General features: G+C 45.2%; 1 protein-coding gene across 1 annotated transcript; it reads right to left on the bottom strand.

The window, feature by feature from the left end:
* Positions 1-6935: 6935 nt before the first annotated feature.
* On the bottom strand, positions 6936-13666 carry NR2E3 (nuclear receptor subfamily 2 group E member 3). Its single transcript, XM_054692850.1, has 9 exons — positions 13546-13666; positions 13034-13165; positions 12408-12534; positions 12149-12252; positions 11808-12056; positions 11488-11675; positions 10431-10677; positions 10171-10276; positions 6936-7094 (listed from the first exon to the last, which is right to left on the bottom strand). The coding sequence occupies exons 1-9, from the start codon at positions 13664-13666 to the stop codon at positions 6962-6964; spliced, it is 1407 nt and encodes a 468-aa protein (XP_054548825.1). The 3' UTR covers positions 6936-6961.
* Positions 13667-63855: the final 50189 nt, after the last annotated feature.

Below are 63855 nucleotides of genomic sequence, written 5' to 3'. Positions count from 1 at the left end.
ATTTGTGGATTTCTAGTCATCTAACAAGATGCCAGAAGGAGGTTGGTGGGGAGAAGAGATCCACATAATTATAAGAATGTAGAGCAAGGGTGGAGCCCTCCCTTTGAAGGAAAGTAAATTGTTGTTCCATAGGAAAACTGGCACTGTTGACCTGATAAAGAGATGAAGCCATAATTCTTAAAAACTGTTAAACCAAGTGCTGTATCTCCCTTCTGTCTGATCTGATCTTCTCTGTGGTTAAAGTTATATAACCACAAAGTGATGCTGCATTACAATCACTGATGGTAAAGATGTGTCAAATTGGCATTCCTCTTGCTTCTCTAATGCTTGTTTCCTTTGATCTCACGTGCCCCAGAGAAAATCTCTAGATGGCAGCTTTGAGGCAGCCCCACATTTGCGGCCAGTACTCCAAAATGCAGACTATTCTATTCATATCAAACATTCCCAGCCCCAACAAAGCCTGAATTTTCTGTTTTTCCCTTTAAAGCCCTTTAATTGCATAAGTAATATGGCAAATGTAATTGAAAGCAGAGAAGTATTTGTTTTAGGGTCACATTGTATATCGCAAGGTGAGACAAATTAATAGTAAATATAGGAAGGATTCAGGGAGGTGACATGCTTAGTTTGTAATGCACTTTGTATTCCCTGCCATTATAGTTATTTTTGCCATTGTTTGCTTCAGAAAACAGAGATACTGCCTTCTTAGTATATACTTAGTCTTGCAGAGACAAGGACCTGAGGTCCAAGTGGAACATGAGAACCTCTCCTCATGCTTTGGCAGTTAGTGAAGATTTCTGTTCTCTTTTCAGTCACGATAGGGTTTTAGTCAAAGGCAGAAGGTCCCAGAAGGATGCTAAAAAAAGGAAGTCCAGCAAGGTTCTGCAGGCCTACTTCAGTGCCTGTAGACCATGTTTTTGTTTTGACTATAACTTAATGAATGTTTCACAAGCACTTTGGTGAATTAGAAGAACGTATTCTCAGGATGTGTTCAAAGCTCAGAGAATTTTAATTTAAAAAAAGAAGCACAGTCCAGAAGGCGTCCTCTTCCTCCTCCTCTTTTTGTTCCCCCTTTGGTGGGGAGCTGGACATGGGGCATCCATCTTCAGTATTGACAAATGTGTCAATACTGAAAGTTTTGTGAAGACTTCCCAGCACTGTCCCCCAACACCGTGACAGACTTGGTAGTATAATCTCTTGGTATGTGTGGGAGTTCTTTGTCTTTCTATGCCCCTAAAATACTTTTAACCACTTTTCTCTGGAACCACTCCTATATTTGATTTGGTGTTAAAGGGTAACAGCAAAATGATTGTGGAGATGGATCTGTTAGGTCTTTTGGTTTTGTGGCTGAAACTTTAAAAAAAAAAAAAAAGGCCCCATCAGGGGGTCTATCGCCTTGTTATCCACCCATACTTAATATCTATTTACCACCCCTCTTAGGTCATATAAAATTTGCACCTTTTGAACCAAGTAATTGTATTTACTGGGGGAAAGGTGTGGACTACAGAATAGTATTATATTATTTTAATGGATTTAAAGTAATTTATAAGTATACTGAGTGTAAATTTGTAAAAGACTATGTATTGTAAAAGGACATATCCTGTGAAATAGAATATCATTTTACTGTTAAACAGAATAATTCTATAAGAAGAATGACTTATTTCACCCACGGAACTGATTACATTCCTAATGCAATCAACAGGCACTTTGTCATTTCTTTATGGGTTTTTTGTTTGTTTGTTTGTTTGTTTGTTTTTGTTTTGTTTTTGGAGGGGGGAGCAAGACATCATCTGTATAAAGTGCAGTTTGTGTCACTCAATATGGCTACACAAAAGCAGCTTGATGAACAAATCACTCCATGGCTCATTAAAGAACAAAGCTTCCAGAATCAGCAATATGTGTGGTTTGTTTTTGGATCACCCTGGCTCCTGCCCCAACTCATCCCAACCCAAACCCAAGGAAGAGCAATGATTTGTTAATTAAACTGTTACTTTTTAAAGGAACGAACCAAACCCAAAATTGATTAAGGTGGTAATCACTCGCACTCAACTGAATTCAAGTGAAGATAAGATTTGAGCTATTAGTCTTCTGTAATGGATGCTAGCTACTACCTGTCAAGACTTCATGTAATCATTTTAGGGGAAGGGAGACAGGGAAGGCAATAAATCAACATTTAGGATCCTCTCCTAAAAAAAAGCCGTGAAGAAGCAACGTCTGCCAATAGATGGTTCAATTTTTCTTGTTGCAGAGGAAACAAGAATTCAAACCTTGTCATTTTTGTTCTGCCACTTTGTACTGCATGACTTTGGGAAAATCATTTGTCATCTCTGGATGTTAACTTTCCTCACTGGAAATAATTTTTCTTCCCACTATTATTTCTCTGGATAACTCCTTCTGACTTGTGGTTCTGAGTGTAAAAGGCAGTTCTAATTGGAAATTTGCTCTTCCCCCTGAATTGGGTTAGATATTGTTAGGCTTCATTATTCGTGGCATCAAACAACTATTTGGTAAAAGCCTCTCAGACTGACTCTTAGATCCCCAAGCACCTGACAAAAGGTAACCACACTTAGATCTTGGATGAGAGGGTTGAATGACAAAGAGTTCCCAAATACCAAACTAGATCTAAATTGAATGGATGTATGTATTATATATTTAAAAAAAATGGAATGGAAAAACATTTCTAACACCAAATTTACTCAATTTTTAAGTTTTTTTTTTAAAAGATTTTATTTATACAAGCACTGGGTACAGTCAGAAGCGCGGGAGGGTGAGAGAATTCACCAGAGCAGGGAGCAGAGCAGGCAGAAGGAGCAAAGTACACTGCTGAGGGGAGCAGCGGGCGGCAGGAGAGGTCTGCGCGCCATGTGGGACCCTCCTCCGGTGGCCTGGGAGCAGCCAGGGATCGAACCGGTGCTGCAGAGGCTGCGGGCAGCTTGGCAACCCAGCGCTCAACTGCTGCGCCACCGGGGAGGCCTCAATTTTTTAAATTCTGAGATAATTCTCATTTCTTTTTGCATTAGTGCATGCTTACATTTTTTATATTGTTTTACATGATGTCAATATGATAAGGATCGTGATTGTTTCCTAAAATTTCGTTAATTGACCACCTAAAACCTAGAAATGTAAAATCTTGCTCTTGTGATTGCTGAATCTACAACTTTCTGATCATATAAACGCTTGAGAGCCGAAAGGATAAGGAAATGCAAGTTATAATAAGGAGACCAGAGCTTTGATTTTCTTTAGGTTGGTTGGGAGTAGTGTCTGGAGCCAAGGACGTAATCACTGAAGTAAATATGACACATAATATCTGTTGAATTTTGTTGGCATCTCAGACCTCTTAGTCAAGGAATGTGTCACTTCCCAGTTCTTAATGACTTCATCTATTCATTCAACAAATATTTGCTGAACAACTGCAGACACCGTCCTAAGTGATTGGGGAAAATTGGAACAAAGCAAAGGCCCTGCCTTGAGGTTACATCCTAATAGGGAAAACCAGTGATGTCTACCCCTTGGCATCTTTGACTCTTTCTCTGCCCTTCCTACCTTTAAAAACTGAAGTGTCTCACAAAAAAATGATAACTGCTGTTCTAGTTGAAAGACCCAAATTGGCCCACAGGAGCTGCTTTTGTGTGCCTCTTCACCAAAGACATTTCTGGCATTAAGGGCAAAGTAGCACATGGTATACCGTCCTCCCATACATAGTCCCTAAATGCAATGAAAGAGAGTTACTACCATGTCAAATTTCAGTGGAGCTAATTTACAGCAAAAAAAATCGAAAAAATCTTGAGATCAACTGTGAGCTGTATTACATTGGAGAGTTGTATTGCAGGTGAGGAGTTAATATAGACATTAGGGAGTTTAATATAAACATTGAAGGAACTGAGTAAACAAAAGTCATAGAAGCTCCCAAAAAGTGGACAAGAAAGCCAGTGTAGTTCTCAGTCAAAAGTTCTAAAGTTCTCAAGAGCTTCCCTGCAAGCTACTGCAGTTCTGAGGCTGAGCAAGCCAGGACTCCGCTGTGAAATCCACCTTTCTGCATATTTGGCCGCAACTGCCTCCGGAGAAGAATGACTTCTCTGTTACCTTCCAGATTTCGTGTAAGTGCTTTCCTTCCATTAGCAAGTCATTGGGGTTCCTGGGAAATGTAGTTCCTGGTGTCTCTACACTGAAGATTAGACCTTGGGGGCTGAGTCCTGAGGGTACCGATGCCAGGTTGGCAGCAGACAACCCAGTTTACACACCCCTTATTTGGCAGCAGACAACCCAGTTTACACACCCCTTATTTTCTAAGACTTCCTCCGGAAGATCCCAATCTCTCCCAGTGTAGAACTGGGAAACTCACTGCCCAGACACTAGCCTGTGAACTTCAGGCTGCCCTTGTCTGTATTCTCAAAAGCAAGATAGGACTTATTTGGTCATATTTCAGCCATGTATCTTGCTAAAGTGCCTTTGCTCAGGCTTTCTATATATAGGCCTGTAAACCTTACGGATAAAAGTTTTGATAGGGAATTTGATGGTATAATGACTATAGACTATCAGACAGGGAAGTCTGATGCTTTTAGAAGATCAAAATTTTCAAACAGTTTGAGTGCTCAAGTGGGAAGGGTTTGAGCTATATTTCCTCTCAGGTACTCTTTCCTCTGAGGGCAGCAACCTAGCTATAATCATCTCCAGCGCAGAATGTTGTGAACAATCTTTTCTCCATTAAAGCAGGATATTCTGTCAGCGGAATTCATACACAGGACCAAGAGCAGGGAACCCCTAAGATTTCGCACATGACCTTTTCCATGACTTCAAGCATGTCTTTGAAGACAGAAATTGTTCAGCTGGTTCCAGAGCCAGGAGGAGGCAGTGCCAAAGGTAAGTATAGCTAAGTAGAGTCACACCAAGTTTGGAGTCCTCGCTAAATCTCAGTTTTTTCTTTTGTAAATGGGAGTGATTAGTAATTTCCTCAGAGTTAAACTGAGGATTAAATAACAATGTACATGTGATGTTCAGTTCATTGCGGCCTGGTGAAGTGTTTATTAACTTTTATTATTAGTGTTGGTATTTCCTAGGTCTTCTGCATCTGTCTTGAAAAGAACGCTGTCTATCTCCAGAAGGAATTAAGTGATGGAGTTTCCTCATGGATGGTGCTTACCTTTGCTTAAGGAGAGGCAAGAGAGGATAGGAAGAGAAGGCACAGTGAAACTGTGGCTGGTGAATGCCATCTTGCCATCTGGGGACAAGTTGTGAAGCTGAATCTTGTGGGAGATTTTTCTCTGGACTTGAGTTCGTCACACCTGCACTCGGACTGAGTAGAAACCAGATGAAACTCAAAGACCCTGTGCTCATTCTTTCTGTGTCCACAAAGGGAGACCCTTGGCCACATTCCTTTCCCTTTGGTTTTTTTGTTTCCACTTTTTTTTTGAGGTCTAACATACTTGGGTAAAGTATATAAATCTTAGGTGCACTGCTTAGTTCTTATGAATAAACACATTTGTGAAACCACCACAAGGAGGAGCAGAGGCAATTTCCCAAACCTGAGCAGGAGACAGGGCACCATTAGTCTTATTCTCAGCTCCTGCCCTGAGCACAGTGTCCTCCCAGGAAAGGTGGGGAAGGAAGAGGAGAAATCAAAATAGTGTTTCTAGGGCCTCCCCGGTGGCGCAGCGGTTGAGCGCTGGGTTGCAAAGCTGCCCGCGGCCTCTGCAGCGCCGGTTCGATCCCCGGCTGCTCCCTGACCACGGAGGAGGGTCCCACATGGCGCGCAGACCTCTCCTGCCGCCCGCTGCTCCCCTCAGCAGTGTACTTCGGTCCTTCTGCCTGCTCTGCTCCCCGCTCTGGCTCTGGTGAGTTCTCTCGCCCTCCCACGCTTCTGACTGTACCCAGTGCATGTATAAACAAAAACAAACAAACAAACAATAAATAAATAAAAACATGCCTCTATTTAAAAAAAAAAAAAATAGTGTTTCTAGCACACCAGAAGGTTTCCTCCCAATCATCTCACCGCCCCACCAAATGAAAGATAACCCCTATTCCCACTTGCGTCATCATCAGTTAGTTTTGCCTATTTTTGAACTTTACATGTGCCTGGCCTCATTTGTTCAAATTTTGTATCTGTCAAATATATCCATGTTGTCACATGCATTGGTAGTTTATTCTTTTTTTTTTTTAAGATTTATTTATTTCTACAAGAACTGGGATACAGGCCAGAGGCATAGGAGGGAGGGTGAAAGAATTCACCAGAGACAGAGTGGGGAGCAGAACAGGCAGACAGACCAAAGACACTACTGAGGGGAGAAGCGGGAGAGTCAGGAGAGGTCTACCACGCCATGTGGGAATCCCCCTGGCCAGCTGGGAATCGAACCTGCGCTGCAGAGGCGGCAGACAGCTTCACAGCACAGCGCTCAACCCACTGTGCCACTGGGGAAGGCCCAGTTTATTTTTTTTTATTGTTGCCTTCCATTATATGAGTCAATTACAATTTTTTTTATCCATTCCAATGTCAGTGTACAGTTTGGAGTAATTACGAATAAAGCTGCTATGAATATTCTTTTTTTTTTAAAGATTTATTTATTTATACAAGTACTGGGTACAGTCAGAAGCACGGGAGGGTGAGAGAATTCACCAGAGCCAGAGCGGGGAGCAGAGCAGGCAGAAGGACCGAGGTACACTGCTGAGGGGAGCAGCGGGCGGCAGGAGAGGTCTGCGCGTCATGTGGGACCCTCCTCCGGTGGCCGGGGAGCAGCCGGGGATCGAACCAGTACTGCAGAGGCTGCGGGCAGCTTCACAACCCAGCGCTCAACCGCTGTGCCACCGGGGAGGCCCTGCTATGAATATTCTTACAGTAGTATCTCTTGGTGGCCATTTCTGCTAGGTGCAAATACCCACAGGTAGGATTGTTGGGTCAAAGGGTAGGTGAATGTTTCTCTTCAGTAGATTACTTTCCAAAGTGGTGGTATCCATTTTACTGCCGCCTGTATTAGTTTTTGAACATATCACAAAGAAGCTTCTCCATTGGCGTATTCCCTATGGTCATCCGAAAAAAGAGATGCTCGATACGCTCAGAAGTGATGAACCTCAAAGACGGGAGGAGCAGAAGCAATTTCCCAAACCTGAACAGGAGACAGGACACCATTAGTCTTATTCTCAGCTCCTGCCCTGGGCACAGTGCCCTCCCAGGAAAGGCAGGGACCGGAGAGGAGAGATGAGAGGTGCCCAGAGCTGAGTAAGAAGGAATTTCCAGAAATGGCCAGATTGACTACAAGGGTTGCTGCCACCTGATGTGCCCCCCCCCGCTCCACTGTAGGAGTGCAGAGAAAATAGCGAATAAATAGTGACAAGTGGTTTATATAAATAACATCTAAGTATGTTATTAATCATATATGGTTATTCATACTATATATATTTGAATGAGAATATAAATTCCCTCTGTGGGTCATCTAGGATAATAGAGTAGCCATTAGTGGTAATGTTCTGAATTGTAACTTTTGTAACTGAGATACTCATCCAGGAAAAAAAAAAAGTAACTAGTTTTAAATGAAAACAATTTGCTAAGGCAGAGATCGCCAGTGCAGAGAAAGTGGACAGTGAAGCCCCAAGAGACCAATGGGGGTCAGACATTCATTAGGTTAGGAGACTTGACAGTGGGGGGGAAATCACCCAATGTCCAAGAGGCCCCTGGAAAGTGGGGCGGCTCCACACTCTGCCTCCACCACAGAGGTCTGTGGGAGGCCTTTCCACAACATCCTGTTATCTGTTGACCTTGTTTTGTCAGACTAAAGGCTTTCTTTCTCTTGTGAGGGCCAAGAGAGGTGGCACTGAGCAGACCTCCCCCTCCACTTAGACCTTCTTCTGCTTTACTGATCTTAGGAGTGTCAGGAAGAAGTAGCCATAAGGTCAATTAGAAAACTTGCTTTTCAAACTGCAGGAATTGAACCTGTAGTGGGTCTGAAATGAAATTTAATGGGTTACAACCAGACTTTTAAAAATAGAATTAGGGCCTCCCTGTGGTGGTGCAGGGGTCAAAGTCTCAGCACTATCAAGCTATTGCCAGCCACTATGGCCTGGGTTTGATCCCTGGCCACAGAGCTGACCCACATGGCACAGCAGACCTCTCCTGTCTCACCTGCTGCTCCCCTCAGCAGTGTATTTCAGTAGACCTGCCTGTTCTGTTCCCCACTCTGTCTCTGGTGAATTCTCTCACCTCCCACCCACACACACTTATGGCTTACATCCCAGTTCTTGTATGCATAAATAAATAAAATAAATCTTAAAAAAATAGAATTAGGGCCTCCCTGGTAGCACAGGCAGTTGAGCGCTGCGCTGTGAAGCTGTCTGCAGCCCCTGCAGCATGGGTTTGATCCCAGCCGGCTGGCAAGGACCCCACATGGCGAAGTAGACCCCTGTCTCGCCCGCTGCTCCCCTCAGCAGTGTACTTTGTCAGTCTGCCTGTTCTGTTCCCCGCTCTCTCTCCGGTGAATCCTCTCACCCTCCCGTGCATCTGGCCTGTACCATGGTTCTTGTATAAAAATAAATAAATCTTAAAAAAAAATAGAATTATACAAAGTAAGGGCAGTATTATTTGATGGAACTTTACTGCAGTATATTTTTGTGTACTGGGTTATGATGAAAATTAGATTTCCTCCTGGGTATTGCAATTTTAAAAAACAGAACTACACTGTCTTAGAACCCAAACCCTTCTCTCAGTATTCCATTCTGCCTACAGTTGATATTGAATTGTTATAGAAGTGACATAGGAAATCTCAATCAATATTTTAAAATTTGACATCTCTGGAAGCTGATCTCAACAGAAATTTGGCCTAAGAGGCCTGCTGGGGTTTGAGCATCTGAGATGGCTGTTCTTAGGATGAATGTCAAGTCTCAGAACAGTAGTTGTTCTTCCTGTCTCCTGAGTGGCAGAAATTGTTTTTCACAACACAGTGTGTTACTGGTATGCTTTGACTCTTCTTAAGGGGAAATCACCTCTTCTTGTGACCTTTTCTCAGATAAAAGGTGATTCAAAGATGTTCACTAGCTCACTTCGTCAAAGAAAACTTCGAATATCCCAAGAGAATGCAGATAATGGGGTCTAAAATGGCCTATAGATGCTTGGATGGAGGTCAGTGGCCCAGTCTTGCCAAGTCTCTGTACCCACACACTATCTGCAGTGGCCAAGCTGGGAATCCCAAGCACTGGTTCCACCTCCGTTTCCCCCAGCCACACCCCTAGCCTGCAGCTATTGTTCCCCAAAACCGGCCAGGGGCGTGTGTATGGCTTATACAGTACACCCCTGCAAGATGTCCCTTTGCATCTCCAGCAGACCTTCTGTACCCTCAAAATTATCTTTTCCTCCTGTTCCCCTTTTTATTTCTTGACTATCCCTTCTCTCACATACCTCCTATTCCCTTGCTCCTTTCATCTACCAAGTGTCAATTCCAACCCATTCCAACTCTTGCAAGCTCTCACATCTGCTCTTGCCTTTCCACATCGTGTGACCACTTCCAAAGAACAGAACTCCAGATACTCCCCTAATATCCAACCTGGCACTGGGGTCTGTATCACCACCACACCAGTGGGCAGTAAGTGCAGCTCAGTGTATAACACACTCCTGCTCTAAAGCCTGCATGGCTTCTTCGTGCCTACCAAATCAGGCATGGCTTTCACTGGGAACTAAACGCCAGCCAAATGCCTCAACAGGCTGGTCCCACAGTGCCATCCTAACTTAGCCTCCCACTGGCCGCAATCCACCTCCCATACTGGGCTCGTGTCCTGAGGACACAGTCATGTTTGCCTCTCTGTCTGCCATTGTGAATGATGATCTCTTCTTTTAGACCTGCCCATCCTCCACAAAGTCCCTGTCAATTCAGCTTTCCACCTCTGCTTCCAATGAGCTTCTATCTCCTTTATATACCTGCAACCCTCCATACCTGACCAGGACTCTGATCTTCAGTGGTCACTGTGTTAGGCATCCCTGGAAGGCAGCAACATTGTCTTACAGACATTTTGGTCCCACTCCCAGAGTTTGGCACTGTGCCTGGCACACAGTAGATGTGGCTGAACATGTGCTGGTTGAACTGAATCCCTGGGTCCTGTCTTATTGATGCAGGCTTGAGCTGGTATCAGGGAGTTGGGGGACGGGCATGAAGAAGCGAAGGGAGGGGAGGGCAGGTAGGCTGGTGTTCGGGTCACCTCATAGGCTGGCTGGGGTGGTGGGCCTTGCTGTGCTGGCTCAGCATTACTTGGGACTGGTCCTGTAAGGATTCCACCTGTTCAGGATCCTTCAGGCCCCGCGTTTCTGGAGAGAAGCAGAAAGTAAGCCCCTTCTCCCTGTACACATCTTTATCTATGTGGGGTGGAGGTGGGCAGTGCGAACAAAGAGAAGTCACTGGAATCCCCATTTTTCATCCCTGATCTCTTCTCTCTTAAGACTTGGGCAAACACTCAACTACCTGGTTTGAAAAGGACCAGGGCCTTCATGCAGGCAAACTCTGTGGGGCCCACTGCCAACGCCCGGAACCGTGAGATGATTTCCTGCAGGATGCGCGTCTCCATGCTGGCCAGCACTAGCCGGCCTTGGGAGCCACTGGCAGCAGAGGCCTCAGTTGGGGCCAGCAGAGGGCAGCTGTCCAGAGGTAGAGACCACTGTATGGCTCCAAGGAGGAAGAGTTCACTCCACGCCTCTTCCAGCAGGATCACCTGTGCTCAGAGAGGAGATGAGTGTGATGGCTGATACACAGCACCTCTTGTTCACCCTGAAACCTAGGCCACTTTCTTGGGGACACTAGGGAAGGCAGGACTGTTTCTCGGTGCTCAGAACCATCTTCTGACCTCTGTTCTATATCAGCCCAAGGTTCTGGGATTTGGCACTATCTAGCCCAGCTACTGGGGTTCCAAGACACTTTATGGGTTCCATCCAGAGCTGCAGCTGGAACATTTAGGAAAGCCTAGAGACATGGGGGTGGGGAACCAGGAGGACACTCCACAAGGGCACCTCCAGTTCAAATGTACTCAAGAGATTTGGCCTAACTCTACTGAGCTGCTGCAGTAATCACTGGGAAGGTCTTAGCCCTTCAGTGTGCTGCTCTTCCCAGGTTTATTGAGAAGGATTGGCCAGTTTGCCCAGGAGAGCCCCAGAGGGGCATCCTATAGGTGAGGAGGTTGGATTGAAACTCAAGGCCAGAAGTCAGAGGCATTTCCCTGCAAAGGAGGCCGGGGTCCCACTCATGCTGTCATGTGTGAAGGCTGCCCTGTCATGTAGGTCCTGAGAGGAAGACACAGGGGGCCACACACAGTCTTCAAATCCCATCTTACAACCATCACTGCCCACAGGTATGTGCATCCCCATTCCTGAAACTCACACCCTGATCGTCACTGACTCGAGACTTGTGGGTACCCAGCTGTCGTCATTCCAGTTTTGTGTGCCCCCAATCATCACCTCATCACCTACAGAGGGAGGTGTGTACCCTCCAACCTGGCTGACTTCCATGGGCCACCTGACGGGTGTACCTGATCCCGGAAGGGCAGGTTGGAGAACACGGGCAGGTTCTTGGCCCACTTGACAGCCATGAAGAGCAGGCGAGCTGAGGTCTCATGGGTGCTGTCCGGGCCGTAGGGGGAGGAGAGGGGTAAGGGTAAGGGGTAGAGGGATGAGTGGAACTCTGGGTCATTGCTGGTGACATCAATATTCTCGTCAGCTGTTGGAGGAAGTTGGGACATCAGCTTCTGCTCTGTGGCAGGTGGCAAGGGGTGCTCAGGGCCCAGGGTGTGGGGATAAAGGCTGGGTGCTGCAGCCCCGCTCCATGGTACTCAGGCGTCCTCCCACTCACCATCCTCTGGTTCCAGCTTAGCACAGGTTTCTGCTGTTATAAGGCTGGCCATGAAGTGGTGGTGGCCTGGAGGCGAAAGGGCCCCAGATCCCAGGGCTTGGGTTGCAGAAACAGGCATGGGACCTCGTGGGCTGGGCCCCACGGGGGCCAGGGGAGCCACCAAGGACTCCAGCCGGGACTCCATGTCTGACTCCAGGTTGTCCAGGCGCACCTGGGCCGTGCTTCTTGGCTGGCGCTCATTCTGCACAGCTGGGGAGAGAGGCAGGCAGGGTCATGACACCCCACCATCGGTCATACACCCCAAGGTTCTGTCACGCCTCTTCGGGTTGACTCTGTCTCACCGTCCTGGTTCATGCCTGCTTGTAAGCACTTCTTCAGCCGGCAGGCCTGGCACTGGTTCCGGTGGGCCTTGTCCACTGGGCACATCCCTGCCCCTACCTGGCACCTGCCAGTGGATGGGAGCCCTGGATGTCAGTGTTCTGCCCAAACTCCGTGTTTGCCCTGTCCCCTTCTATCCCAGACATCCTCCACTTCTCCCAGGAACTTGAGGACAGAAAGTTAGCTGGACCCCCTGAGACCGGAGGCTGTGCCCCGCCTCACCTGTAGATGAGCCTCCGCCTCACGCTCCTCTTGAAGAAGCCGCTGCAGCCATTGCAGGCGTAGATGCCATAGTGCTTCCCGCTGCTGCTGTCTCCACACACGCGGCACTGCACTGAGGGTCCCGCACCTGAGGGGCAGGGCTGGGCGAGGGCTGGGCGAGGGCAGGGCCGTATCCCACCTCCTCAAGGACCTCTCCACCCTTCAGTCTCTTTCCCTGTCCTCAGGTTCTTGCTCACCTGACACTCTCGTGTCTCTCCCCTCTGGCCAGTTTCAACAGGAGAATCCTCCTTGCCTTTACTTCCCCTCCTCCTTCCTTTCCCTCTCTCTGCTGGTGACATCAGACCCCATCATTCCATAAGAACTTTCTCGACATCACCTTTAGGGACCTCTGCTGCCCAACTCTAAGGTGCTTCTCTCTTCTTTCCTTTCACCTCAGCTCAGCTGTCCAGCCTGGCTCTGCTGCCTCCATGTTTCCAGGGTTCTGGGTTTGCCCACGGGTTCACTCACACTTGCCCTTAGCCCTTGAGTCTGGGCCTGTGTTCTCTGGCTCCCTTCATGGTTCCTGCAGCCCACCAGCCCGCGCTCTACTTCCCAAGGGCCCAGCCCTGACCTCCAGAAAGCCATACCTGACGGATCCTCTTCCAGGCTCCACCTGTCTGGAGACTTCTTTCTGGAGGCAGCCACAGTAGCTGGCACAGTTGCAGCCATGTTGGAGCTCGTGGGCACTGTTGGCCTAGTCCTGGGCAGCCTCTGCCTTCCTACCGCAGGGAGGCCTCTGGGTGCTGAGCCAGGGCCTGCCTCGCTCCCCACCTCTGTTTTTCTGCTCGTGCCCCTATCTCTCTTCTATCTCTACTTACCTGGCCTTGGAGGTCTCCCTCTGTCTTTGTCTCTCACCCTGTCTCTCCTCTCTTCCTCCTGCCTCCTGTCCCCTGTGTCTGAACTCAGGAGCTGTGCCAACTGCCCCTCACAAAAGAAGCTTTGGCTCATGGAGATTTCTCCTAGGGCAGCACTGGATACAGCTTATGATCCTCTTAATCTTTACTGTCTCCACAGGGGATCAGCTGCCCACACCTGTAGCCTCACCAAGGTGCCCCTGGAGCCGGTCAGTCCTGCTGCCCCCACCCCAGCCCCCAGCTACCCAGTGTCCCAGATCCCTTCTGCCCTGAGCATTCCAGCTGTTTGCCATCCATTGTCAAGTTTTGAAGGGCAGCTAGAGCTCCTTTCTGTGGAACCTTTGTCTTTTGATTTGCGTAGGACATGCTGGGGCTCAGTGTGTCTGTATGGCTCCAGGCATGTGGGGCTCTCATGGGGCCTGGGTGCCGTGTTGGTTCTCACCTGACCCCTTGATGAGGGACTTCTTTGGGTCCAGGATTTAGGGTACTGGAGGGCCCCCTGAAAGGTTTGTAATCCCACATTTCTGGCTAGACATGGGGGAGGGGTTTCAATGCAGAGTCTGACATTTGCCTGGAGGCAGGAGGCCTGTGGCCCAATAAGGAGGGGCTCCTTTAGGCCCAGGAGGCACAGAAGAGGAGCTGGCAGGGCTGGGCCTGCAGGGGAGAAGGGGCAAGCACTACCTCTGCTCCTGGTGGCCAGTTCTCAGGTGCCCTGACCCAGTCTTCCAGGAGAAGGCCCTGAGGAGGAGGGCAGAGGAGTCTGCGGTGCAGGAGAGTGGAGAGAGCAGAGAACAGACCCAAGCTAGATTCCCCACTGCCTCACAGGCCAGCCATGCATCCCTGAGTCCCGTGTGTCTACCTTCTGAGCTTCAGTTTCCTCTTCTGTAAAAAGATCGAAAGTATCTGTAGGGTAGTTGAAGAAACAAAGTAAGAAGGCTCATCAAGTGTTTCTGTGCCTGGTACTTTGTAACACCATAGTAAAGATGGGAGCTGGTATTGTTATCCTTACATTGTATCAGTATATAGCATATTATTTCATATATTATTATGATATAATTAATAATAACATGATATTATGATAATAAAAATATTATTACATTTCAAGGTTATGGAGAAGATAGCAGAACAGTACTCAGTAAATAGCCTTTGGTTTGTCTGTCCCTCTGCCCTCACCCTCACTTCCACCTTCATGGCCCTCTCCACCCCCAGTCCATGCCCTGGATGGAGCAGAAAACCCCATGTTGGTCTGGAGGTGACTGTTGTCCTTGGCAGACCTGACCTCGTCTCTGGGGGGCGACTGGGTTGTTCTAGCCTTGGGGGGTGGATCAAGAGAGGGAAAAGTGTGAAACTTCTGGAAGGATCATGGAATTAAGCCCAGAAGGGGTGGAGCAGGGTCCTTATGTAAGGGCTGTTAACCCTCACTGTGGCAGGGAAGCACTATCTGGGCTTTGGAAAGTCAGCTCGAGGGGCTTTGCTGTTAAGCTACTTTCTGGGGCCTCAGAAGATCAAGGCCAGGGGACTGAGGCCCCTCAACTGACCTCCTTTGCCTCTGTCCTTCCTCAGCCCCTTCTCCTGCCAGCAGTCCCTGGGACTCTCCTTTGCAAGGTCTCCAGCCCCATCTATCCCCAAAGCCAAGTGCAGCGAGGAAGCCCAGGCAAAGAAGCTGAGGGGGAAAATCAGGCCAGTGGGGGTCTTGGAGCAAGAGGAATGGAGCACTCACTCAAGTGCGGCAGCCTCTGCCGCTGAACGCCAGTGAACTTACTGGAAAGAGGGAGGCTTTCACTCAGACACATCAGAGTGAGTAAGACCCCCTTCCCCTGTGCGCTGGACTGGACAGTCAATGACGGGTAAGATCGGGGGCAGACTAAAGAAGGCACTGGCCAGCCTCATGTCTGTGACTCCTGACGACCTAAGACAGGCGCAGTCCCCGAGGGGCTTCATCATGATAAACTTTGGCGTTCAGATCAAACAAGGCACACATGCCTATAAGCCTAATTTAGGCAACAAGCCCGCAGTAAATAATCCCTCCTTTGATGGAAACAAGGCTGCTAAGAACGTCACCTGCAAACAAGCCTGATGGAATTACCTACAAAGCAGTTTTACCATTAATCAAATAGCCATTGTTTCAGAATAAGTAGCAACCTAGCAACCTGTCTATAATCATACTACTTTTTCACTTACTTTGCTTTTTCCTTATATGTGTACAATCAGTTTCAGGAAATGCATGATAAAGAAAATAGTGTGTGGCAATAGTAGTTTTATAATAATCATAATACTTCTCACATGAGACAACACTATAAAAATCAAAATGCTTACGTAGAGAATATATTGCTCGTGTTCACTAAAAGTAGGAGGTGCCAGTAGGTAAATATTAATGCTTTTTGATCATTGTGGTTTTGGGATATGAATCAAAAAAAGCTAGCTTAAAGAATGCTGTTCGGTGTAAGCAAAAATGATTGTGTAGATTCAGTACCTGGAGATTGTTTACTGTGCCATGTCATGGAACAGCGATCACATGCACATGAATAATAAAGTAGATGTCTTATGCCTTACAAAGTATTTTATGCTGAGAAAAAATTAAATTGTATGAATCATCCATTGTTAAAAAGGTATAAAAGTGTATGATGATTTTGAGCAAATTACATTCAGATCTTCACTCTTGAAGTGTGTCTGTCTGTCATTTATGCGCCGATTCCTTGAGCATCCTCACAGTTTCTCAATCCTGAGACAGCCCTGCAAGTCTACCGCTGCGTTAGTCCGCGGCATTCAAGGATAGAGGCATCCACCGGGGCAGGCGTCCTGTGAAGATGTAGTATCACCAATAAGAATGAGAGTGCCAGTGAGATGAGTGCCTGCAGCCTGTATTCAGGTCTCACATCGCCCTGGTAAGAAGCTGTCATTATTAGCCTAACGCACAGAGGAGGAAACTGAGTCTCAGACCTGAAGGGATTTGCTCAGGTCACACAGTTACTGAATGTGCAGGAGGTTGGGACTAGAGCCGGGTGCTTCGCTCTTGTTTCTGACACCCACATTCCTGCTCTCCACATGGTGCCCTCCAAGAAGACTCAGCAACCTCCTTGGCTTTGCAGCAGGTGGTGCTGGTGGCCTGGGTGAGAGCTGGTCCTCAGGCGAGCAGGCCATCCTGAGAGGGAGGCACTGAACACAACCTTTGGTTAAAAAGGGAAGGAGACAGGGTTGTAGGAAAAGTGACATTAAGGGATTGTTTTTTTTTTTTTTTTCCCTGTCAAGGGAGATATTAAAGAACATTATTGATAAGAGGAGTTCGTTTTAGGATGGTGACACAGAGAGGAAGAGCCAGGAGAGAGGGGAAAGCTGGAGGAGGGTACAAGCTAGAAACCTGATACCTGAGAAAGCCTGAGTGGGTGGGGGTGGGGGCGGCCAGTGCTCAAGAGGAAGAAGGTGTGTCCCAGAGAACCTGAAGGAGCAGAGAACCCAGGGCTTCAGGGCAGACTCCAGATCTGCACCCCACTTCAGGCCCCAGCTGTGTGGGTTTGGGCCAGTTTCCCCATTACGTGCATATTGGCCCCATCATTTCTAAAATGCGCAGAATGCATCCCCTGGGAGCCGTGGTGGGATTAAAGAAGAGGAGAGGCAGGGGTGGTGGGATTAAAGAAGAGGAGAGGCAGGGGTTAGCGCAGGGGAAGATGAGAAGGAGGAGGAAACTGGGCAGGTCTGGGAGGCCAGAGGTTGGAGAGGCTCAGCCACTGAGGGGAAGCTCTTAGGTCCAGCTGAGGGGAGAGATACCCTTAGCAGCATGGCAGGTACTGGGAGAAGATAGACTAGACTCTTCCATATGTGTGGGGTCCCTCAGCAAGTGCATAGGAAGGACCCAGGGACCCCCAAGTGTCTTTGTTCTTCTGAGCTGCCCTGCCGCTCTTGCTCTATCTGTCCTATTCTATCCTATCCTACAAAGCCTGCTCAGGGTTCACCTCCTCCAGGCAGTCTGCCTTGACTCTTCAGTTCACCTTCTCTCTTTCTAGAGGCATCTCCAGGGTCAGATGTTTTCCTTAAGTTGAAGCCTATGCTGGGTCAACTTTCCCTCCTGAGTCAATGGAAAATTCCAGGGGCTGGGTTCAGAGTTTCACTTCAGTTGCACACGTGAATCATGAGGCACTCACCGGACGGAAGTTATTTTTAACTTGTCTGTGCTTTCCTGATATGCTGCAGCGGGATCTATTGCTGAGAAAGGCAAAAATTAAATCTATTGAAATGTGAGACACCTGCAGACTTTGATGAGCATTTAGACTTTATCTTGTTGCTCCCTCACATCATTTTGATCCCAACCCAGTTCCTGTCTCTGTGACTGTGCTGGGGGACAGGAAAACAGCTCTGATGGGATAGGGGTGTCTCCCTGATCTGTGACCACCAGCTGCTGGGATAGACGTTAAAGGATTACTCAGCCCAAAGCCTTGAATGTGCTGACAAAGCAGCCAGAAGCCACCTTATCACTAATACAATTATTCCCCCAGGGGACAGGTCAGCAGCTTCCTTCTGACTCCAGCAGGGCTGGGGCTGGGCTCTGGCAGCGCGGAGGTGGGTGTGTGACAAAGGCTGTGGAACTGTCTTCCTCCTGGACCCTGAAGACTCCTGGAGTTAAGCCCCTTGCCCAACCTGTCCGGGCCAGTCACACCCTGTCCTGAAGTCCCAGGCCAGAGAGATGATGGGGTGCTGCTGTAGGGAGGCAGGAGTGGCTCCTGGGATGGCCATGGCACCCCTAATCTCAACATTTGCTCCAGGAAACTAGTCTTGTTTGGCAGTTCCTTTGAAATTCTCTTTTTGCCAAACAAGGGTTTTCACCATTTCTGAGAAAGAATAGCTGGTGGTAAGTGCCCAGCCTCAGAGCTTAGTACCTAGCAATTGAGCTTCCAGGAAACTGTCCCACAGAAAATTTCACCAAGATTTAATTATATGGCTGTTCCCCGCAGCAATTTTAGTAGAACATCCACCTTAGACAACTGGCTAAATAAAGTATGCGCCCTCCTCCCTTAGTGGACAGCTACATGCTGTCACAAACGGGTGCTTCTCGCTCCTTTGGAAATATGCCCGCGGTGTTTTAGCTGCAAAGCCAGACACAAAAAAGTGACAGCGTGTCGGGTTGTTCCATGTGTCTCAGGGAGTTTCTGGCCAAATCATGGGGCTCCCTTCTCCTCCTGGGGCCTAAATTAATCAATAGTTTTTTTTTCTTAAGCAGTGAGTAGAAGGTTCAGGACTCCAAGAGGACAGTAGGACAGTTTCTCAACAAAGCCTCTTTATTGTCTTTTCAAGATCACATTTAGAAATAATCAGATATTAACCCTCCCTCGCTCCCCTGTCCCCCCCCCCCCCCAGCCTTTGGCTACTGAAGTCTTTTCTCCTAGATTCCTTTGAAAGGTCTGAGCAGAACTGGAGAGGCCCCACCCCTGTCCTAGGACAACAGACAAAAAGCAGCCTGTCCTGGACACTCTGATCTGATCTGCTGCTCCACCTTTAGGGGGACCCTCTTCCTCCCTTGCAGGGAGATGATTGGCAGGATTCAACACCCAAGTTTCCCTCTTCCTGACATTCTGCGAGGTGGGCTTCTCCACTCTCTGAGTTATTATAAACACTCTGAAAGTGAAAATCTCAGACATTTTTGTTGGGTTTGAATATTTAATGATAAGTATATATTGCAATTATAATCAGGATAAAATCAAGCACTTCTTTTTCAGAAAGAGAATAACTAATCTGAAAGAAATCTTAACACTACTAACATAATAGTAATAATAGCAATGCTTATGAAGAAATTGTTAGGTGTCAATATATGTGAGGATGAAAAGCTGCTCTGGATTTCTCCCCTCCATTTTGGGGAGGGAATAAAAGTGGGGGGCAGTGCTGGACTAGAAGGTCAGGCCCAGGTTATAGCTCATTGGAACAGTTGTAACCATGTGGCTGGAGGCTTAGGTGGTTGTGTTCCTGCTCTGCCTGTGTAAACCCTTTAGTGCTGGCCCTGGGGATGCTCTAGAGTATTCTGGAGGGCCTGGGTGGTGGGGTCAGTGTGGCATGGGCGCTCCTTGAAAACCAATAGGGTATTTTGAAAGTTCAACAACAGGGCCTCCCTGGTGACATAGGGGTTAAGTCTCAGTGCTACCACTGTAACAGGGTGGTGCCCTGTAACACCACCACCAAGGCCCACTGTAGCACGAGTTCGATCCCTGGCCAGGTAGCTGACTCTCATGGCACAGCAGAACTCTCCTGTCTCGCCCGCTGCTCCCCTCAGCAGTGTATCTCAGTAGATCTACCTGTTCTGCTCCCCACTCTGTCTCTGGTGAATCCTCTCATCCCCTGCACCTCTGGCCTGTACCCCAGTTCCTCTATGCATAAATAAATAAAAATCTTAATTTAAAAAAAAGTTCAACACAGGGCCCATATACCAGTGTATTCTAGCTGACTGACCCTCCTAATTATATTATCTCCTAGAAATGAAGCAACCTAAGGCGGGGGTTTTCAGCTTAGACACTATTGACATCTCCAGCCAGATATTTCACTGTTGTGGGCCATTCTGCCTGTTGTAGGATGGTTAGATGCATCCCTGGTCTCTACCCACTAGATGCCAGTGGTGCCCCTTTCTCCCCAATTATAACAACTGAAAATGATTCCAGACATTACTGAATGTCCCCCTGGGGTCAAAATTGTCCTTGGGTGGGAACCACTGCCCTAAGCCATGTCTTTTCCCCTGTTCTAGAGAAGTCTTTCACAGAAGCAGGAAGCACTGCCACACGACACACATCAGCCAGGAGCCCCAGCTCAGTCAGGTAAGTGTTTCTGACTTCTGGAACTGCAGACAGCAGACTTGGGGACTATCTGGAAGGATGCTCTGGAACGATATCAGACAGATATTTTTCTGAAGGAGGATTTTGCTTTTTTTCTTTATATTTTCCTGTGTTGTTTGAATGTTTAATAATGAACATGTGTCATAATGATAATCAAGATAAGGTTTTTTGGTGTGTTTTTAAAAGAGACTGGCAAATTTGAAATAAACAACAACAATAAAAAGTCCTTATTAATGAATTTTTGTGTGCCAGAGACAGTGCTAAGTGTTTATACGTGAACTCATTTAATCCTCACCACAACATGTCAACAATCATTATTGTTATTATCCTCCTTTTACAGGCAAGACTGAGAGAGGTTTAACAACTTGCCCAAAGTCACACATCTGGTAGGTGACAGAGCTGGGATTCAAATTCAGGGAGATAAGCTGGTTATTTTCGGAGACATGGATTCTGTCATAGGAAATTTAAAACATTTACTTGCAATTGAAAACAAACCCAGTTAGAGATTCTCTGAGAAGAGAGATGTGAAAACAAAGAGTTGCTAATCATCGTGATATAAAGGGAATCTGATTTTTTGTTTGCTTGTTTATTGAAGTAACATTGCTTTATAACATTAGATAAGTTTCAGGTTGCATCACTGGAAAAACAGCATGGTTATTAATGAAGGTATTTATCTAACTAGAACAGAACATTGGTTAAATAATAAACCACCTCAGAATGGAATGATATTTCTCCAGAGATCTTCTTCAGGTTTCCATGCTGATGTTTCTGTTGGCCAGGGAAACAGCCCCTGGCATCAAACATTGGTTTTCAAGGTGTTGAGTAAAGAGACTGGCAAGTGTGGGCCCCTCCGTTGCTTCATCCAGAGTACCTTTGCTTTCATCCGTTGTATTTTGCTTGGAGAAAAGGTTTCCTTTTCTTAAACAGACAAGGATATGGCAAGAGTCTGCACTGATTAGCTGTGTGACTTTGGACGAGCCTCTTAACCTCTTGGGCTATTACAGTGAAGAAATAATGGAGCTAGTAAACCTTACCTTTGTGACAGCAGGCATGGAACTAGAGGACCTCTCAAGTTCTCTCTCAGATCTAAAAGCCATGAACATAACAACAGTCAGAACGTTAGAGGTACCTGCTTGCAATATCCAGAGAGCCCACAAGAGGGAGGCGTCACTTCAGGAAAAAAGCTTTGCCTGTTCCATGGACTCTTGCTCTCAAATTCTAGCATAAGAAATTTAGCGATTTCTTTGAAAATGTAAAAAAAATAAAAATTAAAATAAAAAAGGCAGAACTCGAAACTCCAGGGAGAGGATTTAAACTCTTTTAGAGATGGATCCAGTGTTTAAAGCACACCTTTGTTTCTTCTACCTAAACACAGAAGGAGGAGCTCCTGGGTGCGATGAGATAATTCTCAGGCATCATCTTCACCACACAGTATAGCCTCCTAGGTTTTATTCCCACACATTGATTCCTGTGTTAGAGCTCCTGACATGCACAATCATCCAGGAAGTGGAATGTGAATTGGAGCATTGAATGGCACCTAGGTATTCTAGCAAATTTCCTGTTCCCATAAGAACTGGTGAGTTGCTCTGTCAAAAAGTCTAGAGGGAGTTCTGGGCTACAAATTGCATTTTTTCTGCAATTTAGAGGTGTTTTCCTCAAGGAACGGATTGTCAAGCTTTGGGGAGCATAGTGCAGGGAGGACCTTGGCTGGATTCAGGCTGGGAGCTGAGTCAGGTTAAATCTGGCAAAACCTGCCACCTGGAGGGGCTGTCTAGACAAAGATGAAATTAAAGGAGCAATTAGCAGGCCCAGGTGAATGGAAAGCGGAGGTGTGATATAGGTTCAGGGACCAAAGGGCCCGAGGACCAGAGTGCAGAGAAACGGGGGCGCCGCCTGGTGGTGACGGCAGGTACTGCGGCAACGGCGTAGACGACCTGGGAGCCGGGGAGGCGCAGAGGCCGGGCCCCGCGCAGAGGAAGGCGCGGGAGGGGCGGAGAGCGAGGTTTTCAATCCAAACAGACGTTTTGCGATTTAGTGGCTTCCCGGATGTTTAGGTTAACAGTATTTTTGAGACGGCATGGGATATTTGCTTCCATTTCGTTTGCATTTCCAAACAGCCCGGCTGCGCAGGAGGGGGGCGTGGCCACCGAGAGCCCGTAGTGGCGCCGCCCGCCCGCACCTGGCCGCACCTGCGCGCACCTGCGCGCACCTGGCCACACCTGGCCGCACCTGCCCGGACCGCGAGCCCCGCCGGGCGTGCGCACTGCGCCCCTCCCGCACCCGCCAGTGCGCCCCGAGGCTGGGAGGGGTCCTTCCCCCGGACCCTGGTGCACCGGACCCAGCGGGGAGGCGCCATCTGCGCGTTCACCCGGGCCGCCTTGGCGGAGAGGACGAGGTGAGCCGAGTGGGGGCAGGTGAGAGCATCTCCCTGCGGGCGGCTGGCCGCGGGGCGCCCAGCGGGAGGGCCCGGGCAGGGCGGGCTGGGTGTGGAAACTGGGGCTGGGTGTGGAGGGTGCTTTGTGGTGCCTGGAGGAACTCGGGGGTCCGGCTCTGCCCTGAGCGTGCCGCGCTCCTGTTCCAGCTCCGCTGACCGGCCGCGTCCTGCCTGCGGTTAGCTCCCGGCTCCTCGGGTGCACCGATGACGCCTGGTGTGGGTTTTCTGGGCGTCGGTTCTGTGCCGGTGAGCTGTGTGTTTTTAGTTCTGTGGATTTATGATATCGTTTGGGGGATTTATTGTAAAATTGTCTAGGGCTAGCATCCCCCCTCCCCGCCCCAGGCCTAGCTGGCAGGAGGGCAAAGCATTTACCCTCGTCTCCACCCTGTACTGTCCGGCATCAGCCCCTGAGGGTGAAGCCAGTTTTTTAAACCCCAGTGTTGACCATGGAGGCAGATGAAGACTTAACAGTGGGCGCTCAGCCTTTGCCTCTCCCAGAAAGGGAGAGGTTAAATCCACAACCGCCTTCCTCCAGCATCACCTAGGGTGAGGTTGGGACAAACGAGAAGTCCCTCCCGTCCAGAATAATGATGTGCTTGTAATTATTCCTACACACTATTCCTATCCCTACAAACTAAATCAATTCTTGGCTTTTGGAATTGTTTTCACAGGATAAAATCTGTCAGGCTGCTTCCTGGGTTCAAAGCCTCCCTTTGATTATCTAATAAACTGTCTATTTGTCGTTGAGACTTTATTTCCAGTTACCAGTTTGAAGTCAGGGAATAAGATGCCTGCAGCTTCACTCTCAAGATTGTTTTGGCAACTCCAGCTCCTTTGTGAGGTTGGTAAGAAATCAGCGTCCGTGTGTTACCAGGCATGGTGAGGGGCACCCCAGGGGCCCCAACATGCCCCCTTGAACAGGTTCTCTGTCTCCCATATCAAGACAAAACATCCTCTAGTGCATAAGGCCTTTGATGGAAAACAACTTTAATACGGTTAGTGTGCACCAAAGACAAGAGAAGAGAAAGACTAGATCAAACAGTTTCCAAACCAAGCACCCGAAGTTACCCATCCCCGTGTGGGTAAATGCCCAGGCAAACAGGGTTGGCCAGAGTAGGGCCTTCAAGGCCCAAAAGCTTGCCACAGGTCTAAGGCACCTTCTGCTGGGGGCCCCTAACAAGGGACAAAAAGGACCAGACAAGTCTGGAAGGAAAAGAGCAAGATCTAAATCAAGGTAAGCGCTGCCGGTGTGAGCCTCCTGCAAGCCTCTCACCCATGTCTGTTTCCAGTGACCTTCCAATCCCTGCACAAGTCCAAGGCCTAGCGGCAAGCCGGCTTCTTCACCTGTCTCTCTGCTCCAGGGGCCTCCCCCAGGCTCCTCCTGCTCTCTGCCCTGCTCCCTTCCTCAGTCTCCTCTCCTCCCTGCTGCGCAACACCCTCCCCTGGGTATGTTATCACCACTTCCAATAAGGGTGAGGGGACTGGAACCCCACTTTCCCTGGGGACCACCCTGTTTCCCTGGGTAACTCTGAGGAACGTCCCATCAGAGCTCCCCTTTCAGTGGGAGGTGGTGCTTTTCCCACAAGGCAGAGACATTTAGCTCTATCCAAAGAGCAGGTTTCTCCCAGGATGGGGAGGGGAGGGGAGGGGTGGGGAGGGGAGGGGAGGGGTGGGGAGGGGAGGGGAGGGGAGGGAGGGAGGGGGAGGGAGGGGAGGGGAGGGGTGGGGAGGGGAGGGGAGGGGAGGGAGAGGGAGGGAGCTTGCAGGGACACAGCAGGTAGAAACAGCTGCCCCATAAGGGACAGGTGTGTGTAAAGACAGGCCTGCGTGTCACAGGCCGCAGGATCCCAGGGATGCAGGCTTCTCTTCGGGAGGGGCTCAGCCCTTCCTGGGACGGTGACCCCCTGCTCAGTTCTTTCTGGGTTGGTGCTTTTTCCTCCACTGGGTGTGACTGGGTCGATGTGAAGGGACCAGTGACTTTGCGCGGCGGCCCCCAGTCTCCAGTCCCAGCTCCAGGCCGCGCCTCTTCTGCGCCGTGGACGCTCCTTCTCCACCGCTGGTTCAGCGACCCTGGTCGTCGCCTCCCCCCACCTCCAGTGTCCAGTCTTGTGTCGCCTCCTTCCCGAATTTTCTACCCTACCCTCCCTCCCTTGTGCTCCCATAGACACTGCAGGATGCTTCGTTCTGGTCTGTGAAACCGCCTTCAGAATTTTGGTGAGGACTGCACTGACCGGAGCTCGCCTTGGGAAATCTGCACAGTCAGAAATCCCCATTAGCGCGGTCAGGAGCACAAATATCTTCCCATTTCTTTGTGTGCTCAGTGTCTCTCAACAGTACTTTAAAGTTTTTCATTGTACAGGTTTTTCTTCCCTTGGTTAAATGTAGTTCCAGGTTCTTTATTCTTTTCGATGCAGTTGTAAATGGTGTTTTCCTCATTACTCTTTCTGATGGGGCGTTATTAGGGTGTAGAAACGCACCTGAGTTTTCCGTATTGATTTTTTTTTTTTATAGAGGCATGTTTTATTTATTTGTTTGTTTGTTTGTTTTGTTTATACATGCACTGGGTACAGTCAGAAGCGCGGGAGGGTGAGAGAATTCACCAGAGCCAGAGCGGGGAGCAGAGCAGGCAGAAGGACCGAAGTACACTGCTGAGGGGAGCAGCGGGCGGCAGGAGAGGTCTGCGCGCCATGTGGGACCCTCCTCCAGTGTCCGGGGAGCAGCCGGGGATCGAACCGGCGCTGCAGAGGCCGCGGGCAGCTTCACAACCCAGCCTCAACCGCTGCGCCACCGGGGAGGCCCTCCGTATTGAATTTGTGTTCTGTGTGTGGTGAAGCCAATGAGATGAGGTTGGTCTGCTGGGATATTGGGTCTTGGGCTTTTTTTTTAAGATTTATTTTTATTTATGTATGCATACAAGAACTGGGGTGAAGCCCAGAGGTGTGGGGGGTGAGAGAATTCACCAGAGACAGAGTGGAAAACAGAACAGGCAGACTGAGGAAGTACAACTGCTGAGGGGAGCAGCGGGTGCAACAGGAGAGGTCTGCGCGCCATGTGGGACCCTTGCCTGCGGCCAGGGATCAAACCAGAGCTGCAGAGGCTGCGGGCTGCTTCGCAACCCAGCGCTCAACCGCCGCACCACTGGGGAGGCCCTGGCTTAGTTTTTAAACCTTAGTAATGACATCCCATCACTGTAACTTATAAATTACTTTGCTAACAGTTTGTTCTCTGTGGGTTTTTTTTTTTTTTTTTTTTTGCATGAGTGATGTAGAAATTGGGAATTTAAAACCTCCTACTGTTTTATTGTAACTTCCAATAAATTACAGGGTTGGGTTAAGAGAATCCAAGCAGGAAAATTTAAAGAGAATTTTTTTCCCTTCTTAGACCAACACTGATTTTTTTCCCTGCCTCTCCACCAGAAATCTTGATTCTTACACAGCTCAAGGCATCAGGAAAATTGGCCTGCTCCATGCAAGAGGCCCTTCATTATCCACAGGGTCTGTTTACAGACACAATCTGATTGGCCCAGGGGCCTTTACTTTGCCTTTCTTTGTATTCAAAAGGTAGACTTTCCCCTCAGTGATGGTTTGAGGAAATTGCCCTCATAGTATGAGTCAGGATGTAGATTAATGCCTATGAGTGTCTTTTAGGTTCATATGATCTGATTCATTTTATTGAGTTCTTCCTCTTCCCTGCCTTGGACATTCATTTGAGCTTTCCAAGAGGAGGACAGAGAAATGACATTCCTTGTGGGTTTTCATTTACAGGTGTCTGCCGTTCCCTGCATAGTGGGTCTTGGCGTTAGACTCACCAGGAGCTTTATCCCTGCCGTTATTGGAGCCTGTTCCAGGGGCTGATTTAACTCTTCTGATCATGGGCACTGGTGTTGATAAGCTCCCCTCATGGGAATATTCAGGTAGACCTGCAGAATCTACACTGTAACCTGTGGTCAAAGACCAGCATTGGTGCCCCCAGGGAGCAGCCTCAGAGCTCACTTTAAATTTACTCAGTGATCTGCATTTTGACAAGACACCCAGGTGACCAAAATGTCCCTTAATTAGGGGAAGCTGTGATGTGCACAGCACACACACTCCTATGGGATTCAAGTTCCAAATATGCCTTAGTACAAGCCTTCAAAATATATTAGTTCATATTAGTTGGAATATTTTTAACACCTCAAATTTTTATGTACCTTTTAGGATCAACTTTCATTTTTCATAGCAAAGAGAAACCTGCTTTGTTAATTATTTTAATGAGAATTCTAATATCTAAGAAATCATTTCACAATTAAGCAATTTAAATATATTGCCACAAAATCATTTCCTTGAGGCCTGTTTCTCCAACTTTTAAAAAATTTTTTTAAAGATTTATATCTATTTATGCATAGAAGCACGGATGTGCTGGCGGCGGGCCTGTGGGGAGACACCAGAGACCGAGTGGGGAGCAGACAGGCAGATCTGCTGAAATACACTGCAGGGGGGAGCAGTGGGTGAGGCAGGAGAGGTCTGCAGCGCGCCATGTGGGTCAGCAACCTGGCTGGGGATCCAACTTATGCTGCAGTGGCTCCAATAGCTTGGTAGCACTGGGACTTTATCCTCTGGGCCACCAGCGAAGTCCTCCAATTGTTTTTTATTAAAGTTACAGTGTAGTTAAGAAAACAGGAAAAACAAGAAAGGTCTTTTGCAAAAGGGCTCAACACCCACTTTGCTTTTTGTAACAGCCTGTAATGGGAGACTGTGTCCACAGGGCGGCAGCAAGACATCAATTCTCCAACCAGGAGCACAGGCTTCTGTCCCTTCCTCTGTGTCTGAGTCCTTCAACGGAGTTGTATGGTCCTCAGTGTTCGCGTCCTTCACCGCCTTTGTTAAATTTGCTCCCAGATATTTATGTTTTTGGCATGATTCTAAATGGGATTGTAGCCCTTGTTTCATAATGTTGTCTTGTTCTCCCCATAGGTCTATACAACTCACAAAACTTTGGAAAAGCTGAAAGGAGCCCAGACTATGAACTCGTTTCTTGTTTTCACTTTTTTTTTTTTAAACTAAAGCAATACAGAGCTGTGGGTTACACAGAATAAATTTCTAAATTTTAAAATGAACCCCCAAAAGGCAAAATATGTTTATTTGGATTTGAAAACGAGCAGGAGCATAGGCTCAGGCTATAAACCCAAACCCCCTCACTAAAATCAAATGAGGTGACCTTGACATTAACACTGCAAATGCTGCTGCTCTGCCCTCGCCTGCTAGGCTAGTGGGAAGCCCTTATTTTCATCCATAAAGTTTTTCTTTAACCACGAGGGAATACTGAGACTTACAATAATTTTATTTATTTATTTATTTTTGCCAGTTACTTTTCAGCTGCCATGGAGCAGGGAGGTGACTGCAGCAATGATTTTTTCATTAGCTTCAGTTGACAGGTTCTGAGAATAAAAGGGAGCTGTGCACATTATAGAAAATTGGAAAAGTAATAAATGAATGAACAATAGTCAACTATGACTTTTTGCATCAAAAGACACTTTTATGAGTTGGCTTACTTTCTTCCTCGTGTTTTCCAATTTTTTTTAAACGGTATTTGCAGTTTTTCTTTTTTTTTTAAGATTTATTTATTTATTTATTTATTTATTTATTTATTTGTACAAGCACTGGGTACAGTCAGAAGTGCGGGAGGGTGAGAGAATTCACCAGAGCCAGAGCGGGGAGCAGAGCAGGCAGAAGGACCGAAGTACACTGCTGAGGGGAGCAGCGGGCGGCAGGAGAGGTCTGCGCGCCATGTGGGACCCTCCTCCGGTGGCCGGGGAGCAGCCGGGGATCGAACCGGCAACGCAGAGGCCGCGGGCAGCTTCGCAACCCAGCGCTCAACCGCTGCGCCACCGGGGAGGCCCTGCTTTCAATTTTTAAACAAATTAAACCATGTGACGCTGATTTTAGAACTGGACTCTCACTCAACAATGGGTAGGCAAGATCCACCCCCTTTGTTGACTGCAGCGGGAGAGTCTCACTGCGGCGTAATAGCCCACCTGATGCTAAGGAGCACTTTTTGCATCTGTTCTTCATGCACATGCAAGCTGAAGACAGCACATTTCATTCCTATGTTCTACCTGTGGAACTGCATTATCTCTGGGATTTTGTATTCTACTTCCATCACGGAACGTTATAACGTAAGTCTTTTCCACATCATAAGAAATTATTCAGGATTATTATATCCAGTGGCTACGTTTCATTCCCATACAGACTGCAATGTCGCCCACCATTCCCGGGGTTTTCCTTGAGATTGTTTCCAATCGAGTGCTGCTATGTAGAGAGACTGGTGAGCATTTTCACACATAAATCTTTTTATCTGTATTTCAAAGCATTTCCTTAGGCCATTTCCCCAACATTAGAATTACTATTTCTCTCTTACATAAAACCTATTTGGACTTCGAGGGTCTCTGCAGAGGGTGGTCTGAATTTATTTCCGCGGCATGACTGCGAGGACACGTTTGTCCTCATCCTTGCCGACCTTTCCTTCTCTCCAGCCGTCCTCCCAGAGGCTTTGATACAAACTCCGCAGCCTCCGCCCTTCCCGGGTCCTGCGCCCAGCCCGCCCCTCTCCAGCGCCCGGGACAGGCCCCGCTGCGCGCCGCTCTGGCGCGTTACTCCCTCTCGCCACCAGGCGGCGCGACCAGCCCCGCCGCCCTCTCAGGCCGCGCTCGGCTGCGGCCAGCCCGGGCCCTCGCGCGTCTCCGGCTCTCGCTGTGATGCTCCTACTCGCCACCAGGCGGCGCCCCCGTCATTTTTCTGCACTTCCGCCTCCACCGCTGCGTTGCACCCAAGAACGGCCCTGCCCTTCATTACTCTGTGCCTCACCCCTTCCCTCGCTCCAAGTCCCTTCCACGCCTTTCTCTGGGACCTGCCTGCCTCGCCCTGCCCTCGCCCCGTCTGCCGTCTCTGTAGGATTCTTGCTCCTCCCGAGTTACCCCGCAGCCCGGGGCCGTGCTCTGCGCCTCCCTTTGCCTGGAGTCAGCGGCTCCAGCAAGGAGGCTCTGCTTGGGAAACCGTGGAATAAAATTGCACACTATTATATCTGTAGTTCCATGTATGCATTTTGAATCTTCAAAAGTATTACAAAGGACACGGATTCAATTCTCGGAAAGACTCCCGTGGGGTCACTGGCTTATCACGACGGTGTCTTTTCTGCCCAGTCAGGTCAAGCTTCTCGGGTCAGAAGGTCAACCTTCATGCACGAGGAAGGCATCTGAGCAGCGTGATCCGAGAGAGTCCTGTAAAAACATCATGGTAAGACTTCCTGGATGTCCGGAGAGAGCCGGCACTTTGAAAGTTGTGAAGGCTTCTAATGAAAAAGCGGCCCAATTGCTTCCCATTCTTTCTGTCTTGTCACTACTACGAATTACCATTTCTTGAAGGCCACCAGGTATCCAGCAAGGATTCCTACCTGTCTTCGTGATCCCACTTATTCCTAACAGCCACCCTTTCAGCCTCAGCTTACAAAAATCTAAACACAGCTAAATAAGTGCCAGGAACACGCCCTTGATAGACAGGAGGTAAGTCTGGCTTCCACCCGAGAAGCCTAACACTGTGTTATGCCTGGGGCTCATTCGGCAATGTCAGTATTGGCCTGACTGAAGCTGGATTTGGTTGTGCAACTAAGCAGTGTGTCATCTGCACATTTTTTTTTAATTTTACTTTATCTTCTGCGTGTGTAATTTGTGCTACCGTGATTTAACCTTCTAAACTTCTGATCTTGGTCTTTCCATCGTGCCTTTGTGCAGGGCCGAGTGAGAGACACGGAGTACTTGATGACTTTAAATTGGACTCCAGGAATGTCACCAACAGCATGACATTTGCGGCCAAATCCAGCAACCAGCATGTCATTCTTTTCTGCAGGAAATTCAAACAAACATCATCGGCCACATAGGTGTGATCCCCCCACCCCCTCCCCGCCTCGCCCCCCACCCGGCCCAGGCTGTTTAGCTTCAACTCCCACTTCTTCCAGGACAATTCCCTTTGCGTGGCAAGCACCTCCAAAAGGACTGGCTTTGAGGCCAGTGCCTCAGTGGGCTTTCTTGCACCGTTTATCCTGCCGCTGCTCATCTCCTTGGTGGCTTCTGAGCTCCCTGGCAGCACGAAGACCGGCACTCTGGCAAGTCTCTTGTACCATGTCCTCCTCTTCTGTGGTAGTTTGTTCGAGCGATCAAGCCACGATCCTATAAATATCTTAGACAGAGAATATATTTTAAATTAAAACAACGGAAAATCATTTAATCAACTTAACCAAATCATCATTTTAACACTTGCTTTATTTTAATTATTGCTTGGTATTTAAATGTTTGAAAGGGTAGCAAAAGTGAAATCACAGCCAAGTAACTTTATCTTTGACAGAAAGAAAAATAAATGATACTTAATTGTCTTGAAAACCTAGAAATAACTGTAGTATCTTTATAAATAAAACATACATGATCCAGTACGAGTCACTGTGGGTCAATTTTGATCTCGTTGGGGAAAAAGAACTGGAATAAATATTGAAAAGAATGAGAGCAGAGAAACAATCTGAACACCACCCAGTCTTTAAGTGGTAGACGTTGAATAATAGATGGTGAGCATTTTGAACAGGATCTCAGAGAATCAATTCATGAATTATTTGAGAATTTAATAAGCAAGAAAAATGCACTATAAGGCATAAGGAGAGTGTGGATTATTCACTGTGTAACCCTGGTGCTTTTAGTTCAGTCTGCAGGGAAAATAGAGATTTTTTTTGGAGTCTTAATTTTTTTTCTCCTCCCTCCTCCAATGATCCCTCTTCCTCCACCTCCCCTGCAGTATGTCTCTGATTTATAATTGTCCGTTTTTGCTTTGCTGTGTTTTACTGTTATTATTTTTTTTACACTGATGTCTTATTTGGTTCCCCTATATTCCTGCTATAAGTGTAAAGACGGATATTTTTCTTTTCCTTCTGGCTTATTTCACTGAGCAAATTCCTTCTAGTTCCATCCACGTTGCTGCGAATGGCATGAGTTTATCTTTTTTGATTGCTGAATAATATTCCATTGTGTGTAAATGCCACATCTTCTGATCCATCTATTTTTGGGCATTTGGGTTGGGAAAATGGAGATTTTGATCGACATCACTCACCTAAATTTCTTCTGGGTAAATTTTTTTATTTAATTACTTTTAAAAGCTACAATTTTAAAATGCAGATAAAAGTTAAGTGCTGTCCAGCTTCCAAGCCATGAAAAATAAATACACAAAAGCCAATAGTAAGCTGGGATTGAGTCAATCTTATAAAAAGGTTAATGTTTCTATGTATAACAAGGTCATGCACTTGAAAATTTATAAACTAACACTCTTCTAGAGTAGGAAAGGGCTAGAATTATTAGTCTCCTCCAGCATGAACAGGCAATCCAGAGAGGGTGCCAAAAAGGAGGAAGCTTACAAGCATTTTTAATATAATAAAATCAGTACTAATATTCAAAAATGCTTTGTAATAAAGGACTGCCTGAAAACCTTGCATAACAAGTATAATGTAGCTACTATTAATTGGGCTCGCAGCCGAGGTCTACATGTGAAATACCTATATAGGTACAACAGCTGACATAACTTGAGCTCAGAATTCAGTTCAATGTAGCAAAATTGGTAATAGCTATAACAGAGCTGATGGTACTTGAGCTCTAAATTGAGTTCTACTTAGCACAACTGGTAATAACTATAGCAGAGTTCTTGGTACTTATGCTCACAATTGAGTTCTAAATAGCACCACTGATAATCAATAGAACAGAGATGACTGTTTCTGAGCTCACAACGGAGTTCTTCATGAGCACTGTGAATAAATCCACCACAGAGTTGACAGTACTTAAGCGCACACTTGAGTTCTATATGGCATTATTGGCAATAGCGGAAAGGAGCTGACGTTACTAGAGCTCACAACTGAGTTCTACTAAGCACAATTGGCAATAACTGTAATGGACTGATATATTTATTTGAGCTCAAAATTGAGTCCTCAACAGCACCGTTGGTAATCAATATGACAGAACTGCCTATTTTGATCTCACAACTGAGATTTTATGAGCACCGTGAGTAAAAACCGTAACAGAGCTGACTGTACTTCCACTGACAGTTGAGTTCTACACAGCATATTTGCTAATGACAATAACTGAGCTGATGCTAAATGAAATCTCTGAGTTTTACATGAGCACCATTGGTAATAACTATAACAACAGAGCTGACTGTACTTCAGCTCACAACTGAGATCTACATAGCACCATTGATTATCAATGTAACAGAGCTGATGCCACTTGAGATCAAATTGAGTTCTAAATAGTACCATTGGTAATCAATATAACAGAACTGACTGTTTTGAAACCAAAAATGAGTTCTTCATGAGCATAGTGAGGAAAAACTATAGAGCTGACTGTACTTCAGGTCAAAATTGAGTTCTACATAGCACCATTGGTAATATCTATACCAGAGCTGATGGTACTTTAACTCAATATTGAGTTCTCAAGCACCATCGTTAATAATTGTAAAGGATCTGACATTACTTGACCTCACAATTGAGTTCCACTTGACACAATTGGTAATAACTATAACTGAGCTGATGCTACTTGAAATCATCAAATTCTACATGAGCTCCATTGGTAATAACACTAACAGAGCTGTTGGTACTTTGGTCACAATTGAGTTCTAAATAGCACCACTGATAATCAATAGAACAGAGATGACTGTTTCTGAGCTCACAACTGAGTTCTTCATGAGCACTGTGAATAAAATCCACAACAGAGTTGACAGTACTTAAGCTCACAATTGAGTTCTATATGGCATTATTGGCAATAACGCAAGGGAGTTAGAGGTCACAATTGAGTACTACTAAGCAAAATTGGCAATAACTGTAACAGACTGATATATTTGAGCTCACAGTTGAGTTCTAAATAGCACTGTTGGTAATTATTGTAAAGAAGCTGACATTACTTAGCTGACACTGAGTTCTACTCAGCACAATTGGAATGACAGTAACAGAGCTGAGGCCACTTGAAATCACCGAGTTCTACATGAGCACCATTGGTAATAACTATAACAGAACTGACTGGACTTCAGCTCACTATAGAGGTCTATGTACACATCTGGCAATAGCTATAACAGAGTGGATGTTAACTGAGATCACAGTGTGCTGCTTGAACAACATGGTTACAACTATAACAGAGCTGAGGTTGCTTGAATCACAACTGAGTTCTACATAGCACCATTGGTGATAATTGTAAAGGAGCTGACCTTACTTGAATGAGTTCTACTTAGTACAATTGGCGTTAACGATGACAAAGCTGACCTTACTTGAGCTCAACTGAGTTCTACTTAGCACAATTGGTAATAACACTAGAGAGCTGATGTTACTTGAAATCACTGAGTTCTCCATAAGCACCATCGATTATGACACTAACGGAGCTGTTGGTACTTTTGCTCACAATTGAGTTCTAAATAGCACCATTGGTAATCAATATAACAGATATAACTCTTTTTCACCTCACAACTGAGTTCTTCATGAGTACCATAAATAAAACCATAACAGAGCTGACTGTACTTCCGCTCACCCTTGAGTTCTACATAGCACAATTGTTAAAAGCTATACCGAACTGATGCTTCTTGAAATCACCAAGTTTTACATGCTCACCGTTGGTGATAACAGAGCTGGCTGTATTGCAGCTCACAATTGAGATCTACATAGCACCAATGATGGTCAATGTAACAGAGCTGGCAGTACTTGACCTCACAATTGAGTCCTAAATAGCACCATTGGTAATCAATATAACGGAACTGACTGTTTTGAGCTCACAAATGAGTTTTTCATGTGCACTATGCGTAAAAATTCTAACGGGGCTCACTGTTCTTCAGGTCAAAACTCAGTTCTACATAGCACCAGTGGTAATAACTGTAAAGAGCTGACAGTACTTAAGCTCACAATTGAGTTCTACTTAACACGATAGGTAATAACTATAACTGAGCTGATGCTACTTGAAATCATCAAATTCTACATGAGCTTCATTGGTAATAACACTAACTGAGCTGTTGGTACTTGTGGTCACAATTGAGTTCTAAGTAGCACGCACCATTGATGATCAATACAACAGAGATGCCTATTTTGAGCTCACAACTGAGTTTTTATGAGCACCGTGAGTAAAAACCATAACAGGGCTGACTGTACTTCCACTGACAGTTGAGTTCTACACAGCATATTTGCTAATGACAATAACTGAACTGATGCTAAATGAAATCTCTGAGTTTTACATGAGCTCCATTGGTAATAACTATAATAACAGAGCTGACTGTACTTCAGCTCACAACTGAGATCTACATAGCACCAAGGATTATCAATATAACAGAGCTGATGCTACTTGAGATCAAATTGGGTTCTAAATAGCACCACTGGCAATCAACATAACAGAACTGACTGTTTTGAGCTCACAAATGAGTTTTTCATGTGCACTATGCCTAAAAACTCTAACAGGGCTCACTGTTCTTCAGGTCAAAACTCAGTTCTACAAGCACCATGGGTAATAACTGTAAAGAGCTGACAGTACTTAAGCTCACAATTGAGTCCTACTTAACATAATGGGAAATAACTATAACTGAGCTGATGCTACTTGAAATCATCCAATTCTACATGAGCTTCATTGCTATTAACACTAACAGAGCTGTTGATACTTGTGGCCACAATTGAGTTCTAAATAGCACCATTGTAATCAATATAACAGATATAACTCTTTTTCACCTCACAACTGAGTTCTTCATGAGCACCATGAATAAAACCATAACAGAGCTGACTGTACTTTAGCTCACCCTTGAGTTCTGCATAGCACAATTGGTAAAAGCTATACCGAACTGATGCTTCTTGAAATCACCAAGTTTTACACGCTCACTGTTGGTGATAACAGAGCTAACTGTATTGCAGCTCACAATTGAGATCTACATAGCACCAATGATGATCAATGTGACAGAGCTGACAGTACTTGACCTCACAATTGTGTCCTAAATAGCACCATTGGTAATCAATATAACAGAACTAACTGCTTTGAACTCACAAATGAGTTTTTCATGAGCACCATGAGTAAAACCTAAACGGACCTCACTGTACTTTAGGTCAAAACCGAGTTCTACATAGCACCATTGGTAATAACTGTAAAGAGCTGACAGTACTTAAGCTCACAATTGAGTCCTACTTAACATAATGGGAAATAACTATAACTGAGCTGATGCTACTTGAAATCATCCAATTCTACATGAGCTTCATTGCTATTAACACTAACAGAGCTGTTGATACTTGTGGCCACAATTGAGTTCTAAATAGCACCATTGTAATCAATATAACAGATATAACTCTTTTTCACCTCACAACTGAGTTCTTCATGAGCACCATAAATAAAACCATAACAGAGCTGACTGTACTTCCGCTCACCCTTGAGTTCTACATAGCACAATTGTTAAAAGCTATACCGAACTGATGCTTCTTGAAATCACCAAGTTTTACATGCTCACCGTTGGTGATAACAGAGCTGGCTGTATTGCAGCTCACAATTGAGATCTACATAGCACCAATGATGGTCAATGTAACAGAGCTGGCAGTACTTGACCTCACAATTGAGTCCTAAATAGCACCATTGGTAATCAATATAACGGAACTGACTGTTTTGAGCTCACAAATGAGTTTTTCATGTGCACTATGCGTAAAAATTCTAACGGGGCTCACTGTTCTTCAGGTCAAAACTCAGTTCTACATAGCACCAGTGGTAATAACTGTAAAGAGCTGACAGTACTTAAGCTCACAATTCAGTTCTACTTAACACAATTGGCAATAACTATAACTGAGCTGATGCTACTTGAAATCATCAAATTCTACATGAGCTTCATTGGTAATAACACTAACTGAGCTGTTGGTACTTGTGGTCACAATTGACTTCTAAATAGCACGCACCATTGATGATCAATACAACGGAGATGCCTATTTTGAGCTCACAACTGAGTTTTTATGAGCACCATGAGTAAAAACCATAACAGAGCTGACTGTACTTCCACTGACAGTTGAGTTCTACACAGCATATTAGCTAATGACAATAACTGAACTGATGCTAAATGAAATCTCTGAGTTTTACATGAGCTCCATTGGTAATAACTATAATAACAGAGCTGACTGTACTTCAGCTCACAACTGAGATCTACATAGCACCAAGGATTATCAATATAACAGAGCTGATGCTACTTGAGATCAAATTGGGTTCTAAATAGCACCACTGGCAATCAACATAACAGAACTGACTGTTTTGAGCTCACAAATGAGTTTTTCATGTGCACTATGCCTAAAAACACTAACAGGGCTCACTGTTCTTCAGGTCAAAACTCAGTTCTACAAGCACCATGGGTAATAACTGTAAAGAGCTGACAGTACTTAAGCTCACAATTGAGTCCTACTTAACATAATGGGAAATAACTATAACTGAGCTGATGCTACTTGAAATCATCCAATTCTACATGAGCTTCATTGCTATTAACACTAACAGAGCTGTTGATACTTGTGGCCACAATTGAGTTCTAAATAGCACCATTGTAATCAATATAACAGATATAACTCTTTTTCACCTCACAACTGAGTTCTTCATGAGTACCATGAAGAAAACCATAACAGAGCTGACTGTACTTCCGCTCACCCTTGAGTTCTACATAGCACAATTGTTAAAAGCTATACCGAACTGATGCTTCTTGAAATCACCAAGTTTTACATGCTCTCCGTTGGTGATAACAGAGCTGACTGTATTGCAGCTCACAATTGAGATCTACATAGCACCAGTGATGGTCAATGTAACAAAGCTGGCAGTACTTGACCTCACAATTGTGTCCTAAATAGCACCATTGGTAATCAATATAACGGAACTGACTGTTTTGAACTCACAAATGAATTTTTCATGAGTACCATGTAAAACCTAAACGGACCTCACTGTACTTCAGGTCAAAACCGAGTTCTACATAGCACCAGTGGTAATAACTGTAAAGAGCTGACAGTACTTAAGCTCACAATTCAGTTCTACTTAACACAATTGGCAATAACTATAACTGAGCTGATGCTACTTGAAATCATCAAATTCTACATGAGCTTCATTGGTAATAACACTAACTGAGCTGTTGGTACTTGTGGTCACAATTGACTTCTAAATAGCACGCACCATTGATGATCAATACAACGGAGATGCCTATTTTGAGCTCACAACTGAGTTTTTATGAGCACCATGAGTAAAAACCATAACAGAGCTGACTGTACTTCCACTGACAGTTGAGTTCTACACAGCATATTAGCTAATGACAATAACTGAACTGATGCTAAATGAAATCTCTGAGTTTTACATGAGCTCCATTGGTAATAACTATAATAACAGAGCTGACTGTACTTCAGCTCACAACTGAGATCTACATAGCACCAAGGATTATCAATATAACAGAGCTGATGCTACTTGAGATCAAATTGGGTTCTAAATAGCACCACTGGCAATCAACATAACAGAACTGACTGTTTTGAGCTCACAAATGAGTTTTTCATGTGCACTATGCCTAAAAACTCTAACAGGGCTCACTGTTCTTCAGGTCAAAACTCAGTTCTACAAGCACCATGGGTAATAACTGTAAAGAGCTGACAGTACTTAAGCTCACAATTGAGTCCTACTTAACACAATGGGTAATAACTATAACTGAGCTGATGCTACTTGAAGTCATCCAATTCTACATGAGCTTCATTGCTATTAACACTAACAGAGCTGTTGATACTTGTGGCCACAATTGAGTTCTAAATAGCACCATTGTAATCAATATAACAGATATAACTCTTTTTCACCTCACAACTGAGTTCTTCATGAGCACCATGAAGAAAACCATAACAGAGCTGACTGTACTTTAGCTCACCCTTGAGTTCTACATAGCACAATTGTTAAAAGCTATACCGAACTGATGCTTCTTGAAATCACCAAGTTTTACATGCTCTCCGTTGGTGATAACAGAGCTGACTGTATTGCAGCTCACAATTGAGAACTACATAGCACCAATGATGGTCAATGTAACAAAGCTGGCAGTACTTGACCTCACAATTGTGTCCTAAATAGCACCATTGGTAAACAATATAACGGAACTGACTGTTTTGAACTCACAAATGAGTTTTTCATGAGTACCATGTAAAACCTAAACGGACCTCATTGTACTTCAGGTCAAAACCGAGTTCTACATAGCACCAGTGGTAATAACTGTAAAGAGCTGACAGTACTTAAGCTCACAATTGAGTCCTACTTAACACAATGGGTAATAACTATAACTGAGCTGATGCTACTTGAAATCATCGAATTCTACATGAGCTTCATTCGTAATAACACTAACAGAGCTGTTGATACTTGTGGCCACTGTTGAGTAGAATTCAATTGTGAGCTTAAGTACTGTCAGCTCTTTACAGTTATTACCCATGGTGCTATGTAGAACTGAGTTTTGACCTGAAGAACAGTGAGCCCCGTTAGAGTTTTTACTCATGGTGCACATGAAAAACTCATTTATGAGCTCAAAACAGTCAGTTCTGTTATGTTGATTGCCAGTGGTGCTATTTAGAACCCAATTTGATCTCAAGTAGCATCAGCTCTGTTATATTGATAATCCTTGGTGCTATGTAGATCTCAGTGTGAGCTGAAGTAGAGTCAGCTCTGTTATTATAGCTATTACCAATGGTGCTCGTGTAAAACTCAGAGATTTCACTTAGCATCAGTTCAGTTATTGTCATTAGCAAATATGCTGTGTAGAACTCAACTGTCAGTGGAAGTACAGTCAGCTCTGTTATGGTTTTTACTCATGGTGCTCATAAAAACTCAGTTGTGAGCTCAAAATAGGCATCTCCGTTGTATTGATCATCAATGGTGCGTGCTATTTAGAAGTCAATTGTGACCACAAGTACCAACAGCTCAGTTAGTGTTATTACCAATGAAGCTCATGTAGAATTCGATGATTTCAAGTAGCATCAGCTCAGTTATAGTTATTGCCAATTGTGTTAAGTAGAACTGAATTGTGAGCTTAAGTACTGTCAGCTCTTTACAGTTATTACCACTGGTGCTATGTAGAACTGAGTTTTGACCTGAAGAACAGTGAGCCCCGTTAGAATTTTTACGCATAGTGCACATGAAAAACTCATTTGTGAGCTCAAAACAGTCAGTTCCGTTATATTGATTACCAATGGTGCTATTTAGGACTCAATTGTGAGGTCAAGTACTGCCAGCTCTGTTACATTGACCATCATTGGTGCTATGTAGATCTCAATTGTGAGCTGCAATACAGCCAGCTCTGTTATCACCAACGGTGAGCATGTAAAACTTGGTGATTTCAAGAAGCATCAGTTCGGTATAGCTTTTAACAATTGTGCTATGTAGAACTCAAGGGTGAGCGGAAGTACAGTCAGCTCTGTTATGGTTTTATTTATGGTGCTCATGAAGAACTCAGTTGTGAGGTGAAAAAGAGTTATATCTGTTATATTGATTACAATGGTGCTATTTAGAACTCAATTGTGGCCACAAGTATCAACAGCTCTGTTAGTGTTAATAGCAATGAAGCTCATGTAGAATTGGATGATTTCAAGTAGCATCAGCTCAGTTATAGTTATTTCCCATTATGTTAAGTAGGACTCAATTGTGAGCTTAAGTACTGTCAGCTCTTTACAGTTATTACCAATGGTGCTATGTAGAACTCGGTTTTGACCTAAAGTACAGTGAGGTCCGTTTAGGTTTTACTCATGGTGCTCATGAAAAACTCATTTGTGAGTTCAAAGCAGTTAGTTCTGTTATATTGATTACCAATGGTGCTATTTAGGACACAATTGTGAGGTCAAGTACTGTCAGCTCTGTCACATTGATCATCATTGGTGCTATGTAGATCTCAATTGTGAGCTGCAATACAGTTAGCTCTGTTATCACCAACAGTGAGCGTGTAAAACTTGGTGATTTCAAGAAGCATCAGTTCGGTATAGCTTTTACCAATTGTGCTATGCAGAACTCAAGGGTGAGCTAAAGTACAGTCAGCTCTGTTATGGTTTTATTCATGGTGCTCATGAAGAACTCAGTTGTGAGGTGAAAAAGAGTTATATCTGTTATATTGATTACAATGGTGCTATTTAGAACTCAATTGTGGCCACAAGTATCAACAGCTCTGTTAGTGTTAATAGCAATGAAGCTCATGTAGAATTGGATGATTTCAAGTAGCATCAGCTCAGTTATAGTTATTTCCCATTATGTTAAGTAGGACTCAATTGTGAGCTTAAGTACTGTCAGCTCTTTACAGTTATTACCCATGGTGCTTGTAGAACTGAGTTTTGACCTGAAGAACAGTGAGCCCTGTTAGAGTTTTTAGGCATAGTGCACATGAAAAACTCATTTGTGAGCTCAAAACAGTCAGTTCTGTTATGTTGATTGCCAGTGGTGCTATTTAGAACCCAATTTGATCTCAAGTAGCATCAGCTCTGTTATATTGATAATCCTTGGTGCTATGTAGATCTCAGTTGTGAGCTGAAGTACAGTCAGCTCTGTTATTATAGTTATTACCAATGGAGCTCATGTAAAACTCAGAGATTTCATTTAGCATCAGTTCAGTTATTGTCATTAGCAAATATGCTGTGTAGAACTCAACTGTCAGTGGAAGTACAGTCAGCCCTGTTATGGTTTTTACTCACGGTGCTCATAAAAACTCAGTTGTGAGCTCAAAATAGGCATCTCTGTTGTATTGATCATCAATGGTGCGTGCTACTTAGAACTCAATTGTGACCACAAGTACCAACAGCTCAGTTAGTGTTATTACCAATGAAGCTCATGTAGAATTTGATGATTTCAAGTAGCATCAGCTCAGTTATAGTTATTACCTATCGTGTTAAGTAGAACTGAATTGTGAGCTTAAGTACTGTCAGCTCTTTACAGTTATTACCACTGGTGCTATGTAGAACTGAGTTTTGACCTGAAGAACAGTGAGCCCCGTTAGAATTTTTACGCATAGTGCACATGAAAAACTCATTTGTGAGCTCAAAACAGTCAGTTCCGTTATATTGATTACCAATGGTGCTATTTAGGACTCAATTGTGAGGTCAAGTACTGCCAGCTCTGTTACATTGACCATCATTGGTGCTATGTAGATCTCAATTGTGAGCTGCAATACAGCCAGCTCTGTTATCACCAACGGTGAGCATGTAAAACTTGGTGATTTCAAGAAGCATCAGTTCGGTATAGCTTTTAACAATTGTGCTATGTAGAACTCAAGGGTGAGCGGAAGTACAGTCAGCTCTGTTATGGTTTTATTTATGGTACTCATGAAGAACTCAGTTGTGAGGTGAAAAAGAGTTATATCTGTTATATTGATTACCAATGGTGCTATTTAGAACTCAATTGTGAGCAAAAGTACCAACAGCTCCGTTAGTGTCATAATCGATGGTGCTTATGGAGAACTCAGTGATTTCAAGTAACATCAGCTCTCTAGTGTTATTACCAATTGTGCTAAGTAGAACTCAGTTGAGCTCAAGTAAGGTCAGCTTTGTCATCGTTAACGCCAATTGTACTAAGTAGAACTCATTCAAGTAAGGTCAGCTCCTTTACAATTATCACCAATGGTGCTATGTAGAACTCAGTTGTGATTCAAGCAACCTCAGCTCTGTTATAGTTGTAACCATGTTGTTCAAGCAGCACACTGTGATCTCAGTTAACATCCACTCTGTTATAGCTATTGCCAGATGTGTACATAGACCTCTATAGTGAGCTGAAGTCCAGTCAGTTCTGTTATAGTTATTACCAATGGTGCTCATGTAGAACTCGGTGATTTCAAGTGGCCTCAGCTCTGTTACTGTCATTCCAATTGTGCTGAGTAGAACTCAGTGTCAGCTAAGTAATGTCAGCTTCTTTACAATAATTACCAACAGTGCTATTTAGAACTCAACTGTGAGCTCAAATATATCAGTCTGTTACAGTTATTGCCAATTTTGCTTAGTAGTACTCAATTGTGACCTCTAACTCCCTTGCGTTATTGCCAATAATGCCATATAGAACTCAATTGTGAGCTTAAGTACTGTCAACTCTGTTGTGGATTTTATTCACAGTGCTCATGAAGAACTCAGTTGTGAGCTCAGAAACAGTCATCTCTGTTCTATTGATTATCAGTGGTGCTATTTAGAACTCAATTGTGACCAAAGTACCAACAGCTCTGTTAGTGTTATTACCAATGGAGCTCATGTAGAATTTGATGATTTCAAGTAGCATCAGCTCAGTTATAGTTATTACCAATTGTGTCAAGTGGAACTCAATTGTGAGGTCAAGTAATGTCAGATCCTTTACAATTATTAACGATGGTGCTTGAGAACTCAATATTGAGTTAAAGTACCATCAGCTCTGGTATAGATATTACCAATGGTGCTATGTAGAACTCAATTTTGACCTGAAGTACAGTCAGCTCTATAGTTTTTCCTCACTATGCTCATGAAGAACTCATTTTTGGTTTCAAAACAGTCAGTTCTGTTATATTGATTACCAATGGTACTATTTAGAACTCAATTTGATCTCAAGTGGCATCAGCTCTGTTACATTGATAATCAATGGTGCTATGTAGATCTCAGTTGTGAGCTGAAGTACAGTCAGCTCTGTTGTTATAGTTATTACCAATGGTGCTCATGTAAAACTCAGAGATTTCATTTAGCATCAGCTCAGTTATTGTCATTAGCAAATATGCTGTGTAGAACTCAACTGTCAGTGGAAGTACAGTCAGCTCTGTTACGGTTTTTACTCACGGTGCTCATAAAATCTCAGTTGTGAGATCAAAATAGGCAGTTCTGTCATATTGATTACCAACGGTGCTGTTGAGGACTCAATTTTGAGCTCAAATAAATATATCAGTCCATTACAGTTATTGCCAATTGTGCTTAGTAGAACTCAGTTGTGAGCTCTAGTAACGTCAGCTCCTTTCCGCTATTGCCAATAATGCCATATAGAACTCAAGTGTGCGCTTAAGTACTGTCAACTCTGTGGTGGATTTATTCACAGTGCTCATGAAGAACTCCGTTGTGAGCTCAGAAACAGTCATCTCTGTTCTATTGATTATCAGTGGTGCTATTTAGAACTCAATTGTGAGCATAAGTACCAAGAACTCTGCTATAGTTATTACCAGTTGTGCTAAGTAGAACTCAATTTAGAGCTCAAGTACCATCAGCTCTGTTATAGCTATTACCAATTTTGCTACATTGAACTGAATTCTGAGCTCAAGTTATGTCAGCTGTTGTACCTATATAGGTATTTCACATGTAGACCTCGGCTGCGAGCCCAATTAATAGTAGCTACATTATACTTGTTATGCAAGGTTTTCAGGCAGTCCTTTATTACAAAGCATTTTTGAATATTAGTACTGATTTTATTATATTAAAAATGCTTGTAAGCTTCCTCCTTTTTGGCACCCTCTCTGGATTGCCTGTTCATGCTGGAGGAGACTAATAATTCTAGCCCTTTCCTACTCTAGAAGAGTGTTAGTTTATAAATTTTCAAGTGCATGACCTTGTTATACATAGAAACATTAACCTTTTTATAAGATTGACTCAATCCCAGCTTACTATTGGCTTTTGTGTATTTATTTTTCATGGCTTGGAAGCTGGACAGCACTTAACTTTTATCTGCATTTTAAAATTGTAGCTTTTAAAAGTAATTAAATAAAAAAATTTACCCAGAAGAAATTTAGGTGAGTGATGTCGATCAAAATCTCCATTTTCCCAACCCAAATGCCCAAAAATAGATGGATCAGAAGATGTGGCATTTACACACAATGGAATATTATTCAGCAATCAAAAAAGATAAACTCATGCCATTCGCAGCAACGTGGATGGAACTAGAAGGAATTTGCTCAGTGAAATAAGCCAGAAGGAAAAGAAAAATATCCGTCTTTACACTTATAGCAGGAATATAGGGGAACCAAATAAGACATCAGTGTAAAAAAAATAATAACAGTAAAACACAGCAAAGCAAAAACGGACAATTATAAATCAGAGACATACTGCAGGGGAGGTGGAGGAAGAGGGATCATTGGAGGAGGGAGGAGAAAAAAAATTAAGACTCCAAAAAAAATCTCTATTTTCCCTGCAGACTGAACTAAAAGCACCAGGGTTACACAGTGAATAATCCACACTCTCCTTATGCCTTATAGTGCATTTTTCTTGCTTATTAAATTCTCAAATAATTCATGAATTGATTCTCTGAGATCCTGTTCAAAATGCTCACCATCTATTATTCAACGTCTACCACTTAAAGACTGGGTGGTGTTCAGATTGTTTCTCTGCTCTCATTCTTTTCAATATTTATTCCAGTTCTTTTTCCCCAACGAGATCAAAATTGACCCACAGTGACTCGTACTGGATCATGTATGTTTTATTTATAAAGATACTACAGTTATTTCTAGGTTTTCAAGACAATTAAGTATCATTTATTTTTCTTTCTGTCAAAGATAAAGTTACTTGGCTGTGATTTCACTTTTGCTACCCTTTCAAACATTTAAATACCAAGCAATAATTAAAATAAAGCAAGTGTTAAAATGATGATTTGGTTAAGTTGATTAAATGATTTTCCGTTGTTTTAATTTAAAATATATTCTCTGTCTAAGATATTTATAGGATCGTGGCTTGATCGCTCGAACAAACTACCACAGAAGAGGAGGACATGGTACAAGAGACTTGCCAGAGTGCCGGTCTTCGTGCTGCCAGGGAGCTCAGAAGCCACCAAGGAGATGAGCAGCGGCAGGATAAACGGTGCAAGAAAGCCCACTGAGGCACTGGCCTCAAAGCCAGTCCTTTTGGAGGTGCTTGCCACGCAAAGGGAATTGTCCTGGAAGAAGTGGGAGTTGAAGCTAAACAGCCTGGGCCGGGTGGGGGGCGAGGCGGGGAGGGGGTGGGGGATCACACCTATGTGGCCGATGATGTTTGTTTGAATTTCCTGCAGAAAAGAATGACATGCTGGTTGCTGGATTTGGCCGCAAATGTCATGCTGTTGGTGACATTCCTGGAGTCCAATTTAAAGTCATCAAGTACTCCGTGTCTCTCACTCGGCCCTGCACAAAGGCACGATGGAAAGACCAAGATCAGAAGTTTAGAAGGTTAAATCACGGTAGCACAAATTACACACGCAGAAGATAAAGTAAAATTAAAAAAAAATGTGCAGATGACACACTGCTTAGTTGCACAACCAAATCCAGCTTCAGTCAGGCCAATACTGACATTGCCGAATGAGCCCCAGGCATAACACAGTGTTAGGCTTCTCGGGTGGAAGCCAGACTTACCTCCTGTCTATCAAGGGCGTGTTCCTGGCACTTATTTAGCTGTGTTTAGATTTTTGTAAGCTGAGGCTGAAAGGGTGGCTGTTAGGAATAAGTGGGATCACGAAGACAGGTAGGAATCCTTGCTGGATACCTGGTGGCCTTCAAGAAATGGTAATTCGTAGTAGTGACAAGACAGAAAGAATGGGAAGCAATTGGGCCGCTTTTTCATTAGAAGCCTTCACAACTTTCAAAGTGCCGGCTCTCTCCGGACATCCAGGAAGTCTTACCATGATGTTTTTACAGGACTCTCTCGGATCACGCTGCTCAGATGCCTTCCTCGTGCATGAAGGTTGACCTTCTGACCCGAGAAGCTTGACCTGACTGGGCAGAAAAGACACCGTCGTGATAAGCCAGTGACCCCACGGGAGTCTTTCCGAGAATTGAATCCGTGTCCTTTGTAATACTTTTGAAGATTCAAAATGCATACATGGAACTACAGATATAATAGTGTGCAATTTTATTCCACGGTTTCCCAAGCAGAGCCTCCTTGCTGGAGCCGCTGACTCCAGGCAAAGGGAGGCGCAGAGCACGGCCCCGGGCTGCGGGGTAACTCGGGAGGAGCAAGAATCCTACAGAGACGGCAGACGGGGCGAGGGCAGGGCGAGGCAGGCAGGTCCCAGAGAAAGGCGTGGAAGGGACTTGGAGCGAGGGAAGGGGTGAGGCACAGAGTAATGAAGGGCAGGGCCGTTCTTGGGTGCAACGCAGCGGTGGAGGCGGAAGTGCAGAAAAATGACGGGGGCGCCGCCTGGTGGCGAGTAGGAGCATCACAGCGAGAGCCGGAGACGCGCGAGGGCCCGGGCTGGCCGCAGCCGAGCGCGGCCTGAGAGGGCGGCGGGGCTGGTCGCGCCGCCTGGTGGCGAGAGGGAGTAACGCGCCAGAGCGGCGCGCAGCGGGGCCTGTCCCGGGCGCTGGAGAGGGGCGGGCTGGGCGCAGGACCCGGGAAGGGCGGAGGCTGCGGAGTTTGTATCAAAGCCTCTGGGAGGACGGCTGGAGAGAAGGAAAGGTCGGCAAGGATGAGGACAAACGTGTCCTCGCAGTCATGCCGCGGAAATAAATTCAGACCACCCTCTGCAGAGACCCTCGAAGTCCAAATAGGTTTTATGTAAGAGAGAAATAGTAATTCTAATGTTGGGGAAATGGCCTAAGGAAATGCTTTGAAATACAGATAAAAAGATTTATGTGTGAAAATGCTCACCAGTCTCTCTACATAGCAGCACTCGATTGGAAACAATCTCAAGGAAAACCCCGGGAATGGTGGGCGACATTGCAGTCTGTATGGGAATGAAACGTAGCCACTGGATATAATAATCCTGAATAATTTCTTATGATTTGGAAAAGACTTACATTATAACGTTCCGTGATGGAAGTAGAATACAAAATCCCAGAGATAATGCAGTTCCACAGGTAGAACATAGGAATGAAATGTGCTGTCTTCAGCTTGCATGTGCATGAAGAACAGATGCAAAAAGTGCTCCTTATCATCAGGTGGGCTATTACGCCGCAGTGAGACTCTCCCGCTGCAGTCAACAAAGGGGGTGGATCTTGCCTACCCATTGTTGAGTGAGAGTCCAGTTCTAAAATCAGCGTCACATGGTTTAATTTGTTTAAAAATTGAAAGCAGACACAACTTAAAACATGTTTTACTCATCCATTTAGTGCTAAGTGCGTAAGTGATGTATTTATTATATGAAGAGCAGGGAAATAATTTTGATGAAAGTCATATTGGTGCTTACTTTCTTTCGAAGGAAGAAGATTATGATAGGATGTGATTTTATATTTCTTGATCTGGTTAATGGGAGTTCACTTGGTAATTCTCAAACTTGACATGGTCACGGTCTGCCCTTACACACAAGTATAAATCCACAATTAAAAATTATTGGAAAACACAAGGAAGAAAGTAAGCAACTCATAAAAGTGTCTTTTGATGCAAAAAGTCATAGTTGACTATTGTTCATTCATTTATTACTTTTCCAATTTTCTATAATGTGCACAGCTCCCTTTTATTCTCAGAACCTGTCAACTGAAGCTAATGAAAAAATCATTGCTGCAGTCACCTCCCTGCTCCATGGCAGCTGAAAAGTAACTGGCAAAAAAAAAAAAAAAATAAAAATAAAAAAAATATTGTAAGTCTCAGTATTCCCTCGTGGTTAAAGAAAAACTTTATGGATGAAAATATGGGCTTCCCACTAGCCTAGCAGGCGAGGGCAGAGCAGCAGCATTTGCAGTGTTAATGTCAAGGTCACCTCATTTGATTTTAGTGAGGGGGTTTGGGTTTATAGCCTGAGCCTATGCTCCTGCTAGATTTCAAATCCAAATAAACATATTTTGCCTTTTGGGGTTCATTTTTAAATTTAGAAATTTATTCTGTGTAATCCACAGCTCTGTATTGCTTTAGTTTAAAAAAAAAAAAGTGAAAACAAGAAACGACTTCAAAGTCTGGGCTCTTTTCAGCTTTTCCAACATCAGTTTTGTGAGTTGTATAGACTTATGGGGAGAACAAGACAACATTATGAAATAAGGGCTACAATCCCATTTAGAATCATGCCAAAAACATAAATATCTTGGAGAAATTTAACAAAGGCAGCGAAGGACGCGAACACTGAGAACCATACAACTCTGTTGAAGGACTCAGACACAGAGGAAGGGACAGAAGCCTGTGCTCGTGTTGGAGAATTGATGTCTTGCTGCCGCCCTGTGGACACAGTCTCCCATTACAGGTTGTTACAAAAAGCAAAGTGGGTGTTGAGCCCTTTTGCAAAAGACCTTTCCTGTTTTTCCTATTTTCTTAACTACACTGTAACTTTAATAAAAAACAATTGGAGGACTTCACTGGTGGCCCAGGGGATAAAGTCCCAGTGCTACCAAGCTATTGGAGCCACTGCAGCATAAGTTGGATCCCCAGCCAGGGAGCTGACCCACATGGCGCAGCAGACCTCTCCTGTCTTGTCCCCTGCTCCCCCCTGCAGTGTATTTCAGCAGATCTGCCTGTCTGCTCCCCACTCGGTCTCTGGTGTCTCCCCACAGGCCCGCCGCCAGCACATCCGTTCTTCTATGCATAAATAGAAATAAATCTTTAAAAATTTTTTTAAAAGTTGGAGAAACAGGCCTCAAGGAAATGATTTTGTGGCAATATATTTAAATTGATTAATTGTGAAATGATTTCTTAGATATTAGAATTCTCATTAAAATAATTAACAAAACAGGTTTCTCTTTGCTATGAAAAATGAAAGTTGATCCTAAAAGGTACATAAAAATTTGAGGTGTTAAAAATATTCCAACTAATATGAACTAATATATTTTGAAGGCTTGTACTAAGGCATATTTGGAACTTGAATCCCATAGGAGTGTGTGTGCTGTGCACATCACAACTTCCCCTAATTAAGGGACATTTTGGTCACCTGGGTGTCTTGTCAAAATGCAGATCACTGAGTTAATTTAAAGTGAGGGCTGAGGCTGCTCCCTGGGGGCACCAATGCTGGTCTTTGACCACAGGTTACAGTGTAGATTCTGCAGGTCTACCTGAATATTCCCATGAGGGGAGCTTATCAACACCAGTGCCCATGATCAGAAGAGTTAAATCAGCCCCTGGAACAGGCTCCAATAACGGCAGGGATAAAGCTCCTGGTGAGTCTAACGCCAAGACCCACTATGCAGGGAACGGCAGACACCTGTAAATGAAAACCCACAAGGAATGTCATTTCTCTGTCCTCCTCTTGGAAAGCTCAAATGAATGTCCAAGGCAGGGAAGAGGAAGAACTCAATAAAATGAATCAGATCATATGAACCTAAAAGACACTCATAGGCATTAATCTACATCCTGACTCATACTATGAGGGCAATTTCCTCAAACCATCACTGAGGGGAAAGTCTACCTTTTGAATACAAAGAAAGGCAAAGTAAAGGCCCCTGGGCCAATCAGATTGTGTCTGTAAACAGACCCTGTGGATAATGAAGGGCCTCTTGCATGGAGCAGGCCAATTTTCCTGATGCCTTGAGCTGTGTAAGAATCAAGATTTCTGGTGGAGAGGCAGGGAAAAAAAATCAGTGTTGGTCTAAGAAGGGAAAAAAATTCTCTTTAAATTTTCCTGCTTGGATTCTCTTAACCCAACCCTGTAATTTATTGGAAGTTACAATAAAATAGTAGGAGGTTTTAAATTCCCAATTTCTACATCACTCATGCAAAAAAAAAAAAAAAAAACAAAAACCCACAAAGAACAAACTGTTAGCAAAGTAATTTAGTGAAGTTACAGTGATGGGATGTCATTACTAAGGTTTAAAAACTAAGCCAGGGCCTCCCCGGTGGCGCAGTGGTTGAGCGCTGGGTTGCGAAGCTGCCCGCGGCCTCTGTAGCGCTGGTTCAATCCCCGGCATCTCCCCGGCCACTGAGGAGGGTCCCACATGGCGCGCGGACCTCTCCTGCTGCCCGCTGCTCCCCTCAGCAGTGTACTTCCTCAGTCTGCCTGCTCTGTTCTGTGCTTTGTCTCTGGTGAATCCTCTCACCCCCCACACCTCTGGGCTTCACCCCAGTTCTTGTATGCATACATAAATAAAAATAAATCTTAAAAAAAAAAGCCCAAGACCCAATATCCCAGCAGACCAACCTCATCTCATTGGCCTCACCACACACAGAACACAAAATCAATACGGAAAACTCAGGTGCGTTTCTACACCCTAATAACGTCCCATCAGAAAGAGTAATGAGGAAAACACCATTTACAACTGCATCGAAAAGAATAAGGTACCTGGAACTACATTTAACCAAGGGAAGAAAAACCTGTACAATGAAAAACTTTAAAGTACTGTTGAGAGACACTGAGCACACAAAGAAATGGGAAGATATTTGTGCTCCTGACCGCGCTAATGGGGATTTCTGACTGTGCAGATTTCCCAAGGCGAGCTCCGGGTCAGTGCAGTCCTCACCAAAATTCTGAAGGCGGTTTCACAGACACAGAACGAAGCATCCTGCAGTGTCTATGGGAGCACAAGGGAGGGAGGGTAGGGTAGAAAATTCGGGAAGGAGGCGACACAAGACTGGACACTGGAGGTGGGGGGAGGCGACGACCAGGGTCGCTGAACCAGCCAGCGGTGGAGAAGGAGCGTCCACGGCGCAGAAGAGGCGCGGCCTGGAGCTGGGACTGGAGACTGGGGGCCGCCGCGCAAAGTCACTGGTCCCTTCACATCGACCCAGTCACACCCAGTGGAGGAAAAAGCACCAACCCAGAAAGAACTGAGCAGCGGGTCACCGTCCCAGGAAGGGCTGAGCCCCTCCCGAAGAGAAGCCTGCATCCCTGGGATCCTGCGGCCTGTGACATGCAGGCCTGTCTTTACACACACCTGTCCCTTTTGGGGCAGCTGTTTCTACCTGCTGTGTCCCTGCAAGCTCCCTCCCCTCCCCTCCCCTCCCCTCCCCTCCCCACCCCTCCCCTCCCCTCCCCATCCTGGGAGAAACCTGCTCTTTGGATAGAGCTAAATGTCTCTGCCTTGTGGGAAAAGCACCACCTCCCACTGAAAGGGGAGCTCTGATGGGACGTTCCTCAGAGTTACCCAGGGAAACAGGGTGGTCCCCAGGGAAAGTGGGGTTCCAGTCCCCTCACCCTTATTGGAAGTGGTGATAACATACCCAGGGGAGGGTGTTGCGCAGCAGGGAGGAGAGGAGACTGAGGAAGGGAGCAGGGCAGAGAGCAGTGGGAGCCTGGGGGAGGCCCCTGGAGCAGAGAGACAGGTGAAGAAGCCGGCTTGCCGCTAGGCCTTGGACTTGTGCAGGGATTGGAAGGTCACTGGAAACAGACATGGGTGAGAGGCTTGTGGGAGGCTCACACCGGCAGCGCTTACCTTGATTTAGATCTTGCTCTTTTCCTTCCAGACTTGTCTGGTCCTTTTTGTCCCTTGTTAGGGGCCCCCAGCAGAAGGTGCCTTAGACCTGTGGCAAGCTTTTGGGCCTCAAAGGCCCTGCTCTGGCCAACCCTGTTTGGCTGGGCATTTACCCACACAGGGATGGGTAACTTCGGTGCTTGGTTTGGAAACTGTTTGATCTAGTCTTTCTCTTCTCTTGTCTTTGGTGCACACTAACCGTATTAAAGTTGTTTTCCATCAAAGGCCTTATGCACTAGAGGATGTTTTGTCTTGATATGGGAGACAGAGAACCTGTTCAAGGGGGCATGTTGGGGCCCCTGGGGTGCCCCTCACCATGCCTGGTAACACACGGACGCTGATTTCTTACCAACCTCACAAAGGAGCTGGAGTTGCCAAAACAATCTTGAGAGTGAAGCTGCAGGCATCTTATTCCCTGACTTCAAACTGGTAACTGGAAATAAAGTCTCAACGACAATTAGACAGTTTATTAGATAATTAAAGGGAGGCTTTGAACCCAGGAAGCAGCCTGACAGATTTTATCCTGTGAAAACAATTCCAAAAGCCAAGAATTGATTTAGTTTGTAGGGATAGGAATAGTGTGTAGGAATAATTACAAGCACATCATTATTCTGGACGGGAGGGACTTCTCGTTTGTCCCAACCTCACCCTAGGTGATGCTGGAGGAAGGCGATTGTGGATTTAACCTCTCCCTTTCTGGGAGAGGCAAAGGCTGAGCGCCCACTGTTAAGTCTTCATCTGCCTCCGTGGTCAACACTGGGCTTTAAAAAACTGGCTTTACCCTCAGGGGCTGATGCCGGACAGTACAGGGTGGAGACGAGGGTAAATGCTTTGCCCTCCTGCCAGCTAGCCCTGGGGCGGGGAGGGGGGATGCCAGCCCCAGACAATTTCACAATATACCCTCCAAACTGTGGGGGCCTTACTGCCCCAGCCAGATAAGACACTGGCAAGCAGCTAAGAAAAACGGCCTCACCCCATGGGACCGAAGATCCCAAAGAGCCTCACACCGTGGGGCTGAAGATTCCTTGTGCCTCACACCGTGGGGCTGAAGATTAATCTATAACCTATAAGCATCCCTTTGTTTTTTGTTCTTGGTCATATAAGAAAAAACTTCTCAGAAAGTACATTGGACAATAAATTATACGTATAGAATGCTGTAAGTAAATGGCACAAAGAAACACCTGCTTAAAAATTAAACACTGTGAATTTGGCCTGCCTGACAATGGGAAAGAGTTTGTTATCCATGAGCATGCCTGACAAGCAACCCAGGACAACAATTATAGTAAGTCCTTCTTTTGCTTTTTTTAGAAGCCTCTTGGGAAAGTTTTTAAATGAAGTTAATTGTGTTAAAGAAGTTTCTTGGTAGAAAACCCTGCTAGCTGATAACCAGAAAGCAGCTGGTCTCGGGCTGAAGGCCATTTGAATAGAAGAATCCTTTGATGTTTAGGCTTTAGCGGATAGAAGTGTACTGGCGGCTATCAACTGTCTTAGGTATTTGCCTAGACAGAAATAATAAGTTTTAGTGTAAGGTTTAGTTTTTTTTATCTATTAACCTTGAAGATTGCCTTCTTGCTGAGAGCACATAGCAGCCAAAAGTCTGTGGGAAAAAGTATGCACTGATTGTTTTTGCTTTGCTTCTATGCATATGATGATGTCATCTCACTGCTTGCAAAAAAATGAATAAATAAAGACTTGCTGAGACCCTGGAGGACAGACATACTAACACAAGACATTGCGTGTGTCTGATCCCTTCCTCAATTGGCCGACGCCATTCCATCCTTCAGGAACCCCTGACACCCAGTTTGCCGAGGCTGGTCTTCGGCAGATAGCGCTTGAACAGGCACTTGACAGGTAAGTCATTTTTCATACTGAGAATTTCGGAGATATTGGGGAACAGCTAGGATCTGCTCAAGGGTACAGGGACCCTCCGTAGAGATAGGTGGAGTGCGAAGGAGCAGTAATTCAGAACTAGACGAGTTGGTATCTTATCTTGAGACGTTATGGGCCATATTGAGTCTAAAGAAAGAAGATTCTTTATAGATATCATTAAGCATATGCTTAACAAGAGAGGGATAAAAACCTCCCATGCACGATTGGCTTCATTCTTAAATTTTGTAGAAACTTGTTGCCCCTGGTTTCTGAGGGATGGCACTCTCGATGTCAAAACTTGGACCCGAGTGGGGGAGGAGATGATGGCCTATTATTCCATCTTTGGTCCTGAGAAGGTCCCCGTTGATGCCTTTTCTTTGTGGGGGCTGTTACAAGATATGTTGGACCAAGGCTCTGAATTAAAGAAAATAAACAACAAACTACAAGAGTCTCGGTCCCTGTTTTCAGAAGTAGGGGACAAGAGCTTCCCTCCGGTCCCTCATGTGGAGAGACAGCTTTCAGAGCAGGTAGACCACCTCAAACTGGGCAAGGAAAGTTCAAAACAGGGACTCAGAAACCAGGGGAAATCAATTAATGGAGTACAGGAGAATAAATCTGAGTCATCAGATGAAGAAACGATATTTGAAAAGCCAGATAGTTTCCTGAAAGGCAAAAGCAATGCCCCTCCTGAGGCTTCTGCTGCACCTTGTGATTTCATGGTCAAAAAAGATCCAGACTCTATTCTGACAGAGCTGACTGACATTGTTAGGAGATATGTGAAGTACTTGGCAAGGGACGGGGCACAGCCAAAACAATGTCCTGATTCTCCTTTGAGACTCCCTAATGCTGTACCGCCCCTCGCCCCTTTGGTGAGGCGGCCAAAAAGTGAAAATAGAGCAGTAAAATTTACAAGGGCAATGAGAGAGGCTGAGGAACACGGTGATTTTACTTTTCAATGTTATCCTGTTAATTATGTGAATGATGAATTTGAGAATCCTCAGTGGGAGCCTCTTCCTTTTAAGCTTTTAAAAGAGTTGAAACAATCCGTGTCTGACTATGGGCCTACGGCTCCATACGTCATGCAGCTGCTGGATATGGTTGCCAGGCGTTATTTGACACCCTTTGACTGGGAGCAGACCGTTAAGTCTAGCGTTCCTGGAGGTGCATATTTGCTGTGGAAAGCAAATTACGAGGATGAGGCAGAGAGACTGTTACGGGAGTATAACAGAGGCAAACCAGAAAGGAACAAACTAGACCATGAAATGGTGATGGGGGAAGGCAAGTGGCACAGTCCTCAAGATCAGGGAGCCCTCCCTCCCGCGGCTCTGGGCATCATAAGAGATGCTGCTGTTTTTGTATGGCAGAAGCTCCCAACTTCTGACATGAAAACTTCAGGCTTATCCAACATTAAACAAAAACCAGAAGAGACTTATCAGGATTTTTTGTCTCGACTGACAGACGCTGTTAATAAGACCATTTCAAATACTGAGGCAGCCCAAATTCTTATCAAACAACTGGCGTTTGAGAACGCCTCTCTCCTCTGTCAAGCACTAATAAGACCTGCAAAGAAAACAGGGGACCTTAATAAGTATGTTCGAGCCTGCTCGGAGATAACGCCATCTTATCTCCAGGGAGTAGCCATTGCTGCGGCACTTAAAGGCCAGACCAGCGCTCAGTGGTTTGCCACTTTAAATCAGCAGAGCCACAGCCGAGATGCTGGCATCGGCCCAGACTATAGCCGCTCCTGTTCCTCTTGTGGACAGCCAGGACATTTCGGCCGGAACTGTCCCGCTAAAGCAAAACCTCCCATTGTCAACAACCACTTTCCCAAGTATGCTCCAGTGTCTAAAAACCTTCCAAAAACTGTGTGTCCTAGATGCAAGAAAGGGTTTCATTGGCGCAAAGACTGCAGCTCTGAATATCATAGAGATGGCACTCGGCTGCCACCTAATGCACAACCTAATCATAGCCCTGAACCTACTTTTGGTCCAGCAGCGTCACCCAGTACAACTCCCCTGGCTGCTATCCAGTCGGGAAACTGGGTACGGGGCCCGACCCAGGCCCCACAAATAATTGGAACCTCGACAACCCATCCTCAAACGGAGGACAATCTTCCACCTTTCTCGAGCAACTGCAGGGTGTGCAGGACTGGACCTGTGTGCCTCCGCCGCAGCAATATTAACTTCAGATCAGTCCTGTACTACAGTGCCCACTGGGGTTCATGGACCCCTCCCTGCTAACACTGTGGGACTCATATTAGGGAGGAGTTCAACTTCTTTGCAAGGAATTAAAGTTATACCTGAAATTATTGATTCTGACTTTACTGGAGAAATTAATGTTAGAACCTCCAACAAAGATTATTCAGATTTATTCAGGACAAAAAATAGGTCAGTTAATTTTGTTGCCACTGATCTCCCTTGGGAATGCTTCCGGTTCCAGTGAGTCAAGAGGAGAAGCTGGGTTTGAGTCTAGTGATATGGCTTTTTGGGTACAGCAAATTAAGGCGTCAAGGCCCATGTAGAGTTTGAAAATACAGGGAAAAAACATTGAAGGCTTGTTAGATACTGGAGAGATGTGACTTGCATAGCTGGAAGAGACTGGCCTGGTGCTTGGCCCACTAAAAGGACTCCCTCAACCCTAGTTGGTTTAGGGGCTGCTAATAATGTTGCTAAAAGCTCCCAGATTCTGACATGGGTAGACGGGGAGTCATCAGGTACCTTTCAACCTTATGTTATTCCTTCCCTTCCTATGACATTATGGGGAAGAGATGTGTTGTAGCAAATGGGAATATTGATTTTCAGCCCTAATGATAGAGTTACATCACAAATGTTGCAAATGGGCTTTCACCCTGACCAAGGGTTAGGAAAAATCTTCATGGGAGAACAGCTCCAATTGAGCCAGTTCGTAGAAGCTCTAAGGCCGGCTTGGGGTACGGTCAAAATTTAACCTAGGGGCCACTGCTCGAGTTACAGCCGACCCAGTCACCTGGAAAGATAATAAGCCAGTGTGGGTTGAGCAGTAGCCTCTTATAGAAGAAAAAATACAGGCTGTAACAGTCCTAATACAGGATCAATTGATGAAAGAGCATATAGAGCCCTCCACAAGTCCATGGAATACCCCAATTTTTGTTGTTAAGAAAAAATCTGGAAAAATGGAGATTGTTACAAGACTTGAGAGCAATAAATGTTACAATGGAGGATACAGGAAGTTTGCAGCCAGGACTGCCATCTCCTGTTGCTATTCCCAAGGGAGATCATGTTATTGTTAGAGACTTGCAGGATTGTTTCTTTCCTATTCCCTTGGCATCCCAGGACTGTAAACTATCTGCACATGTATCTGTAGATACTTTCTCCCATATGGTCATGGCCACATCAAGGTCTGGAGAGGCTTTCAAAGATGTTTCACAACATCTCATGTTTTGTTTTGCCTCTGCGCTCAAACCACGGGCTATTAAAACTGATAATGCTCCTGCCTCTATGTCTAATGTTTTTTGCAAATTTTGTGCTCAGTTTAAAATTGCTCACTCTACTGGCATCCCTTATAATCCTCAGGGCCAGGCAATGGTTGAAAGAGCACACCAAACATTAAAGTGTCAAATTACTAAACTCCAACAATCCGAATTTAGATATAGTTCTCCTCATCATGTGTTGAACCATGCTCTTTTCGTGAATAATCATCTAAATTGTGATTCTGATGCCCTTCCCCTAGCTGATACACATTGGAAATCAAATCTGGCAGACACAAGGCCGCTAGTTATGTAGAGAGATCTCCTTACTGGTACATGGAAGGGCCCCGATGTGTTGTTAACAAATGGGAGAGGCTATGCTTGTATCTTTCCACAGAATTCAGACGGTCCCATTTGGATTCCTGACAGACTGATCCGACATCATGTCCCAAAGACTTCCACCTGTGCGCCCCCCCCCGATGACCAGTCGTCGCCCCAGGAGGCATAGGTACAGCCCTCTGGAATGCTATGCGCTTCCTCCAAGGCGCTCCACATCTCCGACTGAAAGGTTATCATCTTCCTTGAACCAGCTTCGGGTTCATGACTCACCACGTCGTGACAACTGGGATCTGCTTAGAAATTTGGCCTCAGAAGCTCATCGTCTACTTGCTCAACAAAATGCACACATCACACCGGAAACTATGTTCCTGGCCATGGTAGCAATTTTATCATGCCAGATACCCCAGCTTCTTCTCTTATGCCTCCTGTTTCACGTTGAGCTTACATTCCAGATCCCCACTTTCTCCATCCCACTCCTTGGGGATTTCCCTCACCCCGTGCGTGTATTTACTAATTATTCTGATTTGCTAGGTGGTGATTCGGACTCTTTTGTTCTGTTTAAAAGCACTAATAATTTTTCCTTTCATGGACGCGTGGATTCTCCTCCTATGTGCCTCACCTCTGATCCTGACTACATGAAGTCTCAACTGCCTGGCTGTTTACCTATTAATACCAAATATTTGTTGACAGAGTTTCCAAAACCTTCCTCCGGACCAACACGTGATTTATGGATGTTGCTTTTGTCCCTTCTTGGTCCTCGTAGTGCTAATGAACAACTAACCAGAGTTCCTGTGTCCTCCACTCTCCCAGCCTGTCCTTCCCAGAACCCAGATGCTTCCTGGAGAACTACTGGCCATGACCATGGATTTCCCCTCTGGCATAACTGCAGGCTTCCCTCCACGGGGGTTCCTTACCGGCCTTATCACACTTTTTGTTTATGATTTCTCAGTGACTGGGGCTGTTGCCCCCACCACCAATGTTCCCAAAGATTACAGGTCTCAACTATAGGGGGCTCTCATTTACAACCGATCAAATCGCCTCAGTCCACCTCTGGAGCCCTCACCCAATGGCATTCAGCTGGATGGATTGCTCCCGCCTATCTGGTCAATACTTCAACTGGTACTCGTGCATATCCTGACTTGTTTCATCTCCTGGCTGCTACTTCAAATGTCTTTTTTCAGAGACCTGAACATTCCACGAATGCTTCCACCATACGGGCTTGAGTGGGCCCCCCTCATGCCCTCCTCGTTGAGGGCCCCGGACATTTAACAATTACTCACCATCAACATGCTTTTCATGTTAAATGTACTGGCTGCATCCTTACCAACTGTATTACCTCTGTTAACTCATGATCTCGTATGACATTTGTTATCTTACATCAGCCACCTTACGTTATGCTCCCTGTACGTTTAGAACAGCCATGGTATGATGACACTGGACTATATGCTCTTCAGCTTGTTGAATGGGGTTTATGTCATTCAAAGAGATTGGTTGCCGTGCTTATCCTGGGTATCACGGCGCTCATTGCTATTATTGGCTCCGTTGTGCCTCCACTACTGCTCTCGCGCAACAGGTTCACACTGCCTCACATGTTAATGAATTATATTGTAATATCACTCACGCCTTGATTGTTCAGGACCATATTGATAAAAAATTTGAGGCTCGTTTAAATGTTCTCGAGGAGACGCTTTTGTATGTTGGTAATCAAATTCAGCATATCAAAAGTCACTTGACCACTAGATGTCACTCTGATTACAAATAGATTTGTGTCACTCCACTTGTTTATAATTCCTCTTCTGTTTCATGGTATAATGTTAAAAATCATTTGCTAGGGGTTTGGAACAATACAAATGCTTCCTTAGATCTTCCTAATCTTCAGGATGATATTAAATCGATTAGTTTAGCTTATGTATCCTCTTTAACTCCTGCCGACATTGCTGATTCCTTTTTAGCCTCCTTACAGCATTATACCACAAAAGCTGCCTGGTTTCCACCGTTTATTTCTATAGGTATTATTTTGCTTGTCACCTTGATTATCTTGTTTCTTTTCCCATTGTTTGCCAAATTACTTTTCCGTGCCATCAACCAAACACATATCGAGTTGAAAACGATGCAGATGATGGCCAAAAACAAAAAAGGGGGAATTGCGGGGGGCCTTACTGCCCCAGCCAGATAAGACACTGGCAAGCTACTAAGAAAAAGGGCCTCACACCGTGGGGCCGAAGATCCCAAAGAGCCTCACACCGTGGGGCTGAAGATTCCTTGTGTCTCACACCGTGGGGCTGAAGATTAATCTATAACCTATAAGCATCCCTTTGTTTTTTGTTCTTGGTCATATAAGAAAAAACTTCTCAGGAAGTACATTGGACAATAAATTATACGTATAGAACAATTTCTATAGAATATTATATGTATAGAATAATTTATAAGTAAATGGCACAAAGAAATACCTGCTTAAAAATTAAACACTGTGAATTTGGCCTGCCTGACAATGGGAAAGAGTTTGTTATACATGAGCATGCCTGACAAGCAACCCAGGACAACAATTATAGTAAGTCCTTTTGCTTTTTTTAGAAGCCTCTTGGAAAAGTTTTTAAATGAAGTTAATTGTGTTAAGAAGTTTCTTGGTAGAAAACCCTGCTAGCTGATAACCAGAAAGCAGCTGGTCTTGGGCTGAAGACCATTTGAATAGAAGAATCTTTTGATGTTTAGGCTTTAGCTGATAGAAGTATACTGGCGGCTATCAACTGTCTTAGGTATTTGCCTAGACAGAAATAATAAGTTTTAGTGTAAGGTTTAGTTTTTTTTATCTATTAACCTTGAAGGTTGCCTTCTTGCTGAGAGCACATAGCAGCCAAAAGTCTGTGGGAAAAAGTATGCACTGATTGTTTTTGCTTTGCTTCTATGCATATGATGATGTCATCTCACTGCTTGCAAAAAATGAATAAAGACTTGCTCAGACCCTGGAGGACATACTAACACAAGACATTGCGTGTGTCTGCTCCCTTCCTCAATTGCGCCGACGTCGTCAACCCCGACACCCAGTTGGCCGAGGCTGGTCTTCGGCACCAAAGGATATCATAAACCCACAGAACTAAAAACACACAGCTCACCGGCACAGAACCGGGCGCCCAGAAAACCCACACCAGGCGTCATCGGTGCACCCGAGGAGCCGGGAGCGAACCGCAGGCAGGACGCGGCCGGTCAGCGGAGCTGGAACAGGAGCGCGGCACGCTCAGGGCAGAGCCGGACCCCCGAGTTCCTCCAGGCACCACAAAGCACCCTCCACACCCAGCCCCAGTTTCCACACCCAGCCCGCCCTGCCCGGGCCCTCCCGCTGGGCGCCCCGCGGCCAGCCGCCCGCAGGAAGATGCTCTCACCTGCCCCCACTCGGCTCACCTCGTCCTCTCCGCCAAGGCGGCCCCGGGTGAACGCGCAGATGGCGCCTCCCCGCTGGGTCCGGTGCACCAGGGTCCCGGGGGAAGGACCCCTCCCAGCCTCGGGGCGCACTGGCGGGTGCGGGAGGGGCGCAGTGCGCACGCCCGGCGGGGCTCGCGGTCCGGGCAGGTGCGGCCAGGTGTGGCCAGGTGCGCGCAGGTGCGCGCAGGTGCGGCCAGGTGCGGGCGGGCGGCGCCACTACGGGCTCTCGGTGGCCACGCCCCCCTCCTGCGCAGCCGGGCTGTTTGGAAATGCAAACGAAATGGAAGCAAATATCCCATGCCGTCTCAAAAATACTGTTAACCTAAACATCCGGGAAGCCACTAAATCGCAAAACGTCTGTTTGGATTGAAAACCTCGCTCTCCGCCCCTCCCGCGCCTTCCTCTGCGCGGGGCCCGGCCTCTGCGCCTCCCCGGCTCCCAGGTCGTCTACGCCGTTGCCGCAGTACCTGCCGTCACCACCAGGCGGCGCCCCCGTTTCTCTGCACTCTGGTCCTCGGGCCCTTTGGTCCCTGAACCTCTATCACACCTCCGCTTTCCATTCACCTGGGCCTGCTAATCGCTCCTTTAATTATAAATATATGTAGTAATTTAACCATTCCCTGGGGTTTTCATTTAGATTGTTTCCAAATTATTTGCTACTATGAAGAAAGTGCTAGCGAACTTTTTTACACATTTTTATTTGTATTACAAAGCATTTCCTTAGCTCATTTCCCCAAAACAGAATGACTATATCAAGCAGTATAAATATTCTAAATTCACCGTTCTCTGAAGAAGAGATAGAATTTATTCTTAGGAATGAATACATATTTCACCTTACACTTGCCCACACTTCATCCTTTCTGTCTTCAAGGGTTTTGATGCAAACTTTGCGCTAGACTCAAGTACACAAAATATTTGGTTATATATAAGAAATATTTAACTACTTTAGACCCTCTAAGCTAAGCATCATTAGCTCAATAGTGCTCATAAACAAAAAAGCTCAATCACCCACGAATTTCAAGAGGTAAAATGCAAGAGTAAAGGAAGAAAACTGTAGCTGAATGACCAGATGGGCTCCAAACATGTGTTCTCCTCGGATGGCATCATGAGATTACTTGAACTTGTCTCCATTGCAGCTGGGTGCATACTGGAGTTCTCACCACCGGAGTGGGGATGCAAGAGAGGACAGTAATAAAACCTCCCACGCCTCATCCTGCTTCGCCTTCCCCATCCTTTGGCTGCATGCATATGATGCCAGGGACACAGAGGAGGACAAAACCACCATATGAAGAGCCTTAGTTTCTAAATGGTCACGTGGACCACCGGCCAGAAAGACACTGAAATGACAGAGGGATAGATTTTATAGGCTTTAGCATCTGGAATTCAAGGTTATACATGTTACAGCAGCTGAGTTCGTTTACTGTGACAATTACAAATTATCTTTTGAGGAGTAACTATATTTTTGACATTTTGTTCAATGTGTTGTGTTTTCTTATACTATTTTTTCCAAGCCATTCTTATTAATACCATCTTATAGAAAGTGAGTGACCCAACATATAAATTATTCCTAAACTGAGATTACTGTTCTCCATTACTGTTCTCCATAGAAATTCTCAGTATCAACTGTTGTCTAAACTTTCTTGAAGTTCTTATGAACCCTGAAACTCTACTTGGCTCTGAACAACAGCTCTAGTTTCACTGTTACAATTATTTTTCTTAAACAAGGAGGAATGAAAACACAATGACCTGTGGCTTCTGTAGACTGTTTGGTGTATGTCTGCTACACTGTGTTCTGCTTGCTGGTAAATGCATTTGCTACCGAAATATTTACATTTAGGTAATTATATTTGGAAAAAAGTACATAAATCTATTCCTTCACAGCATCATCAAAGTCTGTCCTATTATGTCCTTTTCTGCTAGACATACTTGGGTTTTTTCTTAAATTAGAAATAATTAGATGAATTATGAAAATGTACCAGTGCCGACTGCACAAAGACCATTCTCAGTAGAGGGGGATAGGAATCTCAGAAATGCATCTAGGGGACCTGTACTGTATGGGAGAAGGGATCTAAATCAGATGGTAAAAAGCACAGAGTAATAAATTTCATCTACTGCGTGATATAGGTAAGCTAGACCATTGAAACAAAGAAAAATGAGATATACTTTTCAATTGAAGTGAAGAAGGAAGTGTTAAATCCAGAGGTGGGGTTTAGCTGGTCTTGAAAACTGAATGGATTTCCAAGGGAAAGGCATTATAGGGGAAGGCACCCAGACTGGCAGGGGTAAAGGAGGAAAGTGGGAACTGTGGTCCGAGACATGGAGCAGCAATTTATAGGAGAGGGTGACCTATGTGGGGACAAGAGGGGAAGCAGGGTAGAAAGACAGTTGGGGTCACAATAAGAAGAACATTAAACAACATAATAAGGAATTTGGGCTTTCTAGCATCAATCTGTTGCAGAGCAGGAAGCGGGGCACCCCAGAACCCCCCAACCTGCCTGCTTTAAATAGGTTCTGCCCTCTGCCATATTAAGACAAAATATTCTATTGTGTGTGAGACCTTCAGTGGAAAGGAACTTTAATAAAATTAGTGTGCAACAAAGAAAGGACAAAGAATAAAGATTTCAAATCAAACACCCGAAGTTAGCCATCCCCTTGTGGGTAAATGCCCAGCCAAACAGCGTTGGCCCAAAGCAGGGCGCTGAGGCCTGGAAGCCTGTCACAGTTTAAAGCACCTTCCGGTGGGGACCCATAGGAAAGGGTCAGGAACAGCCAGGCAAATCTGGAAGGAAAAGAACAAAATCAAAATCAAGAAAAACTCTGCTTGTTAACCTCCCCATGGGTCTCTCACCCACATCTGTTTCAGCCAGTCCAGGACCAACAAACAAGTGCAGTTTTCTCACATCTCTCTGCTCCATGTGCCTCCTCCAGGTCTCCTTGCTCTCCATCCTGCTTCCGTCCTTCTTCCGCTCCAGTTTCTTCTTCTCCCTGCTCAGCTCCAC

This window comes from Talpa occidentalis, unplaced genomic scaffold, assembly GCF_014898055.3.
Source record: "Talpa occidentalis isolate TD23 unplaced genomic scaffold, MPIMG_talOcc4v2.1 talOcc4.11, whole genome shotgun sequence".
Lineage (NCBI taxonomy): Eukaryota > Metazoa > Chordata > Mammalia > Eulipotyphla > Talpidae > Talpa > Talpa occidentalis.
This window is presented reverse-complemented; position numbering and strand designations above follow the sequence as displayed.

Excerpts from the sequence above, each read along its gene's own strand:
- NR2E3 (XM_054692850.1), bottom strand. The coding sequence starts at position 13,666 with ATGTCCTACGCAAATCAAAAGACAAAGGTTCCACAGAAAGGAGCTCTA. Across the intron at positions 12,535-13,033 it reads CCTGGAAGAGGATCCGTCAG|GTGCGGGACCCTCAGTGCAG; the intron begins GTATGGCTTTCT and ends CCTGCCCCTCAG. Across the intron at positions 7,095-10,170 it reads CACCCCAGCCAGCCTATGAG|GTTTGGGAAATTGCTTCTGC; the intron begins GTGACCCGAACA and ends TCTCCTGTTCAG.